Source organism: Lathyrus oleraceus, chromosome 5, assembly GCF_024323335.1.
Source record: "Lathyrus oleraceus cultivar Zhongwan6 chromosome 5, CAAS_Psat_ZW6_1.0, whole genome shotgun sequence".
Taxonomy (NCBI): domain Eukaryota; kingdom Viridiplantae; phylum Streptophyta; class Magnoliopsida; order Fabales; family Fabaceae; genus Lathyrus; species Lathyrus oleraceus.
Window position 1 is genome coordinate 22,625,062 of NC_066583.1, and position 72,089 is coordinate 22,697,150.

The 72,089-nt window shown below is 35.5% G+C and overlaps 1 non-coding gene across 1 annotated transcript; it reads right to left on the reverse strand.

The window, feature by feature from the left end:
* Nucleotides 1–18,394: 18,394 nt before the first annotated feature.
* Nucleotides 18,395–18,501, reverse strand: LOC127088822 (small nucleolar RNA R71). Its single transcript, XR_007790636.1, has one exon. It is a non-coding gene; the product is annotated as a small nucleolar RNA R71 (small nucleolar RNA).
* Between the last annotated feature and the right edge of the window lie 53,588 nt (nucleotides 18,502–72,089).

The following is a 72,089-nucleotide window of genomic DNA, read 5'->3' on the forward strand; positions in this document are numbered from 1 at the left end:
TAGTGTTGTCATGCATCGTTTACCCTAAGTTCAGTTTTCTATCCTACTTGCATAAGCAAACTACTCCTATCCAGGAAAGAAGCAAGCACACAAGCATACAGAATAATCCAAGCATACATCAAATGAGAACAAGCATCTCAAACAGATATCCACACAGCACGCACTATAACCAAACAAGTGGCTCACACAATAGGTTTGACTGCCGAAGCGAGTCGTCTGTACGGGCTGGGTTTGCTCTTAACCTTGCCATTACGAGGCTAAGGTGAAGCAGATGAGAGGTGAAGTGAGGATCAGACCTCACAGCTCTTATCCCTGACCAGGGAGAGCTTCTGACAAATGAGCATGGGTCCAGAATGGGGGAACCCTTCTATACTCAGAGACACTGACACAATGTGCACTGCACGGATCTTGGGCTTGTGATCTCAATGCTACAACCATGTAATGGGAGCAAGGAGAAGACTCACAGAATAGTGGGGGATAGATTGCTTATCCCTACCTTCCACCAATTGCCTTGATTAAGGACTTTACCTGCTTAGGCACAAAATTAAACAATCACAATCATCGCCTCTTAAGGAGGACTTCAGACATTTATTTGCCCGGCCTGGTAACAGCCGGGTCTCCAGACTACATGAAGTTAGGAAGTTATACCTCAATGCAAGTTGCTTAAGCAAAGCAAAGCAAAAGTTCACAAGGAACTGAGCAACTAAAAGTACCTGGAAACAGTCAAACACAGTTAGTACTCAGACAGACAAACTAAACAGCAAGTATCAACCAATTAATCTATACAGATCAATGCACAACAAAGCAAGCTCAAAGCTCAATCCCAAACTTCACAACCTACAAAACAATGTTATGTTAGTGTACAAACATCAAACAACATCAATTGCATTTAACTTGGATCATTCTCCATGTGCATTATGCTTTTGATCCTGAAAAATCAAGCAAATATTAGCAACAAGACCACTAGGCTAAGCCTAGGGTCCAAAGGAAAGAAAATTCCTAAACAGCAAAGTATTCACCAACCAAAGTCAAATTAATATCAAACAAGAGTCAACACAATTAGTCCCATGTCCATATCATTCATCATGTTCATTTTATGCACAAAACAATCCAAACTAGTTCAAATGAAGCACCAAACATGCAAACAGAACTATTTCATTCAAATCCACATCAAAACAAATCCAAAAATTCTCAAATAATTTACACCTAAACAGGGGATATTTAAGGTCTACCATGTCAAATTTGAGCTCAATTGGGCAAATGGAACCATGTCAATGAAAATCAACAAAAACAGACACAATTACATGCTCCAAATCACAACATCAATACATGCTTCCACTTCAAAAATTCATAACTCAATGAAAACAATAAAGAAATGGATGAGACCAAAACAGGGATGTCACATTATGTGTCTATTACAAGCATATCAAATTTCATGATTATCCAATACCATATGAGCATTTCACATCAAAATTACAAACATGTACCACATGGACTTGCATATTTGACCAACAGAAATGAAAAATCACAATCAATTTGAAAATGCAATGTAAAATTCCACAAAAATTCATACAAGATCTCAACATGTTAATGATTCGCCATGCAAAATTTCATATTATTCTACCAAGCCTAGGTCACTCAATTAAATCCAGCAAGTTGACACAATGAGGTGTGACACAAATTGTCACACCTAAGTTCCAAAATTCATATCTCAATGGCCAGGTATCAAAAATTCATGAAATTTACATATAAATGAACATCAGCCAGTCAACAATCATCACAAAAATTGTCAAGAATTTATTTTACATTATGTGCATTTTATGAACAAAATGGTAGAATGTATCAAATTTGAACACATGTGAAACAAACCTAAGTCAATCCAAAAATATACCATGCACAACTTTGACCAATAGGTCAAACAAATTCTACACTCAACAACAAAGTCAACACAAAAATTTCCACATTTTTCTGAATTTCCTGTGATTTTTGGTGAATTTTTAAGGTGTTAATGAATTTTTATGAATTAACTAAATTAATTGAAATTCACAATGGCACAATTGTAAATAAGTTAAGGCGGGGGCGGTAAACGTCCAATTCAAAAATTTAAACAGAATTTCGGATCAAACTCAACTATCTTCATCGTTTTCATCTCAACTTTTCCCAGAATTTCCAGAATTCGATGATCCATCAACTAACACGAAAATGCACAAGCGTATAACCGTTCGAACCGTCTCACCAAGCACAATCCAAATATCACCTTAATTTTGCCTAAAAGTTCCTAAAACTCATGAATCGAGCAACCTAGGGTTTGGACATGAAACTTAAATTCAAGATTTCTTAAGCTATGGTTCATCATTCACAAAACTACCTATGTCACGATGATCTACAATCAATAAACTACCAAACGCATACAGCAATTTGAAAAACCGTAACATTCGAAAAACTCATGTACCTGGAATGGCAGTGTCGAATCAGCTGTTCTTGAAGCTCAATTTCCACAAACAGATGAACAAGGACGATAAGGAAGATGTTTGATGCGCTTGCTTCAAGTCCAGGTTGCTTCTAGTGCTTGAATTCAAGTTCCACCATTGATGATGCACTTTTGGACAGCTGCGAATTACCACTCCTTGCCTTCCAAACTTCTCAAACAGATTGAGATGATGATGAGAGGAGTTCAAATCAAAAAGAAACTCGAAGATTGATCAATAATTGAGGAAGATTGATGAATTTGAAGGTTTTGGTGTTCTTGAGATTTTGAGAGAATGTGATGAACTTTCAGATCTAGATTTGGGATTTGTGTTATTCTGTTATGATTAGAATGAGATTATGTTTATATACCAATGCTTAATCATCACTTAATCATGTTAATTAACCAAATGGAGTTGATTAGTAACAATGCTAATTTTTCAAGTGAGGGCAAAAAAGAAATTTCACATGCCAGCTCATTGCCACCTATTTGACAGCTCACACACTCTCTAAATACCATGTGTGATCCATTGAAACTTGTCTCACTCTCATTGGTTGTGTAATTTGCAAAATCACATGTGAATGCCACTTTGTCCATTTTTGCCATTTCATTTTTCAAGCCAAATCTCAAATTACAAGCCTTTTCCATGAAATGATGATTCCAACAAATTTCAAATACCATTTGTGAGGTGTTGCAAAAATCCCCACTCAAAAATTCCAATTATTTCACAAGTTGGACAATTTTGCCCCTGGTTCATTTAACTGTCCATTTGAAATTTGACTTTTTGCATTGACCACTTTTGGAAAAATCCAATTATGCACCATTAAAGTACATGTCAAATGGAGTTTGTGCATATAAAGAACTTGCAATTTGGACCAACCATGTGGAAATTATGGCCTCCTGATTATGGGTCATTTTTGAGGTTCACTGAGCCATAACTTGACAACCATACATGGGATTTTCAAGTTCTTGGACTTTTTGGAAAGGTGAGAACAAGATCTACAACTTTCATGTTGAAAAAATTTTCATTTGAAGCTTCCTTGGACACGTGGCTTTGAGGTCAAAAACTTTCCATTTTTGGAAACTTCAATTACAAGTCACTTTCTATTTTTGGCAGTTCTTGTCCTGACTTGATTTTCTTCATTTTTAAGCTTTGAGATGTCATATAACACTTGTTCCAACATGAATGAAGTGTATCCAACTCATTTCCACCTCCAAATCCATCAGATCATGTACAGTTGACCACAGTTGACTTTTTCATCTGATAGATGAATCTGGCAATGCATAGATCAATCTGAGCTTCAATCTTCAACTGAAATGGCTCAAGGGTGAAGCCCTATCCTCAATAAGCACAAAATAATCATATAATGAACCCCATATCCATCATAAACCTCATCTCCTGATTATGCCCTGATTGGCCCAATGCAACTGATTAGGGTTGACCAGTGGTCAAAACCCTAATCTCAAGGAATCTGCTTCAATCACTTGATGAAAACAAACCATGATGATGATGATGTATCATTGTAATCAAGATGAAGACCAATATCCATTGAGAATCACAAAACCCTAATTCACAGCCCAATCCTCAGATGGCCAATGATCAGTCAATAAACCCTAGGCTTGCACTTAGACTTCCTCATCTTCTAATCAAGACTTGGGAAGATAGATCGCACAATGTAACCACATGATATGCAATATGCAATGCCTAATGACCTAAAATGATATGCAAAATGATAATGCTAGTCCCAAGAGAGGAGGGCAAATTTTGAGGTGTTACACTCATCCAAGCTTATCCATTCCACGATCTTCTTCAAAATAGTCCATGTAACAGGTGAATCCCACAAGTCACAGGTTCAAAATAACAGCTTCACAATGATCATATTGCAGATGAATCTTAGGGAGATCTTCAAAGATGTATCAGATGAATTTCAAATTGCAAGCACTTGGTTCTTTAACAAATTGGCATTGGCCAAGTCCTTTAGCTTAGGGAAGTTTCCTAGATTCTAAGTCCATTTGTCCAAGATCAAGCCAACAGTCCACTCAAAAGTTTTCTAGTGTTTTTATGATTATTATGTACATTAATGGTCAAAGTCCACACAAACAAACAAAGTAACACAAACAAAATATATCACACAATATGGTCCAAATGGACAAAGTGGAAATTACATTAACATAAACAATTAGAATGATATGTACAATGGCAAATGAAATAAAGTGCTAAAAGTAAATTGCATTAAAGTAAAAGCTTGAAATTAAAAGTCAATAGTTAGTAGGTTAGAGGTTAGTTTTGTTTTGCTTTTGCTTTTCAAGACATTCTTTGGAGAACACTCAACCCAGTTATCACAAGCATGGATCATTGAACCAAAACATCTTCCAAAGGAAGGAAAGAATGCCAAGTTTCCATACAATACCATGAAAGAGGGGAGACTTACAATCTCACTAACTAGAATGCTTATGCCTTTAATGTCACAAATTTAGCGTTATGTTAAGCAATCGTAATTGGACTTATGTATAAGTCACAACTATTTGAGGTCGGGAAATAGAATTTTGGTGTTAATGCATGTTAGAGACATAGTATAATGGACTATGCTCATGAAACATACCACACACAAAAAGAATATGCAAAAGGTATGACCTAATCTCATCCATACTCATGTCAATTTTTCAATCAACTAGCATTAGGACTTTGAGATGTCATAGGCCAAATGAAATGAATGAATTAAGAAGAGGAATGAGATGAAGTGGGAAGGGGATGAATGATATCACAAATTGGTCAAAGGAGGACTTTTATTAAGTTAATATCATTCATTCATTTTGGGAGATGGAATGTACATTCCATCAATCCCCTAAATCCAATGATATTAACTTGACAAAGTCAAATCAACCTTGACCAAGGCCCAACAACAAACAAGCAAACTCAATTAAGTCAACACAAATGGTCGACAAAATTTAATTGGCATTTATTCAATTAAAATAATAAAATAGTGCATTTAAATCAAATATGTTTTGTCCAATTCCTAAAATCTCATCAAAACACCAAAGAAATGGCCATGAGATTTATCATAGATCAAACAAGGTCAAAGGACCTTGGAGAAAAAAATTCATAATTTTTGGACATTTAAAAATATTTTTAAACAATTAAAAACAAATTCAAAATCAATTAATTCATGAAAAATATTAATAATGATCCCAAAAATAATTTTAATTCAGAATATGAAAGAGAAAAATATTTGAAATTTTTTGGTGAAAGTCCCATATTTTTTGGATCAATATTAAATTTAATATGAATTATTGAAGAAAATGCAATAAAAATGAAAATTCAGAAAATCTAAATAACGTGGACCATCAGATCTCCCTCATTAATTGAGGTGGCATATCTGATGGTCCCTAGCGCGCATTCCACAATAGACCTTAGTCAGCGCGTGGCAAATGTGGTAATCAACACCAACGCTCAGGATTAGAACGTGAGAGAAGGATCATGTGGTTCAGATGCTAGCCAAGTCATCGTCGGAGCCAGAGCTCCGGTCATCTTCTCCGGTGGACCTCACCGGACTGGTCCACCATGAACCATCACCATAATTAAAAACAAGGACATGATCTTGAAGAAAAAATGGCACTGAGCTCGAATCTGACTTCCAATCACTCCAATTCCAGATATATTAAGAGATATATGGAATTGAAATTTGAAGTACATGAACCGAGTTGCTTCGATTTGACCTCAAAGCAACTCAATCTTCTTGCCTACATTGGGTGGACTTCAGACAACCAAAGAATCAATAAAATTGAGAAAGAATTTGAGAGAATCGAAGAGTTCAAAATTTCTGAAAAATACCTTCAATGTAGGTCTAGATTCAATGGATCTTGATCTTGCTTACGCTTGGACTCACTCTAGTTGCTTGCAGGAGAAGGATTGAATGGTTTAGAAGCTATGGATTCCTGGAGAATTGAATTCCAAAACAATGGAGATTCAAGCTCAAATTCAAAATAATTTATCAGGTTTATCCTTTGAGAATTGAGGGTTTGAAATGGGGGATCAAAGTTGGCGCGATTGTGTCTTCATTTCTGAGGAATTGAAGCTCTATTTATAGCTAAATCATGTGATATTTGCACACTCACATTCACTTTCCAATTTTGGAAAATGGTGATGCAATGGTGCATGGGCGCGCATAGGCCCATGAAATTATAGCTTGAGGTCCATAATTGAATATCAGATGCTCTGAAGTAAGCTTGGATTGCAAGGCATATGCACATTGATGTTTGAAGTTTGATCCATGCCAAATGATATCATCATGTTTAAGCCATGTGTAGCCTATGCATTTCTTGTCCAAAATGGATGAATTTGAGTTCTTTGGAAAGGTGAGATCAAGAGGAACAACTTTCATGTTCAACAATTTTTCATTTGGAGCTTGGAACTTGGAGAAATTTGAGGTGGAAGTTTGGAAATTTTTGACATATCAAAATTTTCTAAGTGTCAAGCCATATGTCTCAATATTCCACCTTGTTTAACTTTCTATGGGAGCTTCAAATGAGAAAAGTGTCTTCATCAAAGTTGTATCTCTCTCAAATACCTTAAAAATGGTCACAAATTTCATGTCATTTGGATTTTAAATGATAGAGTTATGCATTTTTGAAGTTTGGAAAATCACTTGATCAATGGTATAGGTCAAAAGTGACCTATAATGTAGCCTCATATCACATGCTCAAAAAAGTTGAATTATCTCCCACTCCAAACATCAAAGTTTAAGTAGACACATTGAATTTGATTTTGCAACTTTGAAATCTTTCATCTAAAAAAAATTGAGCAAGTTATGGCCTTGGGAAGTTGACTTTCAAATTAGGGTTTAAACAAAATGACCTTTAATGTTTCAACATAGAAAATGATTTTCCAAGCAAAACTAGATCTAGGTCTCAACATGAAAGTTGTTTGTAATGTCATTTAGAGTAATTTGTATCTTGTAATCATTTCCATATGTTGAAAATTATAGGAGATAGGGTCTAGGGAGACCCAGTTTTGATCAGATGAATCCATCTGGCCAACCACCATCAACCAACTTGCTAATTTCCAATTCTATTGACTTTCTTGGCTCATGGTAGATCATATATGCATAAGATGATGAATTTTGAAGTGTCCCTTGAGAAATTTGATCAATTGTTGAGATAGCTTGTTGGAGAAGTCACTCAAGATACCCAGTCAAACTAGGGTTTCCAAGGCAAATCACCCTCAAACTCTTGAAGAAAACTTGATCAATATAACATGTAGATATAATTGGGACTCATATATGATGTTCATAACCATTCTTGAGTCAATTCTTGGTTGTGCTCTTTGTTCATGAGGGTCTCCAACCCTAGATGTAAACTTGATGAATCAAATGAGATCATGCCCTACCTACAAAAGAGTTAGACAAATGCAAAGACATATTTTTGGTATTTTGGTTAGTGAAATGATAAAATACAAGCATGATATAATCACAAAGTACTTTGTGATCTCTCCCAAAACAAACCCAGTGAAAGAGGGGTAAGGAGAATGCCAAGGTATGGTCCTAATGCTAATACTTATGATGAAATTTGCATGAGGGATCTAGGGTCAAAATTGGGGTCTTACAGTATGTCCATCAGCAACTTATTACTTACCAGCATCCAACTTATCCTGCTCAATATGTTCCACAACTGTATATAGTCGTTATTGCACTAACTTTCAACCTACAGTCTGCTACGACTTTTCAGCATGCTCAAGACTATCAACGTACTCCGGCTCCCCTTGTATATTAATAAGCACCGACAGTTCTAGCTTATCATCAACCAAGAGCTCAGGCTCCATTTCAAAATGCTTAGACTCAGAATAAGAGACAAGAGGATAGAGCCACCTTAAATCCAATTCTGATGTCGTACACAGAGCTTTACCCTTCTTTTCTGCAGAAAGGATTAATGGTTCCTAGACCTTTGGGTCCTCCACCTAATTGTTTACCTCCATGATATAACCCAAACACACACCGTCCTTTTCATGAAAGTTCCCATGGGCATGATCTAGAAGGTTGCTATGCTTGGAAGCATAGAGTACATGAATTGATTGAGAGAAAGATTTTGTCTTTCAAGGATATGGGACCCAACATGAAGAATAATCCTCTTCCCGTGTATGTAAACCTTAAAGTAAATGCAATTGAAGAAGCATCTGACAACTATGTGATTGAGAAGGTTGATGATGTCAAGACTCCTTTGGTAACATTCCACATCTGGTTGGTGGAAGCTGGCCTAATTGGTGTTCACCATAATGATTATGAAGAGTGTGTCATTCATCCAAGAGGATGTAAGATGGTACATGATAATATTCAAGACCTGATGAACCAGGGAGTGCTTTAAGTCACTAATTTTGCAAATAATGAGTATGTGTTGGTAATTGAACCTTGTTTCAATTTACCCGAGCCAGTTGAGATCCCATATTGTCTGAAGATGAATGGCACGTTGAAGATGCCAACAAAAACATTAAGAAGATCCTGCGAAAGATGGTGAAGACCTATAAGGGTTGGCATGAAATGATACCCTTTGCATTGCATGGATATCAGACCTCAGTCCTCACTTCAACAAGAGCAACCCTTTTTTCCCAGTCTTATATGATCATTCATATATCATGCATAAAGCTAAAATTCAAATAATGCATAGCCTGAAGTGTACTTCGTACTCATTTGCATTATCCTAGGTCTTGTTGTTGATTGTTGTCCCTTGACCCCCAAGTCCAGTTGTTACTGGCACACTTCAAAGTCCAATTGTCACTGGCACTGTTTGCAAATCTAATTGTTATTGGTATATCCAAAGTCTAGTTATAACTAGTATTGCATGAAACTCAACTATTATTGGTACTCCCCGAAGTCCAGTTGTTACTGGCACTCTCCAAAGTCTAGTTGTCACTAACACTGTTTTCAATTCCAATTGTTATTGGGGTATCTAAAGTCCAGTTGTCAATGGCATTATTCTCAAACCCAATTATTATTGGTATATCCAAAGTCCAGTTTTCACTGTCATTGTTTTGAAACCCAATTGTTATTGGTACTCCCCGAAGTCCAGTTGTCACTGACATATCATTCAAAGGTTAGTTGTTACTAGTATCTATTTTCAAATCCAATTGTTATTGGTATCCTTGAATTCTAGTTGTCACTGGTATTATTTCAAATCCCAATTTTTATTGGCATCCCTTAAAGTCCATTTTTCATTGACATCATCTTCCAAATCCAATAGTCACCGGTGTGATCCAAAAGTCCAATTGTTATTGGCACTCATTGATTGTAATCCAATTATTATTGGCACAATTTAAAGTCTAGTTGTAACTGGAACCATTTGTCAAAATATGATTGTTATTGGTAGCCAAAGTCTGGTTGTTCCCAGCATGCATATGTTAAAATCCAATATTAACTGGTACCCTATTTTTGAAGTCCAATTGTCATTGGGATCTAAAGTCCAATTGTCACTAGCACCATTTTCCAAGGCTGGTTATTACCATCTTTATTCTCAAAGTCCAATTTTTATTCGCACCTTTTAAAGTCCAATTGTTATTGGCATTTTTCTTAAAATCAAATTGTTATTGGTACCTTTTAAAGTCCAGTTGTTACTAGCTTTATTTATAAGTCCAATTGTTATTGGCATCCTTCCTAAAGTCCAATTGTCAGTGGCACCCTATTTCAAATCCAATTGTAATTGGCACCTTAAGTCTGGTTGTCGACAACATTGTTGAAAAGTCCAATGGTTAGTGGCACCTTTAAAGTCCAGTCGTTACTGACCCCATTTTTAAAGTCCAGTTGTAACTGGCACCGATTTGTTAGAAGCTGGTTGTAACTAATGCTTACGGTCTAAGTCCAACTATTGTTGGCACCTACATAGAGTTTTATACCCTGTTCGTCCTGATGTTTCTTAGGAAGTCTTGTATGAATCGTCATTCTAAGGAGTTCCCAGAATTACGGATGCCATTCTTGTTAGAAGACTCCGATTTTTTGTCTTGATTGATTTCTTTGTAAAGAATCATCGTATCCTTTTGCTTGGATGTTTTCTTGTCAGAAAACTCCCGAGATTTATCTTGGACAATCTCTTTGTAAAGAATCTCCATGTTTCTTTTGTATGGATGCTTTTCTTGTGAGAAAGCTCCCGATTTTGTTTTGTTCATATTCCTTGTTAGGGATCACCTTTTTGTTTGATTGTACGCTTTTCTTGTTAGGAAGATACAGATCTTTGTGTAGGATGTATTTCTTGTCAGAAATCTCCGGATTTTGAATTCTCTTGTATTCTAAAGTGTCGTTTGTCAGCTTTCGCTTTGATTACTCCCCAATGTTGTTTCTCTAGCAGGATTGTTATCCCCAGTGAGTTTCTACCCTCGTTTTATTTCCTATGGGCCACCAGTACCTTGTCTCCATCATTCCCCATAGATTTGTCTTCTATCCATCAGAAAATATCCAGTTAGGGTTCATATCACATCATCATATCCCTAGCAAATCAAAATAAAAAAAGAGAGTCATGCATGCATGTATAGCATATCATATCATGTCATATGCATTCAGGATAAAAATTCGAGTCTTCTTAGTATTTAAGTATCTCCCACTATGATCATATGAAGAGTGTATTGCTTCATATTCTCAGGTTGAAGATATTTAAATATGGCCAACTGCCATACTCTGATTTTGACCCTGAACCACCGAATTGATACATACATCATAACATTCGCATCTTTGCATATCATAACATGCATTTCATACCGCATAATTCCTATAATGTTAGTCGAAATAAATTTTCGAATCTATAGGCAGACCAGTTGAATAAATTGTTAAATGTGTGTCAAAACAGCTCACAAAAAATTTTAAAATCAAGCTTGTAGACATCAGTTTTATTAATTTACTTTTCGCGTAGTGTAACCCAGTGTGCAAGATTTATTTTTGGATACTTTTTCGGTCACATTTTGATCCGTCTGAGTGTTTTAATCGAGCATTTTCTATTTCAAAATATGAGAAAAACCTATATGTTTTCGAGAAGTTTATTTTGCATTGATCATTATGGTGCAGTCATTTTAATATTTCGAGCATTTTACGCTCGATTTTTATTCATTTTTTATCTGTTTATTATCTTCTTTTAGTCCAAATAACCGGGATGATTATTTAGAATTATTCATGTCTTTGGTTTGAATTTTGTTTCTGTTATTTATTTTTAATTAATTTTTAAAAATCTGGTTTATTAATCAATTTGTTAGTTGAAAAAATCGAAAAATATCCTATCCCACCTTTCAAATGTTGACACGCGTACTCTCTCTCTTGAAATAAGACGGAATAACGGTTCTAGTGGGTGGAGTTTGCTCTCCCACTACACATGGACAATTGACAATGCTTATTTTGCTGGAAAGGAATAAAAAAGAACCATTGGAAAGGGACCACATGGCGCAGGATGAGAGGGACTGAAGTCTCAACTCATGCACAAAAGGAAAAACATAATGCAGGAGAGAGAGTTTTCCAAGAAACTCTTTTTCCCTTTTTAGTTTTACACAAATACTTCACTTTTCTTTCCTTTTCTTCACAAAACCTCACCCTGCTCCCTCAAATAAAACCCTTCACCCACCTTCACCACACAAAACACCCATATCCTTAAGTTTTTCATTATTCAATAAAAAACTCCGCGCTCCATCAACCTTCAACAAACCCCTTCAATCTTCTTCCAAACCACCAATCTCACTGCACCCCACCTCCACTACAACCTCGTGCAACCTCTGTATCCTTCCTCCATTACTCCTTTCACCTTCAACCACACAACATCATACCACTTTAACTCACTCAACTAAACTGATCCACAAAACCTTATCTTCTTCACTCACCCATACCAAACAAACACCTTAAACTCCTTCAGCCACCACTAAAAATCACCTTCACCGCAACCTTTCCACACCTGCTCCAACAACCACTCACATTAAACCTGCATAACACACACAAAACTCCCACCACAATAAAATCATTCACCTCCTTCCCCCGCTGCTCCCACAACACACATTTCCTTCACCGTACAACAACTGGTTTTCTCATTTTCCATTCTCCCTCCACGTACCTCAACTCCACATTGTGAATCTCCTTCGCAACTCAACTTTCTGTGGAATTTCTTTTATCTTTCGATAACGGTTCGATTTCATTACGATTTGCTTTATTTCATTCTTATATACATACTGTGTTTAGATTGTGCATTGAGATTCTACTTTTGGAGTTTTCAAATTTACATGTAGTTTTTAGGGTATTAAGTTTGAGCTTAATGTTTGAGTATTGCTTGGATCTTGGCCATGAATCATACTATTACTGAGTGTTGTATATATATATATATAATATATAGAGATATATATATATATAGATAGATATATAGCGAGATATTATATATTATATAGATATATATATATATTATATATAGATATATATATATATATATATATATAGATATATATAGATATATATTATATAGATATATATATATATATATTATATATATAGAGATATATATTATAATATATATATATATATATATAGATATATATATATATTAATATATAATATATATATATAATATATATATAATATAATATTATATATATATATATATTATATATATATATATATATATATAATATATATATATATATATATATATATATATATTATATATATATATTATATATATATATATATATATATATATATATATATCATTTTCCTTATATGACAAGTTGAGGGTCATGGTGGAGTGGTTGAGACTTTGGTTTCCCAACCACCATGAACCATGTTCGAGTTTGCGTGCCCCTTTCCCTTATTAGTTTCGTGTTTTTTACATTATTTTCCATCTTGCAATATTTTTCTTATATATATTATAATGGCCATTGCCTTAATAGATTGAAGGTAATGATGGAGTGGTTGAGGCTCATGCCTCCCAACCACCATGACCTAGGTGCAACCCTTGCTGGCCACACTTTCACCATTTTTGTATTCTTCTTTCCATTTTCTCTACTTTTGTTTTGATACTTTTGCCATTTTTATTAACCATTTAAATTGTCATTCTTTTTAATTTTTGTAGCATGTATTTCTTGCTATTGACACTACATTTACAATTTTATTTTTTGTATTTAGTTTTTTCATTATTTTATTTGATTATGGTCATTGTAATTATGTAAATTAATGATTAATAAAATGTGGTACTTGTAGATTTTCGTTCCATTTCCTTTGAATCTTTTCATTTCTAAACATTGGATTCTTACCCAGGGATTCGATATTTTCATGTTGTTATGCCGCCGATTTTTTATCGATGTATTAATTATATTTCACCGTGTTTTGGCCCTTTGCATACAACATCTCCTTTTTGTCAATATGCACAAACCGACTTTGAGCATATTACCTAAGTTTTTGCTCGTGTTTCTTAATTTCCATCTGCCTTGCATGTCCTTGCGTTATGTGACCTCTATTCACTTCTTCACAACACGATTTTAATTCGTGCACATTTCTTTTTTTACTTTTTTCAATTTAATTACTATGAATGTGTGTTGTATAGATGACTTATGTTTCTATCTACGATTCACATGGCTTACTCTTGGGCCTTCTTATAATTAGACCATTTCCTCGTGCACTTACACTTATTCACTTGTGCTTGTTAATTGCGTTTAATTTAATCGTTTCATCATCTCATATCCCCATTCGACAAAATGTATCTCATTCCCATGACCTGTAATAATTTTATCGTTTTATTCTTTGTTTTCTTGTTTTGTTTAGCTAGACCTAACACAAGAATAAAACCAACAATTTTTCAAAAAGAACGAAAATAAAAAACTCAATCCAATGTCGAGTATTTTCTCAATAACAATTCAATCATTTCCAATCTACCATTTCAATCCATTTCTATCTTTTAAACCATTTAATTCAAACTCTTTCACAATAAAACTCAAAAACACTTATTGCTTATCAAACACTTTTCAATAAAGATGGAAATGGAACATGGTGGTTATCAGGAACTCCTGAGACTAGGATTTGAGATGGATATCTCGCTCATCCTAGCTCTCTCCATCATTCAAAACTGTCAATATGGTTTCTTCAAACCTTTTCTCAATCAAATCTCAAAACATTTAAGAGATATCAAAACTTTTTGGTGGATACCACGAGTTCATGAGACTAGGATTCGAGATGGGTATCTCTCCCATTCAAGTTCTCGCCATTACTCAAAACACATCAAACCAATCAAACTCTTTTCTCGCCACCGTATGATTGATCCTTCAAACCCTTTTCTTAAATGAAAGGTATTTTGTTTCAAGACAACGCAAAAATAATGTTTCGTCCACTTGAACGTGTGAGTAAGCTTGTGATGTTGCCCACGAATTTTGATTTGTAAATCCATTCGGCCGTGATGTGAACATTCTCTTCTCCACATGTTTTGGGTAGCCAACAATGTTTTCATCGATTAACACATAATAGATTTCTCTAAAATTGACCAACAAAGAAACATTTTCTACCCAGAACTTTGTAAGCCTCGAGTTCTCTATTGCACCCGGAGATACGTAGGAGCAAGGTTTATAAATCTTGTCAGGCCCACTAATAAAAAAGTTAGGTTTAGTTCCTTTCTTGACACATTAATAAAAAATCCAAAAAAAAATTCCCTTTTCTTTTGTTTCTATTCTTCTTTCCCTCTTAATAACATGAGAAGCCTAACATCTCTAAGCTAACATTAACACGCACAACTTACCTAATGGTTCCCGTTGAGTACAACGAACGTGAGGGGTGCTAATACCTTTCCCTTGCATAATCGACTCCCGAACCCTGATTTATTTACGACTACCACAATCATTGTCGTTCTTCATTAGGTTTTATCAATATTTCGTCTTTCATTTTTCGGAATACATAAAGTTTAGTGGCGACTCTATTCATTCCATCCCGCGAGCGTGCGATTATGCTTTGATAAGTCGTGTTATCATTTCCTGAGGTGCAACAACCTCATACCATATAAAGCTAAAAATGGTTCGATTCCAATACTAGAATGGTAGTTTTTATGGTATGTAAATTTGATCAAATATAAATGTCCCAAGCACCTTTTTACTTTAAGACACAAGCCCTCAATAAGTCCTCAAGGGGGTGGATAGTCCTCTTAGTATGACTATTTGTATGTGGATGATAGGTAGAACTCAACCTTACTCTTAGTACCCAAAGCCTCATGCGAACTCTCCCAAACCCTAAACGTGAATCTTGGGTCTCTGTCAGAAACAATACTCGACGAAATACCATGCAACTTCATAATCACACTAGTATAGATCTCATCCAGCTTCTACAATGAAAAACTAATCTTAACCAGGATGAAATGCGTCGATTTAGTCATTATATACACAAACACCCAAATGGCATCACTTCCTCTAGGAGTATTCGGCAACCCAATCACAAAATCCATCGAGATACTGTCCCATTTCCATTCAGGAATATCCAACGGTTGCATTAGTCCAAACAAATTTTGATGCTCAATCTTCGACTTCTAGAAAGTCAAACATGCATAAAGAAACTGTGCAATATCTCTCTTCATCCTTGGCCACAAAAACATCTTCTTGAGATCTTGGTAGATTTTAGTAGCCCCAAGATGAATACTCTAATTGCTTCTATGACTCTTGATAACACTGAAATTTACCGTATTTTCGACTCCGATTTCACATGCATTCTAGTTATTTTATTGTTATTTTGTTGTGTTATTGCTATGTTTTCAGGTTTTTACTTTAATCGGAGCCCCGATCGAGAAAAGGAGTGAAAAAGAGCTAAAAACCCTAAAATTCAGCATTTTGTACTTGTGGCCTACCCCATGGCTAGCACCATAGACTCTGCCATGACGTGTCCAAGCTCAACTTTCCTCAACTGTCACGTTCCCCACTACTTCCACTAAGGCGCCTCAGTTTGGCCTTGTGGCGGGTGCCATGGCCTTGTGGCGGGCGCCACAAGAGGAAAAGTTTTCCCTCCCATTTTCAAGTTGAAGGGCATCCTTGTCATTTCCATCTTTTTACTTGCTTATAAATAGAAACTCGAAATCACTTTTACAATCATCCAAACTTAGAGCAGAGGCAAACTCAGAGCAACTTTGTTTCACTTAGGCATATATTCAGTATTTTAAAGTGGTAATCGCTTTGCATTGGAGTGTTACCACAATTGTGTAATCGAGTCTGTGATAGAGTCTGTAATCGAGTTTGGAGCACTTTGGAAGGAAGTTAATCCTGCCGCCATTTTCATTTCCGCTTTGCAATTTACTCAACCCTCCGATTGGAGCAGGTTTTTATTACTTGTCTTTATCTTATTTATTTTCCCGCACTCGCTTTACTTTATTTATTTCTCGCACTCGCTTTACTTTTATTTATTTTCTCGCACTCGCTTTAATTTATTTATTTCCCGCACTCGCTTTAAATTATTTATTTTCCGCACTCGCTTTAATTTATTTGTTTCCTCGCACTCGCTTTAAATTATTTATTTCCTCGCACTCGCTTTAAATTATTTATTTCCTCGCACTCGCTTTAAATTATTTATTTCCTCGCACTCGCACTACTTTTATTTAAATTAATGCACTTTTACTTTACCATGTCTAACTAAATCTATAAGGTTAGAATGTAAGAATCGTAATTGAACCGATAATCCGTACAATTGTTCGTAGAAACACTTAAGGTCTATTTTAACTTTCAACTTAAGTTTTCCCGCACTTCAATTCCGTTGGGTAAGATCGAAAGTCGTCCGACGTCTATCTAAACTTAATTGTTTTTAACTATTTCAAAAACAGCGAAAGCGCTTTGTTTAGTTCATTAGGAGTTTTTAACTTAAGAAGAAAAGAGATTTTAAAACTATTTTCGGACGCGTTTATAAGTTTAGAATCTGGTTCGTGAGAACCTCTTTTGGTAAAGAAATCCAGGTTATAATACTTTTCAACTTAGTCAAGATACTATATTTCTTAAAAATAGGTTTACTACTCTAACGCAATGCGCGCCTTTTTATAAGTGACAATAAGAGGGTTTGATTAGGGAGTACAACTCGGTTCTGAATACGCGAAAGCGACAGTTCCTGTTAAATTAGTTCTTTTCAAAGTAGGAAACATTGCCCATAAGTAGTTCTATTAGCAAGTACTTAGATTATTAATTGATTATGTGAATTACATTCGACCCTGTCTTTATTCATTAATCTTTATTCAACACTTTACTTTTCATTGCACACTCCAAAAAACACCTATTTTGATTGCCTTTGATAAACACCATAACAATAGATAACGATAGATTGACACTTGGTCTCTGTGGATTCGACAATCTTTTATATTATTCTGACGTGTTCGTATACTTGCGAAACACCGCATCAAGTTTTTGGCGCCGTTGTCGGGGACCAATTTCTTCAAATTTCATTTTCCTGTTGTTATATCGTTTAGACTTAGGCTATTTCCCGCCGGTCAATGCGAAGAACTCGCAGCACCGGAAGTTTAAGCTTAGTATACCCTCTGGCGGAACCTGAACGTTACGCTCGCGCACGTTTATTCTTTCATAGAATTAAGAGAGCTATGGCCGAAGATCAAAACCAAAGACCTCTTAAAGATTTCGCTCAACCATCAAATGAAGAACCTAGTTCTAGTATAGTAAACCCAACCATCCCAGCTAATAATTTTGAACTTAAACCATCCATGTTGCAACTAGTGCAACAGAGACAATTCGCGGGTCTCGCTACTGAGAACCCAAACCAACATTTAAAAATATTTCTTCAATTAGCAGACACTTTTAAAACCAATGGAGCTTCTCCTGAGGCAATACGTTTAAGATTATTTCCCTTTTCCCTCAGAGATAAAGCCCTATCATGGTTAGATTCCCTTCCACCCAATTCCATTACGACTTGGGATAACCTTAGAAGAGTATTCCTTGCTAGATATTTCCCCCCAAGTAAGACCGCCGTTCTTCGAAACCATATAACTAGATTTACCCAAAACCAAGGAGAATCGCTGTTCGAAGCTTGGGAGAGATATAAAGAGTTGTTACGAGCATGCCCACATCATGGCTTAGAAAATTGGTTAATCATTCAAACCTTCTATAATGGACTTCACTATAACACGAAGATGACCATCGACGCTGTCGCAGGCGGTGCTCTGATGAACAAACCTTACCCTAAAGCTAGTGCCCTCATCGAAGATATGGCTCAAAACCATCAATCATGGGGAGTCGAACGAGCGACAGTAGAGAAGAAGGAAGCCCGAGGAGGAGTGCATGAACTAAGCTCTATAGACATGATGCAAGCTAAAATGGACGCATTAGCCCTCAAAGTCGAGCATATGTGCATAAACTCGAATACTGTAGCCGTAGTTTCGACGGATTGTGAGATATGTGGAACCAAAGGACACCAATCTGCAGAATGCAGTCTATTAAACGAAACCCACTCTGAGCAAGTGAACTACACCCAAGGGAACCCATATTCGAATACCTATAACCCTGGATGGAGGAATCACCCGAACTTCTCCTATAAAAACAATAACCCTATCCAAAATAATGCACCTCCGAGATCTAGTTATCAAGCCCCAAGATCAAATCAACCTATGCAACCTGTACCACCAAAGCCGAGCCTTGAGAAAATTATGGAAAATTTTATCACCGCTCAAACCCAACAAAACAAGGAGTTCATGAACCAAAACATTCATGTTAACGAATTGATTACTCAGTTAGGAACCAAGGTTGACCAAATAGTTACTCATACTAAGATGCTTGAAACCCAGATCTCTCAGGTAGTTTTAAACCAAGCCCCTCAGACTACACCTGGAGGACAATTCCCTAGACAACCTCAACAAAATCCGAGAGGACAAGCCAATGCCATTACCCTACGAAGTGGGAACGCTTATGATGAGCCACCAAACCCTAGATTGAGCGAACCCGAAACTTCAAAGGAATGTACCAAACCCACGGACAAAGTAAAGGAACCAGAGAAATCTGAAAACCAGGAAGGTCGAGAAAAAGGAGAAGAACCTAAAGATAAAACTTATGTACCACCCCACCATATAAACCACCTATACCATATCCGCAAAGACTCAAACAAACCCAGATCAATAAACAGTATCAAAAATTTATTAAACTTATAGAAAAACTTCATGTAGAAATCCCTTTCACTGAAGCCATCACCCAAATACCTTCTTATGCAAAGTTTCTCAAAGACATCCTTACCAACAAACGTAGACTTGACGATCCGAAGCCTTTGGAATGTAATGCTATTTCCGAGGACAAATTAGCAAAGAAAGATAAAGACCCTGGAAATTTCTCCATTCCTTGCCTTTTGGGTAATCATGTCATCGAAAAAGCTTTTCTAGACTTTGTAAGACCCCAATTTTGTCCCTAAGATCCCTCATGGCATCATATCATATCATTTCATTGCCTCAATAATCATTGTGCACCTTGCCTGCTTCCCTATGGGTGGGTTATCTTATTGAGAGTGGTTCTTGATCACCAAGCATTCTTTGCATTTGTATATCATTGCTTTTCTTTTTTCACTAACTAAAAGTACAAAAATATGTCATCTAACCTTTGTCTTGCAGATGAAGCAATCAATAGTCAAAGCAGTCAAAGGCAGTCATTGAGCAATAGATGGTGGCCATTCTTGAGAATTTCGACCCCATGATCATTGTCAAGAGTTCATATGAACCATGACATCATTTTGAATCAAGATCTCAAGTGGTAGAGGCTTGAATCTCATCAGAACATTCCCCAGTCAACTGAAGACCTAGAAAGTCAACTGCCAAATCAACTGTGGATTTGGAGGTGGGAAGTGATTAGAAATACTTCATTCATGTTCAAACAAGTCTCATTTGACATTTCAAACATCAACATTGAAGAAAATAAAGTCAGGTCAAAACTTTCCAAAAATAGAATGTGACCTATAATTCAAATTTGCCAAAAATGGAAAGGTTTTAATCCAACTTCAACTTCATATTACATCATCAAAAAAGCTTCAAATGAAATTTTGTTGAACATGAAAGTTGTAGATCTTTCTCTCCCATTTCCAAAAAGTCCAAGATCATCAATTTCTCATGTGTGGTTAAGGAGATATGATCAAAACATGGCCAAGTATGCATGGAGATTCAAATGTGCATAACTTCTCAACCAAAGCTCCAAATTGGATGTCTCTTTTTTGTACATTCTTCTCTTGACCTCTAGTTTCCAAATCATGCATTGCATTTCATCAATTAGCATCACATAATCATTTGCCATTTCACTTGATTTTTGGAGGGAAAATTTAAAGTTTAAAATTGGTGCATTATTTGAACATTCCACCACTTCCATTGGCTCTAAAATGAAATTTTAAGTGAATTCAAATGCATTTTCGTGTACTGTTCACCATGCACACCATGCATAGGGTGAAAATCCTAATTTTGCATATGCACCTTATTCTTGCTAATCCACTTACCATTTGCTTAAACATGATTAAGAGCATGATTAGGAGGGAGTATATAACACAAACCCTAACTGTTTTCAGCTAACAACACTCACAATTTTCAGATCTAGATCCAAACACCAAATTTTTCTCTCACTTTTTTCTTGCAATTTCTTCAAACACAAACCATTTCCATTGCTTGATCCTGGTTCCTGAAGTATCATTGAGTAGAATTGCACGTGGAATCAAGAGATTTGGTACAGTTTTGAAGCATGCTCAAAGCTTGACGCATTAATGGTGAACTCAAATTCTGGAAGATTCAAGAGCAATTGAGCTTCGATCTCTCACTCAATCATCCATACAAGTATTCCAGAAGACTTTTAGAGCATTGCAAGGCCTTGGATCCATCGAATTCTAGTTCTGCACTTCAAAGAGGTTCCAAATCGATTTCTCTAATTCTTAAAATGCTTATGCTATTGTTGTTGATCTTTTGATGCTGAGTATTCTGAGCCTTGAATCATTAAATTCCATGCAATATTGAGTGAGTTAGGTCAAATTAAAGTTCTATGCATGAAAATAGATTGCTTCGATTCTCCTTGTATGTGTTGATTTAAGTTTAGCTATGCATTGATCTTTGATCTATGATGAAAATGCTACATGATGATGCTCTTAATTTGGAATTCTGAGATTTTTGTTCTTGAGCCTGGCACTGTTCATGATGAACATGATGAAGATGATGAAATTTCGTTTCCAGGCACGCTTTTGATCTTTCAAAATGATTTTTCTGCGCTTGCATGTGTTTTCCCAGAGCTTGATTCTGATTGGCTCATGCAATTACCATGCGCGCGCTCCCATTGGCCAGGCGTTGTTGACTGCGTTGACTCAAGGCCAGCGCATTAGTGAAACGCAGCGTTTCGCTGCTGGCGCCTTTTCCATTTCAAATGCTTCCTCACTTTGATTCCGTGCCATTGCATTATTTCAAATGTGCTTCATATTTTTCCTTTTCCCTCCATATGTCCATGTATGCATCACATGTCATTTTTTTTATTTTTTTTTCCATCTTCCAAAATTCATATCTCATTGAATAATCATCCAAAAAATATGTGGTTTTTTGCATTGTGTCACATTTTCTGTCTATTATTTTATGATCATTTTTCCATAAATTGTGCTTGGCTGGAAAATATTTTGTGCTAGGGTTTGTAAACATGTATGCATTTTGTACCTTGCCTTGCTATATCATTTGTGAAATGATGAGCTTTTATCCAATGAATCTGAAATTTTACATGTTGAAACTAGACACTTTTCTTGAAATTATGGTGTTGATTTGGTATTTTTATCATGTGTCATTGCTGTTTTATGATCATGTTAATGTTGGTGTGACAATGTGTGTCACACCTTTGCTTGTTCATCTTATGTGATGTGATTACCTTGCCAAATGAATTCCAATTGCTCTGATTCTTTGTATGATGCTTATTATTGATATTGTGATTGAGCATGAATTTTCTTGGAATTATTTGATTGATTTCTGATTTAATTGAGATTTTTCATTCTGGTTGGTCACATTTGAGCTTTAAAATAGTCTTGAACTTCAATTGATCATGAAATGGATTTGGTGAATGATATTGATGTGAGACCTTTTGGATTGTTTCAAGATGTGTTTGAAGTTGATTCATGTTAATTTTCAGCTTCTGTTTCAAATTTTTTCTTCATCTTTGACCCTAGGCTTTGACCTAGTGGTTTGTTGCTTATGTTTGAGCTTTGATTTCAGGTTGAACATCCAAGTGGCATGGTTAATGATGCTCCATCACTTGAGTATTGTTGTTTGCCTTTGATTACTAATCTTTGTGTGTTTTGTAGGTTGATGTTAACTCATTTGAGTTTGACCTTTGGCTTGCACATTGTGAACCTTATCTGTTTGTCTGATATTAACTGTTGGTTGTTTGTCTGTATAGTTGTACTGATTTGTTTGATGTTTCCGCGGGTACATTAGTTGCTTAAGTTCATTGTGAACTTTGCTTTGCTTGGTTGCTTAACCACTTAGGTATAATTTCTAATCTCCATGTAGTCTGGAAGACCTACTTTTATTGGTAGGCACCTGTCTGAAGTCCTCCTTAAGAGGCGATGCTTGTGATTGTTTACTTTTTGTGCCAAGCAGGAAAAGTCCTCTTATGAGGCAGTTGGCAGACAAAAGAGATGTGTAATCCATCTCCTGCTATTCAGTGTGTCATCCCCTTGCTCACATAACATGTTGATGCATTGTGGATATTAACCCAAGATCTTATAGAGTCAAATAATTTGTGGAGAAGAGTTCCTACTTTCTGAACTCCCACACCTTCTATTATTCAAAGCTCTCCCAGGCCAGGGATAAGAGCTATGAGGCACACCCCTCATCTCCATTTCATCTGCTTCACCCTAGCTCTCAATGTTAGGGTTAAGAGCACCATATTACCCCATTCCAGTTGACTGTAAAGTCTAACCTTGTTTGAGCCTAATTGCTTGTGTATAGTGTGTGCTAATTGATTTTGTTTGATTCATCTGTGCATATCTGTTTGTGTGTGCCTTTGTGCATTTATCATCATTAATTGTATATAATTGCATGATCATTGTTCATATCTTTGTGGCACTTTTGTTTGTCCATTGAGGAGTCAATTGTAAGACCATTTGTTGGCATTGATTCCTATGATCTGGAAGGAGTTGGGACTAAGACCATTTATTGGCATCCTATTTCCTTGGAGTCGAGTGTAAGACCATTTATTGGCAACTTGTTCCTCATTTGCTTATTGCATTTGTTGTTTACTTCTTGTGAGGAGTCAATTGTAAGCCCATTTATTGGCATTTGTTTCCTATGATCATTCTTGTGAGGCTAGTATAAGACCATTGATTGGCATCTGGTATCGCTGTTTCATTTTGTTTTAGGAGATTGGTATAAGTCCATTTATTGGCATCTGATATCCATTTTTTTGTTCTGTGAGATTAGTATAAGTCCATTTATTGGCATCTGATATCCATTTTTTGTTCTGTGAGATTAGTATAAGTCCATATATTGGCATCTGATATCCATGTTTGTTTTAGGAGATTGGTGTAAATCCATTGATTGGTATCCGATATCCATTTTGTTTGTTTGTGAGATTGGTGTAAGACCATTGATTGGCATCCGGTATCCATTTTGTTTTGTTTATTTGCCTATTGCTCTTTGTTGCCTATTCCAAAGGAATCACTTGAATCATCTACATATGATTTCAAGAGGTGAACATCTAAGAAGTTTTACTCCCTCACCCTCCATCCTTTTGTTTCTTTGAACCTCCATCTTTGTATGTGACCTCAAACCTGAAAACTTTTGTGCAAACATTCTCATCTTCTTTTCAAATTAGAAACCTAGGCCTTAAGCCTTTGATTTTCAAACTCCATTTTCATAACACTTCTTTTGAATTGAATCCTAATCATACTTTGACCATTTTTGTGAATAATCCTAATTGGTTAATTTCACTCACTCAATTGTTTTGTGGCTTTGTCCATTCTTGATAAGTTTTCGTACATTAGCCATAGGTTTGATTTATCCTAGTTGGTTGATGTTAATCTCACCTTTTGTCCTTAGTGATTGAATTATAAGACTTCCTTGCTTATTATAGGGTTAACCCCTCACTAGCAAGTTGAAGCTTTTCTCACATGGTGGACTTGTTGTTTGTATAAGGTTGAGTTTTCTCCCGTGGATAACGTAAGACCTTAAGGCTTTTGTTTAAAATGAATCCACTCATATTTTGGAAATCTTTTAGCCGAACTACGGCGTTTTGATCCTTACCTTCCATGGAAAGGTACGTAGGCAACGGGTTCATCCGTTCAAACACAAAAAATAATAACTTGTATATTCTTTCCTCATCCCTTCCATCAATGTTTGCACAAAAATATTTCATAAACAAATAATATTCGTATAACAAGTGTGAAAAGAGGTTCCCTAGGAGTACCTAGGACGTTTTGGGTGCCTAACACCTTCCCATTGCGTAATTTACCCCTTACCCCGATCTCTGATCTTTTCATTAGTTTTCTATGTGTAAAACTTCTTAGGCTTTTGTTCGCTTTTTAGCCATTCCTTTGGATAAATAAACGTGCGGTGGCGACTCGATTCTTTGTATACTTTGCTTTTGATTTAATCAATAAATCATAAAGTGACGAATACACCGCTACAGACTTAGGAGCTAGTGTGAGCTTAATGCCTTTAGCAGTTTGTAAGAGGTTAAACTTAGGAAAATTACAACCCACTAAGATGTCACTTCAGTTAGCCGATAGATCTGTTAAATATTCGATAGGCATTTTAGAAGATGTTCCTGTTAGGATAGGTCAGTTATTTATCCCTACTGATTTTGTTGTCATGGACATCAAAGAGGACAATGATATACCAATCCTTCTAGGTAGACCATTCTTATCGACTGCAGGAGCCATAATAGATGTCAAGAAAGGAAAGTTGACATTTGAGATAGGTGACGAGAAAATAGAATTTATACTTTCGAAATTTCTTATGGCACCTGTGATGGGAGACGCGTGTTATGCCTTAGATATCATTGATGAATGTGTTAGAGAATTAGAACAAGAAGAAATTATAAAAACAATTAAGTTACCATCAACTCTCATAAGGGAAGATGATGACTTTAAGAAACCCTACATCGATGATAACCTTTACGAATGTTTATCCCTTACCCCAGATCCTATGCCATGCCCTAAGAAACCAACCTTAGAACTTAAGGAACTGCCTAAGAACCTGAGATATGAGTTCCTCGATGAAAAGATGAATCGTCCAATTATAGTTAGTGCTACCTTGAGCCAAGAGGAAACGAACCAACTTTTAGATGTTTTACGAAGATATCCCTCAACCTTAGGATATAATATCTCTGACCTGAAAGGAATAAGCCCATCCGTATGCATGCATCGGATTTCACTAGAAGAAGATTCAAAACCCTCCAGGGAACATCAGAGAAGAATAAACCCTATAATGAGTGATGTCGTTAAAAAGGAAGTTCTTAAGTTACTTGAGGCAGGTATCATCTATCAGATCTCGGATAGTAAGTGGGTGAGCCCTGTGCATGTAGTACCTAAAAAGGGAGGCATCACAGTCGTGCAAAACGATAAAGGCGAACATGTAGCGAAACGTTTAGAAGGAGGATGACGGATGTGTATAGATTATAGAAAATTAAATAAAGCAACTAGGAAGGATCATTTCCCTTTACCATTTATAGACCAAATGTTGGAGCGTCTAGCCAGACACTCTTACTTCTGTTATCTAGATGGATACTCTGGATTCTTCCAAATACCTATCCACCCCGAAGATCAAGAAAAAACTACCTTTACATGCCCTTATGGAACTTTTGCCTACAGACGGATGCCATTCGGCCTCTGTAATGCCCCAGCCACTTTCCAACGCTGCATGATGTCCATCTTTGCAGATTACCTAGATGGTATCATGGAAGTGTTTATGGATGATTTCTCGGTTTGCGGATTTGATTTCCGTAATTGTCTTGCTAACCTAGAGAAAATCCTGGAGAGATGCGTGGAGGTGAACCTCGTGCTAAACTGGGAAAAATGTCATTTCATGGTAACCGAAGGAATAGTTTTAGGACATATAGTTTCCGAAAAAGGTATAGAGGTAGATAAAGCTAAAATAGAAGTTATAGAAAACCTAAAACCACCATAAACCATCAGAGAAGTCCGAAGCTTTCTTGGACACGCTGGATTCTACCGGCATTTTATTAAGGACTTCTCCAAAATAACCAAACCTTTAACTGGACTTTTAATGAAAGATGCTGAATTCATTTTCGATGGAAAATGTAATGACGCATTTAATCTTTTAAAGCAAGCATTGATCTCAGCACCCATTATGAAACCACCTGATTGGTCAGAACCTTTTGAGATAATGTGCGATGCTAGTGATTATGCTGTTGGAGTCGTTCTAGGACAAAGGAAAGATACAAAATTACATGCCATTTATTATGCCAGTAGAACCCTAGATGCTGCCCAACTTAACTATGCAACAACTGAAAAAGAATTACTCGCTGTAGTTTTCGCTATAGACAAATTTAGATCTTATGTAGTAGGAGCAAAAATTATAGTTTACACTGATCATGCTGCCATTCGTTACCTATTAAGTAAAAAAGATGCCAAGCCCAGGTTACTCCGATGGATTCTATTACTACAAGAGTTTGATTTAGATATAAGAGATAAAAAAAGGCACTAAAAATGTAGTAGCCGATAACCTTTCTAGGCTAGAACATCTAAAACCAGAACTAGTACCCATAAATGATGATTTCGCCTATGATAGACTGATAGCTAGAGTAGAAACCATTGAAGATAATAACCTAGATCCTTATGAGCATCCCCAAAATTCCTTAGAAATAAGTAACGTACCCTGGTATGCAGATTTCGTTAATTACCTAGCTGCTGATATAGTACCCCCTGATCTTGACTACCACCGCAAGAAGAAATTCTTCCACGATGTGAGAAACTTCTATTGGGACGAACCGCTCCTTTTCAAAAGGGGTAAAGATGGCATTTTCCGCCGTTGCGTTCCAAAAGAAGAGGTAAATAGTATTATCGAGCATTGTCATTCTGCACCTTATGGTGGACATGCGAGCACCTCTAAGACATACGCCAAGATTCTTCAAGCTGGCCTATTCTGGCCTACCATGTGGCGTGATGTCTATGCTTGCATTGTCAAATGTGATAGATGCCAACGCACTGGAAACATTTCAAGGCGTGATGAAATGCCTCTAAGAAACATTCAGGAAGTAGAACTCTTTGATGTATGGGGTATAGATTTCATGGGACCTTTCCCACCATCCTTAAGAAATAGGTATATCTTAGTAGCTGTAGACTATGTGTCTAAGTGGATTGAAGCTATAGCTGCACCCACAAACGACACTAGGGTAGTAATCAAACTATTTAAAAACTATATATTCCCTAGATTTGGAACACCACGTTTAGTCATAAGCGATGGAGGATCACACTTTATATCGAGAATATTTGACAAACTTTTAAGAAAATATGGAGTTAGGCATAGAGTAGCAACACCATACCATCCACAAACTAGTGGCCAAGTAGAAGTATCTAATAGGGAGATAAAACAAATCCTAGAGAAAACTGTTTCTATTTCTAGGAGAGACTGGTCTTAGAAGCTTCAAGAAGCATTATGGGCCTACAGAACCGCTTTCAAAACCCCTATAGGAACTACTCCTTATCAACTAGTTTATGGAAAATCCTGTCACTTACCGTTCGAATTAGAGCATAAGGCCTATTGGCCATTAAAACTTTGAATTTAGACTACCTAGCCGCTGGAGAAAAGCGTACCCTAGACATTCATAAACTAGAAGAACTTAGGCAATCTGCCTACGAGAATGCAAAAATATATAAAGAGAGGACAAAAGCCTATCACGACAAAAGAATAGTAAAGAAAAACTTCAATATAGGCGATCCTGTTCTCCTTTTCAACTCTAGGTTACGACTCTTCCCTGGAAAGTTACGTTCAAGATGGACTGGTCCTTTCGAAGTATCCAAGATTCTGAGATCCGGAGCCGTAGAAATCAAGAACGAAACCTGTAGTCCATTCATTGTAAATGGACAAAGATTGAATCTCTACGAAGGAGGAGACATTCCAGCATACTACTCAAGCCACACCCTGATTGATCCATCAATTCCTACTACTACAGGTGTATAGATTATAATCGTCAAGCTAATGACGTTAAACAAGCGCTGTGTGGGAGGCAACCCATGGTTTTTCTCTCATTTTACTTTTTCGCATTTATTTAATTTTATTTTTATTTTATTTTATCATATTTTGCATTGAGACTAAAATTTGAATGGTTTGCACTTTCAGGATCACTTTCTTAACTTTTACAGGATGCAGGATTTCGATGACATGCACGTGACCTATAGAGATAATGCTCAGAGAGAGCGCTACATCGCTCTGTATCAGCACCCTATGGCACCCACACGTTATCCTGATCAACACTGTATGGAGGCACTGGGTATCGAGCCGAGTATCCGATTCCTTAGCCACCAGCTTCACTGGGACGAGTTTGCTGATGACTTGAGTAACACCTACAGGAACCTGACATTGGAGTTCCTGAGTTCATTCGACTATGACCCATACTCTGGACCAGATGGGTATGCTGCTTTCAAACTCTTTGGAGTTGAGTACTCCTTCAGCCAGAAAGAGTTCGGTGACTTACTGGATTTCCAGACCACTCCTGATGCTATCCCGGAAACACCTATGGGATATTTTCTGGGTAAGGAGGTGGAGAAGTTTTGGAGTGATATATCAGGTGGCGGAAGCCAGGATCCATCTACGCAGCTATCTCATGTTATACATAACCATGCCTTCAGATACTTTCAAATGATATTGGCACATTCCTTCCTGGGAAGGCCGAATGCAGAGACATTACTGAGTGAAGAGGAGATCTTCCTATTATTTTGTGCATCCCAGTCTCGCCCAGTAGCATGTGGGAACTTTTTATTATACAGTCTCAGCGGTACCTCCAGATCTACCGAAGGAGTCATCCATGTGGGCGGAATCATCACGCAGATTGCTGTCGCTTTAGGTCTGTCTCGCAAGCTGTTACATCTTCGGATCTACTGTGGGTACACTACCATGGACATCGACTTCTGTTTGACCAGAGGGTTGATGAGGAGAGCCTCTTTCCACCCATGTCAGTTCCGATTACTGGTCGACAGCGAGGCTATCCACTATTTCACATTGCCAGATCCTATGATGACCAGTGTGCATGATCCAGCGAATTGGAGTTATGCTCTGGAAGGCCAGGGAGAGACCGTCGAGGAGCCAAGATCACCACCCATTGCTGAATACAGGCCTACACCACCATCTCCCAGGATCACTGTTTTCTCTAATAATCTTTCATTGCAGACCCCCGACATCTGCACTCAGATTGCTGAGTGTCGTAGAGAGACCGCAGAGCTTAGACAGGAGGTGGCTGACCTCACTTTACAGATAAGAGTGTCTGATCTCACCCATGCTACTGAAGCCGACTGTCTATATCAGGAGATCGCAGAGCTCAGGCAGGAGGTAGCCACGCTCCGTGGACCCTCTTAGGAAGACGACATCCCTACTATATGATCTCACCATTTCATCTTATTTTATCTCTTTTTATATTTCTCGTATTTACATAACTCATCTTATATTATCTCATTTGGAATATTATATAAACTATGTCTACACATCGATATTTCTACTTTTATTTATATATGTCTTATGTTTGTTTTATTTGCATTTTTTATTTTCAGTTAATTATTTATTTATTAGTCTAATATTTAATTTTTGTTTCATTTTTATTTTTATTTTTACTTTTATAAAATTATGCAAGCCAATGATGTTAGGAAAATCACAAGACAAATGCTATCCGGACCCCTCAAAGCCAAAAGACAAGAGAAGCCCAAGCCAAAGGACCAAAATCCGGCCCAGCCAGATTTTGCCTTGTGGCGCCCACCATAGACCCTATGGCGCCCGCCATAGACCCTATGGCGCCCGCCACAGCGTCTATAAAAGGTCGGGGCAGAACCCCTTTCTTCACCATTTTCACACCTTACAACCTTCCAAACCCATTTTTCCACCTTGCAAAAATGTCCTTGAACCCACAAAAAGCTCACACCTTTCTAAACCCCACACTGTATAAATCATTTTTCCGATTTCCATTTCCATTTTCATCCGTCGGATTTCGCAAAAATCCAACCTTTTCACATTCCACTTCATCTTCTTCGTCACTTTTCAAGAGCTACACAAATGGAGTTTAATGGATTCATTCTTCGAGGAGGGAAACCGGGGGATAGACAAAGAAAAATTATCGAACGGTTGCAAAATCGGGAGATCCTCCCGACAAGGTATGTTGACGAAAACTGTCTCTACACTTTAGGTATCTATCGTAGCATATTTCACTTATTAGATAACTTAGGTTTGCATAATTTCTTTTCTAACAAAGAACCCACCTATGAGCGATTGACAATTGAATTCTTGAGTTCCTTAATTTATATTGTCAACCCTAACACTGCTAGCACAGTTGGTACTGTCAGATTTAGAATGTTTGCTGCTGAATATGAATTCAGTACCGACGAACTAGCCAGCTTGTTAGGAATCCCTCATGGGGAAGGTGTTATTTGTGAGGCCCCTTTGGATTCAGAGTGGTCAGTTGAGGTATTTTCCTTCTGGGAGCGTTTATCAAACACTTCCATAAACTCTTTTGAAGGAGTTCTTGCCTCAACTATCCACAACCCGGCCATCAGAGTTTTTAGATATTTGTTGGCATGCACTATTTTTGGCCGGGAGAATCCAAATAAGGTTAATGCTAGAGAGCTTCTATTTTTACAAGGAAGCCTCAAAAATAGACGAATTAATTCGGTCCCGTTCATGCTTGCTCATATGACTTTAACTTTGAATAAAGCGGGACCGATTTCTTTTGGTGGATTGATTACATCTATTGCTCGGGCGCTTAACCTGAACAATGAGATGGCTACCCTAGACCCCTTACCTCCTCGCACAATTAACCTAAAATTTCTAAGAGACATGAAATTGTGCCATTTGAGGAGAGAAGGAGGCTATATGCTTATGGTTCATGGTGTAGTCATCCTATCTGTTGTTTTACCGTGCACTAGACGTACAGATGTACGAGATAAAAGGAATTGGACCTACGCTTTAGATGCTCCACCTGTTTTGGGTCCTCTTCCTTCTAACATTCCTGATGAGGCGGGACATGACACTGATGATGAATATGATCGGAGAGAGAGATCTCCCGTACCCCATGTGTCCCCCCATCATCCTTCACCACCACACACCGCACCATTTTCTTCTTCTGCAGGTACCATTCCTGGCTTTTATATTACGGAGGAGATGTGGCGTGACCACATGGCTAGAGAGCAAAGGCGTGATGACCTACTCTCTACCATCCAACAACAACTGGCGAATAACATGAGCTTCATGCAAGAGTCGCAGCGGAGGACAGACAGGTCCTATGACACTGTTCTACAGTCCCTGCAAACGATCACAGATACACAAGCACGTCAGCAACACTACCACCAGAGACACATGGCACTCATTGAAGCCACTCAAGGTTCCATTATGGGTAATCTTCGAGAGGTGAGGACCGCTCAGGATGCCCTACAGGCGAGGATGGATCAGAGAGACCGTCGTCGTACCCGATCCCGTCGTCCACCTCAGGATGGCGAGGGCACTAGTGGTCAGCAATAGGTTGTCAAGTAACTCTTCCCTTATCTTATTTCGAAACATTAGGGACAATGTTCGATTTAAGTGTGGGAGGAGACTCTATCGTCTTTTCTTTATTACCTTTCTCTTTTTTTTTTCTTTATCGCTTTTTCTTTGCTGTTTTTAGATAGTTTATTTATTGTTATTTCCTTTTAGTTATTTATTTTGCTTTTTAGTATAATGCATGAGTCTGACGAGTCACCAAATATAGTATATCTTTAGTACAATCCTACCTCCCCATACCTTTAGCCCCACCGAAATTTTTTTGCAAAAGAAAATAGTGTTATTCCAAAAGTTTTCAGGTTTTAAGGACAAGTTTTGAGTAAGGATGCGGTGACTTGGGAGAACTTTGCGAAACATCAGTATTATTTTAGCACCATAGACTTCGTAAATATAGGAACCACTCCCGAAACCCCATATACCATGGCCTTAATCATCATTTCCGTATAAGTCCTCAGTAGTTTATCTCAGCAGTCAGCTTCGGCCTACGCATCCTCTACGTAGGGGACAGATGCAAATAAGTGAATGATCCAGCAAAACAAAAAAAATAAAAGAAAGCAAAAAGGCAACTCCGGTATAGGTGACCCTCACAAAGTCACTTAAACCAAAGGATTGTAAAAATTTGCTACAAAAAGAAAAAAGAAAAAGAAAAAGAAAAACTTACCTACTGTTAGTTGGTTCAGAGGTATCTGGCGCTGAACTCGGTAGGGCGGATTACGATCCGATCCCCCACAACTACAGTTGGGTCCAATAAAAGGGTTTACACATATTTATGTGCCAGAAACCCCATGCTCAGATCATAATCACTAACAGGCCACTCTACTATGAAGCATGTACGGATAACGGGCTTAATGTGATTGCGCCTGAATGAAAAGGACACAAAAAGAGATCAAGAGGCAGGCCTAGGTATTGTGGGATAATATGGGTTGGTTAATATAGGAATGAAGTTTATGTCCGTATCTGCGGATTAGTGTCATCATGATACCCTTAGTTCACTCAGTTAGTACCTATCACTGCATCCCGACTTGAACTTAGAATTTTTACCTGAAGCACTCGTTTACACAAATTTTCTTTTATGAGCTTTTTAATGTTTTGCTTGAGGACAAGCAAAGGTTTAAGTGTGGGAGAGTTTGATAACACTGAAATTTACCGTATTTTCGACTCCGATTTCACATGCATTCTAGTTGTTTTATTGTTATTTTGTTGTGTTATTGCTATATTTTCCTTTGTTTTCAGGTTTTTACTTTAATCGGAGCCCCGATCGAGAAAAGGAGTGAAAAAGAGCTAAAAACCCTAAAATTCAGCATTTTGTACTTGTGGCCTACCCCATGGCTGGCGCCATAGACCCTGCCATGACGTGTCCAAGCTCAACTTCCCTCAACTGCCACGTTTCCCACTACTTCCACTAAGGCGCCTCAGTTTGGCCTTGTGGCGGGCGCCATGGCCTTGTGGCGGGCGCCACAAGAGGAAAAGTTTTCCCTCCCATTTTCAAGTTGAAGGGCATCCTTGTCATTTCCATCTTTTTACTTGCTTATAAATAGAAACTCGAAATCACTTTTACAATCATCCAAACTTAGAGCAGAGGCAAACTCAGAGCAACTTTGTTTCACTTTGGCATATATTCAGTATTTTAAAGTGGTAATCGCTTCGCATTGGAGTGTTACCACAATTGTGTAATCGAGTCTGTGATAGAGTCTGTAACCGAGTTTGGAGCACTTTGGAAGGAAGTTAATCCTGCCGTCATTTTCATTTCCGCTTTGCAATTTACTCAACCCTCCGATTGGAGCAGGTTTTTATTACTTGTCTTTATCTTATTTATTTTCCCGCACTCGCTTTACTTTATTTATTTCTCGCACTCGCTTTACTTTTATTTATTTTCTCGCACTCGCTTTAATTTATTTATTTCCCGCACTCGCTTTAAATTATTTATTTTCCGCACTCGCTTTAATTTATTTGTTTCCTCGCACTCGCTTTAAATTATTTATTTCCTCGCACTCGCTTTAAATTATTTATTTCCTCGCACTCGCTTTAAATTATTTATTTCCTCGCACTCGCACTACTTTTATTTACTTTCCGCACTCGCACTACTTTTATTTAAATTAATGCACTTTTACTTTACCATGTCTAACTAAATCTATAAGGTTAGAATGTAAGAATCATAATTGAACTGATAATTCGTACAATTGTTCGTAGAAACACTTAAGGGCTATTTTAACTTTCAACTTAAGTTTTCCCGCACTTCAATTCCGTTGGGTAAGATCGAAAGCCGTCCAACGTCTATCTAAACTTAATTGTTTTTAACTATTTCAAAAACAGCGAAAGCGCTTTGTTTAGTTCATTAGGAGTTTATAACTTAAGAAGAAAAGATATTTTAAAACTATTTTCGGACGCGTTTATAAGTTTAGAATCTGGTTCGTGAGAACCTCTTTTGGTAAAGAAATCCAGGTTATAATACTTTTCAACTTAGTCAAGATACTATATTTCTTAAAAATAGGTTTAATACTCTAACGCAACGCACGCCTTTTTATAAGTGACAATAAGAGGGTTTGATTAGGGAGTACAACTCGGTTCTGAATACGCGAAAACGACAGTTCTTGTTAAATTAGTTCTTTTCAAAGTAGGAAACATTGCCCATAAGTAGTTCTATTAGCAAGTACTTGGATTATTAATTGATTACGTGAATTACATTCGACCCTGTCTTTATTAATTAATCTTTATTCAACACTTTACTTTTCATTGCACACTCCAAAAAACACCTATTTTGATTGCCTTTGATAAACACCATAACAATAGATAACGATAGATTGACACTTGGTCTCTGTGGATTCGACAATCTTTTATATTACTCTGACGCATTCGTATACTTGCGAAACACCGCATCAACTCTCCTCTTAAATCATCTTCTTAAGTTTTGGAACATCAGGTACACAAACTATATTCCAAAACTTTAAGATCCAATTCTCGTCAACTCGGAAGTCTTCATCTTCACTTTGGTTAATTATTGACAGACGATCAACCAAATCTACATCCAACTTCTAGCTCTATCTGATCTAATTAAGAAAGCCACTAGTCAGTTTCAGCATGCCCAAGCTCACACTATTAGTAGTCACCTTGCACATCAAGCTCAAGTTTCTGAATTGCTTGATCAAATCTAACTCTTTAGCCATCAATATGGACAAGTGCAAGGAATTTCGACTCAAAGCATCTGCTACAGCATTGGCTTTACCGGGATGGTAATTTAAACCAAAGTCACAATCCTTTAACAACTCTAACCAATTCCTTTGTCTCATATTTATCTTCTTCTGATCAAACAAATTCTCTAAGTCTTATGATCATTGAATACTTAGAACCTAGAGCCATAGAAATAGTGTCTCCATATATTTAGCACAAATACTACAAATGTCAACTCTAGATCATGGGTATGGTAGTCCGCCCCATGAATCTTTAGCTCTCGCGAAGCATAAGCTACCACCTATCTGTTATGCATAAGTAATCCACCTAAACCCATATTGGATGCATCACGATACACTACAAAAGGTTCTGTCAGGTCTGGTAATATCAAAACGGGTGTTGTTGTCCACTTCTTCTTTAGTTCTCAGAAATTTTCTTCACACTCTGATATCCAACACAAAAGCTTTACCCTTTTGATTCAACTGGGCCAAAGGTAGATCTAACTTCAAAAAACCTTTAATAAATCTTCGGTAGTAACCATCCAACCCTAAGAAACTTCTGATCTCAGTAACTGTGCACTACATCTACCTTAGAAGCATCAACCGCTATACTACCCCGGGAAATCACATGACCAAGAAAGGTCACTTCTTGCAACCAAAACTCACATTTAGACAATTTGGCATACAACTTCTTCTCTTTCAAATACCGAAGTACAATACGAATATGTTCTGCATGATCTTCGCCTGATTTAGAATACACCAAGATATCGTCTATGAAAAAGACAACAAATTTATCCAAGTAAGGATGGAAGGTCCTATTCATATACTCCATAAACACACCAGGGGCATTAGACACATCGAACAACATTATTCAGTACTCATAGTGACCATATTGAGTTCTAAAAATAGTCTTCGGAATATCTTCATCATTCATTAGAATATGATGATAGCCTAATCTCAAATTAAGTTTTCCGAATACATAAGCTCCTACCAACTGATCTATAACATCGTCGTTTCTACAGAGAGTATATTTGTTCTTGATAGTAACCTTGTTTAGCTAGCGATTGTCAACACACAACCTCATACTTCCGTCTTTCTTTGTCACTAATAACACTAGAGCTCCCCATAATAATACACTTGGTCTGACAAATTCCTTCTCAAGTAGGTCTTCTGATGTAGATATTCTATTTGGAACCATCGACACAGGTCTATTACCAGTTGTTAAATCTATGGCGAACTTAATTTCACATTCCAGAGGCAAGTCACGAATATTTTTAGGGAAAACATCAGAAAATTCACACACCACCGACATATCACTAGCTGCCACATTATTCTCCACTCTCAGAGAAGTGAACACCACAAGTACCTGTCCATTCTCCCTCAAAGACATATCAACTTGATTGGCGAACATGAATCTCGAATCCTTACTCTCTTCAGGTTCGGGAAATAACCTGGGCTCATCCAAAAACCTGCACTATTGTAACCAACGACACGCTAAACCAACCATCCACATCTGAAACATCTAAGAGAATAAAAAGCATTTCCCCTACTTGTTTTCAATCCCGCTCCTACTAGTAAGCTGTTAAAAAAAACAAGCACCGACAGTGTTTCACACACATGTCACATACTAGGAAACAAATAAAAATCACAAAACAAGTGGGGGAAAGCTTATGCTTCTCTGAGATGTAACACCCTAAATCATGAGTGTTAATATAAAAGAGAAAATAACACTTTAGGATGTTACTCAAACAAAACATACACACTTTCATATATTAAATTTAACAAACTCGCAGCGGAACTCAAAATATGTCATAACTTCAAATATTTTTTCAAATAAAATACTCAAGGAAAAAAAATCCAACATGAACTCAAAGCAAATACGTCTCATCCCCAATGTTATAGAATCAGACCAATGTGCATCATATAGCGTAAATAAATAAATACAAAAGAAAGCTGCAAATCCATCTTGTAACTCACTAGCAATTACTCCTGTTGAGTATCTATGCAACAATTCATAAAGCCACACAAAACAAAAAAGATTGGTGAGAATACACCTTACAAATGTTAATGGTGAAAATTAATAGTAGGATAGTAAACGAAACAATAACAAGTATATTATTTGTAACCAGAGCACACCAAATTTGTTGCTATCACCATAAGAAACCATTCACTAATCCCTCATTAGAATTATCTACTCGCTCATGAATCCACACCATCGAAGCACACCAAAATTAGACTGAGGCCCGTACACCATGATGTAGGATTTTCAACAACAAGCAATATCACCAAAACTATCATCATACAATTACCACAATTATGCATACCAATAATACATAATTAATCACCATATTATCATTCATTTCATACACAATATGGATCATCTTCATACATGACACTCAATCATGTTAAATCATATAAATATTGATTCATCATTAAGTATGTACAATACTTCACACAATTATATATATATTCATATATTTAACAATACATCTACACATCACTAAAACATATTATTTCATCTCACAAGTCACTGCCATAATATAGCTCTGTGCTTCACCTTTCTAACGCTTCAAACGACACCTCATTTGGGTTTAAGGAGCTAAAGTTACGCCATTTTTAGTTTTACTTCAAACACTTCATGCCATCATGTAGTAATCGATTACCGACCCCAAACTACTAAAAAAAACTTAATTTTTAAGCTGGTAATCCATTACCATTTCATAATCCATGACGAAAATACTCATTTTTTTGCCATCTAAATCCCTTCTAAAACCCCATCCAAACATGCCATAATATATTATAACAACTTATTTCAAAAATATAATATTATACACCAACTATCTACTATTACCACATCACATACACCAAATAACATGCAATTTCACTCATTTAATCATGAATTTACATATTTTATTCATCAAATTCATCACCCACATATGAACATCCACACATACAAACATTATGAACATGAATAAGTGATTCTCGTAGTAAAACAGTGCACACAAATTAAATAGTACATCATAACATTCATGCTATTTCAGAATATCATTCTTGTTCATCAATCATCCATCAAAAAAGGGAAAAAGTAAGGAAACTCTATTTGGATTAAGGACTTCCCTCTATCCAATCATGCATTCTACACCATATTAAGAGTAAATCCCCATATTTTAACTTAGATTTTCCAGCAACAAGTCTCTTCTTTAATGTTTTTCCTCTCCTCTGCTAGCTCTAAGGTTCTCTTCTTGCCTCTTTCTCAATTTATTTAAGAATTGGATGAACCCTAACTCTCTCCCACCTTTTAGAATATATACCTAGGTTTTTTTATAGAATTCCTTTTAATTACCTCATTATCCCTCAATACTTTTAATTCACACTATCACTCAAAACTCTCATTATGCTATTATTAAACTCATACTAATAATAAATTAAAATTTTCCACCCAATTTCCTGTTTTCTTATCATATAATTATTATACTATTATTTAAATCAAATAGAGTTATTCCAAATCCCGATAAACGGAATAAATCCACCTTTATTCAAATAATTCACAAATTCATCACTAATCACATAATTTCACATATAATAAAATATGAATAATTCACTAAGCACCATATAATAAAATAAAATAAAAAATTGGGTGTTACATTATTCTCACAAAACACAATTACATTCCAATTAATAATACAAATGTTAATGCACCAACTTCTCCTTCAATATGCATGTGGTATCAGGTTTTTGATATTAGAGTTATGTTACTGATTTCCCATATCTTTGGTTCCTCTCTGAATTATGTCCCTCTCTGGACATGAGACTGTCATGGCTCCTTTATGAACCTGACCTTACTAGAATGAAGTCCTACCTAACTCCACATATTGTATGCATGATCATGTATAGCAAACATGCACGCAACTCAAGCAATCATCAAAAATCATCTCAAAATCATACTTAAAATAGGTTCCACTATTGAATCATAAGTTTTCCAATTATCAGGCCTCACTGTTATCCCACCGAATTACTCATCTCAGAAATATAATTTGTTTAAATAATTATATTACACCTCAAATTGAGTAAACCTATGTTATTATTCAACAACTCTAAAATCATCCAAAATACTCACAACATCTCAATAAGTCATTATATTATTTATAACTTAATGACAACTCTAAAGTACTTAAAAGTACCCTAAAGTACTCAAAATTGCCCTATTGACAATTTTTCCAGGTGATAACTCTACTAATCCCAAGGGATGACAGTTTGACTCAAATTACTCAACATTGACCAAAGGAAACAAAAAAAGACCACTCATGTCAAAAATTTCTCAAAAATCAGGAAAAAGCTCCCCGAACACGAAAAATCCAAAAAACGACCCGCCCAGACCCGTTGTCGGGCCCAAACCACCGACACCTGCCGTCGTCCCACCACCGACACCTGCCGCCCCCAACCCACAGTTGTACTGCTCTGTGGTAACCACCACAGCGCAGCACCCCTCAGGCGTATATAATGTCATCACGTAGTCGTTGTAGCGACTACCGCCGCCGCACGGCCTCTCGGAAATTGACTGTCGCGACTCTGTCGTCGGCGTGCCGACATTGCCGCACAACTCCACCGCCTTCGAGGCTCCATCTTGGCGTGGCCTCGCCGCAAGCAAATAAATTGATCGCGTCGCGTTAGATAAATACCATAGTGACAAATAACAATAATTGGTGATTGTTCTCTCTGGGATTGATAATCTTTAATACTAAAAATGATAAAGCCATGCACTTGCAGCCTATCATAAGGTAAGGAGGGAGATTACGTAGCAGACATATAGAAAAACTTATGTCTTTAAAACAAATTAATTAATTAGATTAAAAAAACCAAAGATATAGTAGCAGAAATATAGAAAAAAATATGAAGACAGAGAGATATATGTAATGTAAATTACATAAACAAATAAAGAGAGAAGGTCTAGAGAGAGTGCACCAGAGATTTATACAAGTTCAGACTAACACTTTGGCCTACTTCTGTCCTCAAGAGTTTTCTCTTGAGAGTTCCACCAAAAATCACACTTGAGCTTTTGATAGAATTAGCCACGAACCTTCAACGAAAAACAAAGCTTTTTCAAAGACTTTGCGCATGAACCAACAAACAGAGCTTTTACACAGGTCAATTTCAAGAACATACAACTAGAGCTTTTACACAGTTCAAACCCAAGAACCTACAAGCAGATATTTTACGCAGGTTAAGCGCAAGAACCTTCAACCAGATCTTTTACACAGGTAAAGCTAAAGAACACATACCTAGAGTTTTTACACAGGTCAAGCTCAAGAATGCACAACCAAAACTTTTCACAAGTCAAGCTTAAGAACCAATAAACAAAGATTTTAATATGTTTAAATTTTAACCTTTTAAATACCTTAAAAATAGAATTCACAAGAGAATCATTGTTTTGAATAAAGGGTATTAAGCACAACACCAGTTACAACACAACTCTCACAAATGCTTTTCAGTCTTTTAGCACTATGATAATTCTCATAAAAAATAAACTTCACGAAAAAAGAGACTAGAATAAATATAAATAGGTTTCTACTTAGAAATCTTGTGTAAAATGAAATGAGGAGAATCCTCCTTTATATAGATTTTTTTTGCTCAAAAAAGGAAATGATCTATGGGCCAATTAATTGATTTAATCAATTAAATCATGTGTTAATTGATTAACACACTTCAAAAGGAGATAAACATAATAAATACATGGAAAACCTAAAATGGTTATATGAATTAACTCTTAATCAGTTAGGCAGTGAGTAAACTTCCATAATTGATTAGAAACACTTCATAATAAATTCATACATACCTTGATAGGTTTTCAAGAAGTTTTAGGAAATCATAGAGGCTTTAAATTTTTGTTTGTATGTGTATGTGATTGCCTTAGTACATCAAAACTTACTCTTGAGTTCTTACAATTTAAATTGATTACTCTAAGACGCTAAACGCAAGACCATACGAGCTTTCATAATTTATCTCTTTCGGACTTCAAGATCCTATACTTGATTAAATAATTGATTAGCATTTCAACTAGATCTTTGAACCATCTGAGTGATAAGACTTGAGAATATCTTCTTCTTGATCAAATGCCTTCATCAAAAAGTATAATTGAAATCAAATCTCCTTTTGCTTGTTTTCATAAACAACTCTCAACATCCAAAATTCGTTTGGCATATGGAGTTTTCATCTTTAAAAGTCGCTTGACAATTTTCACTAGTTTTCATGATCAAAACCAATTGACTATTTGTACCTACAAACACATAGATCCATAGCCTACTCCAACCCCTAAAATTTTTCTCTTGAGATTTCAACTAAAACAACTTGAGTTTTTTTATAGGACCAACCCAACAACCTTAAACAATTTGAGCTTTTGTATAGGATTAACCCAATAAAATTAAACAAAACAACTTGAGTTCTTGTTAAAGCTCAACCTAACAACAAAACAACTAGATATTTTACACAAGTTAAAATCAACAACCCTAAACCAAGGTTTTTACAGGCTTACCTTGCAATCTTCAAATAGGTTACAAACCACAAGAGAATTATGCTCTTGAATAAACAGTTTCAGCATGACATAAAGACAACAAAACTCTTATATGAAGCTTTTCACTTTCTCATCACTAAGGGGTCTTGTAGTGAATTAAACCTTTTTGAAAGAATGTGAATAAGAGAAACAAAAGAGTTGATAATTAAAAAAATTGGTGTGTTGAGAAGTAAGGAAACACCTTTTTAATATAGGAAAAAATACGGCTAAAAAGGAAATAATTCACGGGCTTTGGCGCCTCCTAATCTATTAGAGTGTCTACCTTATCAATTAGGTTAAGATGAAATAGGAAATTCTAATTTTTGACGTCACATAATTGATTAACAAGCCTGCCTAATTGATTATGAGGTGTTACTCTTGTTCTAATCATTTAGATTAAAGTCCTAATTAATTAGAATTTTGAGTTTTGTTTCTCTAACTGATTATAATTCTTCTTAAATGATTAAATAACTTGCATGTATTGGTTTTAAGAAGTTTTAGTAAAAATATGAGAAATTTGAAATATTTTGTGTATGTGTGTGTGTGTCTTCCCTCATTTACAATGGATAGATCAAACAACAAGAAAAAATAATAAGCGTAAAATTATATGAGCTTTCATAACTTCACAACTTTAGTTCCTTTCACCGCGATTTAACTTTTTTTGCCTTTTCAATTGGATCTTAAATTTAGTTCCTTTTTATTTAATAATTTCCTTTCATTCAACTTTGATTTCTCTTTTATTTGGAAATTGAACACTTTGTTTTGAGATTGATTCTTTACTGACGATGCTTTATGGTTTATTCGTTGTTGTTTAGTTGTCATCATTAAAAACTTTAGATGATATTACTTGCAAAACATATAGAACTACATTCTCCCCCTTTTCGAAAATAACAACATATTTCTCAAGGAGGTGGTAAAACATAAAGATATAGATAAAAAATATTTCGAGTTGTTAAACTCCCCCTCAAAGATAAAGAAAGTATAACAATACATAGAACATATTAGTCACATGAGAACTTAGGTGCATAAGAAACTAAATCATATATGAAAGCGTGTTGATTGAAAAATGAGAGATAATAAATAAACATAAGGAATACTAATAAAAGTAGTAAAAAAAATTAAGAAGACAACTGCTCATGTTTCCCTCATCATCAAGATTAAAAAACCCAGAAGGAACAGAGACACCTAAGCTGATCAGATTACTAGTAACGAAATCTACTTAGATGCCTTTCTGATGAAGTTCTCTAGTGTTGTTCCAAATTATTATGTTATTTTCTTCGATGTTTGAAAGTATGTAATTCGGCATAACGAGTGTGAGGATCCTCAAAGTTAAAATCTTCCAAGTTTTCTAGATTATACTGCATCTCCCTTAGAGATATATTTCCATTTAGTAAGCAATATGATTCATACAATTTTCTCTCTAAGCTAACTTCAACATGAATCATTATTTTTATGATCAAACTCTAATATGGTAGCTACATGCTATAATTTCTTTGGAAATCCAACATATTATAAATTATCCCAATGGCCTAGTTGGTATCGATGTTGTTGGCTAGAAACCATGTGACCACAACATTGTTCCTCATCAAATCCCCATGATTTAATTTTCTTGGAAATAGAACATGGGACATCATATAATGAATGTGACGATAATACATTTTCATATAAGAGAGAGAGAGAGAGAGAGAGAGAGAGTTTAACCTTCTACTATATCACTAACTAGGGATTTAGTAGAAAAAAGTAGATTAAAGTTATCAATAATCGGACCATCGGGAGAGAAGAGCATTCCAAAAGAAGTTAAAAGTCACAAAGTTTTCGAAAACCATCAACAGTGAGATAAATTTTGATATTACATACCTCAAATGTTATTACCCCTTTGTTGAAGTAGAGGTTTGCATAATTTTTTTTTTATCAATCTTGAAAACATTTTTTCTAACTTGCTACAGAGGAAATCTTTGAACTTTTCATGATAGAGATCGAGAAAGAAATTAAATCTATAAGAACTTTTGTCAAGGTAGAGATGCTTGAGAAATGGTGGTTGAGAAAGTGTATGGTGTAGAAATATTCTTGTCTTTGAGAAGTGAAATTTCTTGACTTATAAACATTTGATGATGAGCTAGCAAAGTATAGAACCCTCTTTGGTGCAATTTGACCATGAGGAGAGAAAACAATCAAGTAGCGACACAAAAGACAACAAGGAAAACAAGAGAAGAGAAAAAATATGAGATGAAGAAAAAAGTGAAAGGAGAATACCTTTTTTATAGTCTATTTCAAATTGATAAAGAGTTGATTTTATCAATATGCATTAAGTGTAATCGATGCCTTAGTTTTGGCTTTAGATTTGATGAGATTCAAAAGAGATTTATTCTAGATTCTGAACATTTAATTGATTAGATCTTCAACCTAATCAATTAGATACTTCCTGATTTTAAATTTAAGAAAGGCGTAAATGATTGACCCTAAGATCTAATTTATTAGGGAGAGAAATTTCCAGCTGCTTGGTCTCTTTTGGATTTGAAAGGAGTTTTGGGATTGAAATTCATTTGAGACCTCCCCTTTTTTGGTTTCAAACCTCGCATTTCTTTAAAAAAAATATAACTTTAATTGCATAGTTAGTGAAAATAAAAGAAATGCGATAATCAAGCGCATGTTTGAGAATAATTCGAATTTTCCGAGTTTATTTTCTAACATGTGACTTACCTTTTTACCAATTGTTAATAAATAAAATTTTCTAACATGTGACTTACCTTTTTACCAATTGTTAATAAATAAAACTATATTTTTTCCTTTTGAAGCTCTTTGAATCGTTTGACATGAGAGGTAACTTTGGAATCCACTTTTTCTTTACTGTAATTATTTTTGAAGATTTCTAAATTGAAACCACATTTCCTCATAGGAACATATTCTTTAGATAAATACTTTGTATAAATTTTTATGATTTTACCATTAACCCTTGGTGTGCAAAGCATTCTTGGAAAAGAAAATTAACTTTTCACTTTTGGTAGCCATATATTTTTGGATCCTTTTGTGTTAAGGGATGAAGCCGATAGATTATGATTACTAAAATAAGATGAAGCCGATAGATTTCTCATTTTGCTTTTATGATATTCTTTATCAAAACGAGATGGAGAATAAACATTATTACTTTCATGATTTTTCTTAACAAATAAGAATAAAGTAACATGACAATTTCATTGCAATAGTTACTTTAACCACCTTAAGTTTAGGGGACTTATTTGCATTGTACACAATATTAAAATTCTTAGCTTTGATTTTATGCTCATAATCTAAATTGACTTTATTATAGGTAGTATAGATAGAATTATATCAAGGTTATATATACTTTTGGTGAACTTGCTTAAGGTTCATGCAAATCATTGATATCATTTTTTAAGAAATTACAAGTTTTACAATTAACAGAGTTAATGACATATTTTCTAAGCTGATTCAATCTATCGATGATTCTTTCATTGTCATCTTTAAGAAATTTAACATGATTTTTATAAGTCAAAATATTTTTTCTAACTCATAATTTTTTTTTACAAACTTTAACACATAGATCATACATCTGTTTATAAGAGAGAATAATTACCTTATTATCATCTTGACAATCAGTTTTAAGACAAAAATTTACCTGTTCACTTGATTATTCATGAGTCTGAATTTTCCTTTGTGATCTCATCTTAAAGTATTTGCGCTAATAATTCTTATTTTATATTTTTTATGATCTTAACCTCATTTAACATTTTATGCATTTTTATTAACACAATTTGTATCTTCAAATTTTAGCAGTGGGTTTCCAACACCATTCCTTAAATCTTAGATATTTATTAGAGATACAATTTTTAAAAATATTACCAAAAGTTTTAGCACTTAAAGGGTTAGGTTTCCAACACAAGGCCTTAAATCTTAGATATTTATTAGAGATACAACTTAAAGGGTTAGGTTTTCGACCCAGTCCTTAAATCTTAGATATTTATTAGAGATACAACTTAAAGGGTTAGGTTTCCAACCCATTCCTTAAATATTTCTTAATTTTCATTTGGTATCTCTAATTCTTAGGCTATAGTGTATTAATAATTTCCCTATTGATATTAGCAGAAACTACATAGATCATTTTAAGGGTGTCTCACTTTTTTTTTTGGCATTTCTATGGTTATAAACGTACATGTACTCTATAATACTTAAAACATTTACCATTAAATACATAACTTTAAAATATTTTTGCTGTTTTTCTTTTTCTTTTGTGGTCCATAAATTTATTGGTTTATTTACTACTTCATTATTTCTTTCCATATGGTAAGTCATTCAACATTAAACGATGGAGGTTTGTTTACCGAAATAATTTTATTAAAAGAAATGTTTGAAATCAACATGTTGTCTCCTGAGGCAAATAGTCTTAAAACTGAAGTTAGACTCTGATGCTACTTGTTGGACAAGAAATTCAAACTCAAGAGGAGAGGTAAATTGTAAAAAAAAATTCAAAAACTTTTTCACAAAATCAATTGATTTAAAAAGATTAATATTAGAAGCAGAGATCAATAGAGAATAGACAATAGAATAGATAAATATCCACAAAGAATATAAAAAACACAATTATAAAGAGATAAGGTGGGAAAGATCACACTAGATATTATCCTAAAAGAACTTGATCAATTTACAACCAACTTGAGTTTTTGGGCAGGAATAGATATTATAAGGTTGTTGGGAAACATAATTACTAAATCAATTTTAAAAGAATTACTTTTGCTTCATCTATAATAAATTGATCAATTTACAAGATAAAACAATAAACACAATATCATGCGAGATTTCACAACTTCCCAACTTTAGTTCCTTTCAAATTAATTTAACTTTCATTTTCTCTTTTATCTGGAACTGGAACACTTGGTTTTAAGATTGCTTATGTATTGATGTTCCGTTAATATTTATTATTTGTTGTTTGGTTGTCATCTTTAAGAGATATTATATCTAGAATACATAGAACCACAAGATCTACTTTGGGAGAGAGAATACCTCTCTTATTCATTATACTTCTAAAAGTTGTTATAAGAGATTACAAATGAGTTACATGAAAGTAGTCTTCCCAGTTTCCAAGAAAAAACTCTATTTTCTACTAAAATGTTTCTCAATCTCTCTTACTCTTTATATATGAATAACACAAACTCATGGTGTTTAAAATATTTTTCAAACCCCTTTAGATACCTCCAAAAGTTTCCAAAACACCAAGAGCTCCATAGTATTTCTACCATTGCCTCTCTAACTAGGACTATCACCTCTTCCCTATCTATTTTTCTCTTAATAACTAAAGTGATTGAGAACCATATTTATATTGTCAAGAACTAATTTGCGAACCAAACAAACCCATACTGAAACTCGAGAACCTCTAGGACTGCCAATGACTCACGATCTCCAAAGAGCTACCATTTGCATTCTATTGACCATTTCCGCCCCATCACTAGATGTCGTTCCACTAACGACTTCCAATACCACTGGACAAGTTATCAAAATTTTGGCCGACTCGTCGATCGTTGACTGAAGCTGTTAATTTTTGCCAGTCCTAAATATATATTTCTCTTTTCTCTTTATCACTTGAGGTTTTAAGACATACTTCTACGGTTGGATTGACCAAGACTTTAGGTGCATATTTGATTGTGAAGAGAAAATAAGAAGAGAGAAAGAGGTTGAAAATAGTGAGAGAAAAGTGAAGGAAGTGAGAAATATAATATATTTGATGTATTAATTAATACAAAAGAAAGAAGAAAAAAAACAAAAGAGAAAGAAGTGTTGTTATTATAAAAATATCTTTAAATTTATTCATTTTTATTTAAATTCATTTAATTGAGTGTATTAAATTTAAATTTGACTTATAAATTAGATATACATAATTAATTGTGAATTTAATCATGTATAATACTAAATTTAAGTTTTAATTAGTATATCATTTTAAAAGATCACTAAAATAATATTGTTCTAAAATGATGTTTGTGTGCTTTACGAATACATAAAAAAAAAACACGTCAATTAAATTATAATTATCTTGAAAATGTGAATAGAGATGGATACAGCTATTTGGCAGATCTCTCATATCTTTCTTCACAAGCATTTGAAGAAAAAGAAAAACATGGCCTTATGTTATTTTATTCTTTCTATTGTCTCACTTCTCTGTCAAATGAAATAAATAACACACTTTTTCGATATTTGTCTCTTCGACTTTTCTCTTGTTTGTATCTCTCCTCAAACAAACAGATTAAAAATGAATTACCCATTATACCCACTTCATTTTGATAAACGTATATTTTAGAGACATAAGAATAGCATTTGATTATAATTATGGTATCGTTAGAGGAAAAAATTTATGCTATATCATCTTATATTATCGTTCTTACGATCTTTTATAAATTTTTGGTCTTCAAATTTATGACCCTGGGTAGAAGATAAGAAATAGTTGGTGTTGGAACTCAACATGTTTATCATTTCAAATGTTGATTCTCCAGCATTGAGCAAGCCCTTATCACTTTTAGCCACATGTGCATCTGCAGTAAGGCATGAGGGCTCATGCTCAATCTGATCATTGGTCACCAAAGAAATCTTTTCAGATGCAGTGTTTGCAAAAGAAGAAACCATCAAAGTCACTCAACCTGAAGCCATTAGAGGGGGCATGACACTCCCCCCAATCACCTGACCTGAAGTTCCCATTAAATAAACTACCGATCCTCCTGCACTTGATAGTGTTTTCGAAGGGAAAATTGTCCCAGATATCAAAAGTATCTCAAAACTTCCTTGAAGAATTACAACGTTTCCCCGTAGGTTGAAGAAGCCTAACATGCATCACTATTCCATTTTCACATAGGATATTGATGTCCCTTCCCTCACGACAAGCGTAATCAAAGAGACTTTGTCACACATCAGACCCAGAAGTGATCTCAAGGACATGAGAATTTAGTGTATTAGAATTGTTATGATTGTCTATGATAGACATCTTGGGTTTGTTTTTGGAGCCAAGTGGACGCCCTGGAGAGCGACGACCGGGGGTGGAGGATGATGCTTGACGATTGTTGTATGACATGATATCACTTTCTAGTGTTTGTAGTTGTAGTTTTAGTGTCTTGCTTTGTCAGATCATTCGACCTTTTAAAATAGTGTTGAAAGACCTAAAATTATATTTTATTGATATTTTAATTTTAATTTTTCTAAGTTAAATATTATATACTGTTTTGGGAGAAAACCATGGGACAAAAAATAACATTCTAATGACCAAAAGAAAAACCTGACTGCCCACAAGATTCACTCATTTGTTACTTTCTTTGACCAATGTATTTTACTCTCTAAAAAAAACTAAATCATTATATTTATTTATTCAATAAAAGATATACTTTTTTATAAAAAATATAAATTGTTAGTATCATAAATAATAATTATTTATTTTTATTAAATTTTTAATATACCAATTGCTAAATTATAAAATATTAATATCTCATAAGATAACACAATTATTGAATTACTTGATATCATTTGTTAAAACCACTGCTTTAGATACTAAACATATTTTTTAAGCAATTGTATGAAAGTAATAAGAATTTTTTAAATAAAAAGTAATATAATATTACAAAAAATTTAATTGTGTTTAATATTCTGAAATACTAAACCCGTTTTGTGCTAAAAATTACATTAAAAACAAAATAATCACCGTTACAAGTTTTTTTTAAAAAATTAATTGAGCTAAAACAGTTTAGAATCCAAAGTTGTTTTGAATAGTTTCTCTGAAAAATAGTTTTTGATAGCTATTTTTTTTAATTAGAGATTTTCATTGTGGTAAGCAACCACAAAACTTATGTTTTTTAATAAAATAAAACCAATAAAAAATATTAAATTATTGAATGTGAATTTTTTATACAAAATTTTAGCTTTTATTATGAATATATATATATATATATATATATATATATATATATATATATATATATATATATATATATATATATATATATATATATATATATATATATATATATATATATATATATATATATATATATATATATGTACTGTATGCTGAAGTTTTTATTTTATTTTGATGGACTCAAGATTGCAATTCAATTGAGTTAGTGATAAGAATATTTAAATGTAAGGGAAGTAGCTCAATTGTTATATGTTTGTTGAGTTAAATAGATGCAAATTATTAGTGTAGATTTAATATTAGATCAATTGTAGTTATATTTATATTTTAATATTTATAAATTAATAATTTTAATGTTTTTTTAAATAAAATAAAAAATAAATTACAATTAGTATTTATTTGAAGGATTTTGAATTTATGAATAAATTTGTAGCGTTGAAAATTTAATAACCGACGAAATGTTTCATTAAAAAGTGAGACTACTAATATTTGTACTTCATTGCTACAAAAAACACATTTAATATCGGACACGAAGTTGATTTTATCTCGGTTACAAAGACGAGGTAATGAAGGGCGTCTTGAAAACTTTCCATATATCCCTCAGTTTTAGAATAACCGACTGGATAGTTAAAATGGTCATTGGTTCGATCTCAAGCAGTAACTTTTTTATATTTTCAAAATTAGCGTCACATACCTCTTGGTTTATGGTTAAAAGTGAGAGAAAAGATAAATTCTTTTTTCAAAATACTCATTACATTGTTTATCCATAATATTAATAAAATTAATTTGTTTACAAACTACATTGTTTACACCGAATATTATAGGGTTTACACAAAATATTAAAGTAAAATATATTTAAAAAAATTGAATTCGAATCATCATCATCGCTGTCGATGAAGAATAAATGTTGGATATTTTGTGGAAGAACAAATGATGGATCCTCATTCCATTGAATCTTGGGGAAGATCAAATATTGAATGCAATATATTCTCTATGACTTTTGCATTTATTTGCTTCTGATATAAAACAAAAACATGTTAGATAAATAAAATAAATATTCAGTTATATGATTATTTAAGAACACAAACCTTGAACCCAAATAACTTTTTACTCTTATAATTCATCATAGAGAATTTTTCCCAAATAAAATAAACGTTTCTTTAAGTTTCAAAGTTTTCAAGTCAAATATTTCATTATCAATTTTTAATATTCAAAATTCTTTTATAATGTTTTATAGGTTTCACGCGGATCACTAATGACAGTGTCTTGAGCGTTGATACTCATTAAATTGACGACAAAGATTTATTTAAGAACTGTGAAGAACTTAATAAACACACTTATATAATCTCTCGGTTATTACTCAAAATCAATGTAAAAATGTGTTTCTTTTTAAATAAAAAACTAAAATATATTTCATCTCAAGCCCCACATACCTCTAAGTTTCGGTAAAAATTGAGGGGTGTAAGTTTTTTTTATTTACATTGTTTCAACAGAATATTAAAATAAATTATTTAAACAAATCCAAATTTTGCCAATGGATTCTTGGAGAATAACAAATCTTTTCAAGTTATTTTGGGAGAACAACAAATCTTTGTTGTTATCCAGATTTTATTATATACCCTTTATGCACATTCTTTTTACAATTGATTACATGAATCCAATTTTTGATAAGTTATCTATTTGTACCATGGGAAATATTTTTCTTCACTTGCAATCCATCCCGGAGATCTGTTCAAATATTTCATTATCTTAAGCAAATGGTTTCATGGCAAATGCTTTCACAAGAAAGATGACAAGATACATGTGCTTGTAATTCACATCATGTTTAGGAATAAATTTCTCAATATTGTCAACCAAGGAAAACTATAAATTATCTAGTGTTTTCTTTGATTGACAACATAGGATGATTATTCCAAAAATACAATAAAAACATCAACACCATTATATTGGGATAGATTGCAAGAGCAGGAAAAACATTTTGTTCAAGATAGAAGAAAATTGAAGATTTTTCTGTCTTACAATCCATCATAAAGTATGACGCGTACAAGTTTGGAGCGGCTACATATAAATAAGGTTTAGGATAAAGTCTGATTAAGAAGTACTTTTACAGTAACATCTGATTATCTAAAAATAACCGAAGGAATAGATCATTAATTTAAAAAAAAAAAAAAAGATATCACTTTTAAAGAAATAAAAACACAAACCGTTGTTGTTGGGATTCGAAACATGTCCTGAATTATTTTTCCACTCGGTTATATTTAGAAATCGAGGGAGTATGTGATATTTATTTATAAAAAAATAAAACATGACGCAACTTCACATTATACATCGATTTTTTGTTGGGTGAGGTGAAAACTTTGTCATCAAATATATTATTTATAGTAGTGCTTCTTATTAATTTTAGAATAAGAAATTATTATAAAATAAAAATATTATTTTAATGTCAAAGAAAATATTATTCATTTTACCAGAACAATCTTATATCTCATAGTTATGCATAATATTATTTAAATTAATATATATATATATATATATATATATATATATATATATATATATATATATATATATATATATATATATATATATATATATATATATATATATATATATATATATATATATATATATATATATATATATATATATATATATATATATATGAGTTAAACATAATATTAGTTCATATAAAATATTCATGTTTTAATTTTTATGTAAGGTAACGATTAAAATTATCAATCAATAATATATTTCACTTTAAGTTCACATAGAATTCGCTCTACTAGGGTTTCATGAGAAACCCACTTCTACGGTTTGCTAACGCAAACACAAGTCAACACATGATGAAGAGGATCTGGAGGATAGGAACACTAAAAAGTTCAAATATAGAGAGAAGGAAGACATACCGTCATCAATTGCTAGTTAAACAGAAGTTGAGAAGAACTCATTCTGATATGGTTGTTAAGATAAAAAGAGGAGGTTCAGAAGCAGATTCATGCTAGTTTCCTTGTTACTTCTGAGTATCCTCAATGGGTGGCCAACATTGTGTCTGTTCCAAAGAATGATGGCAAAGTTAGGATGTGTGTTGATTATTGAGATTTGAACAAAGCTAGCCCAAATGATGATTTTCCACTACTACACATTGATATGTTGGTAGATAATACAACTAAGTTCAATGTTTTCTTCTTTATGGATGGTTTCTTCGGTTATAATCAGATCAAGATGGCACCCGAGGACATGGAAAAGATAACATTTATTACACCCTGGGGAACATTCTTCTATAGAGTGATGTCTTTCGGTTTAAAGAATGTTGGTGCAACGTACCAGAAAGCCATGACTACTCTTTTCCATGACATGATGCACAAAGAGATAGAAGTTTATGTTGATGATATGATTGTTAAGTCAAAGACTGAAGAAGATCACGTTGAGTATTTGTTTAAGTTATTTCAGCATTTGAGAAAGTTTAAACTCCGCTTGAATCCTAATAAGTGTACTTTTGGTGTTCGTTCAGGAAAGTTGTTTGGCTTCATTGTTAGCCAGAAAGGTATTGAGGTAGATCTTGATAAAGTCAAAGATATTCAAGAAATGTTTGCACCAGAGACAAAAAAAGCAAGTTAGAGGATTCCTCGGCGCTTGAATTACATCTTCAGATTTGTATCTCACATGACTGCCACATATGGTCCAATCTTCAAGCTTCTCCGTAAAGATCAAGGTTGTGTTTGGACAGAAGACTGCCAGAAAGCTTTTGACAACATCAAGGAGTATTTGCTTGAACCTTCTATCTTGTCTCCTCCAGTGGCAGGAAGATCATTGGTCATGTACTTAACTATGTTAGAAGAGTCCATGGGTTGTGTACTTGGACAACAAGATGAAACAGGTAGAAAGGAGCATGCCATCTACTATCTAAGTAAGAAGTTTACATAGTGTCATTCTCGATACTCCATGCTTGAGAAGATTTGTTATGCTTTAGCCTGGGTTTCCAAATGTTTGTGCCAATATATGATTAATCATAACACTTGGTTGATATCCAAAATTGATCCAATTAAGTACATTTTTGAAAATCTTACTTTGACTGAGAGGATTGCTCATTGACAGATGCTATTGTCTGAATATGATATTGAGTACCGTACTCAGAAGGCGATTAAAAGAAGTATTCTTTCATATCATTTGGCTCACCATCCAATTGATGATTATCAATCCATCAGGTCTGACTTCCATGATGAAGATTTTATGTACTTAAAAGCTAAAGATTGTGATGAACCATTGCCTGAAGAAGGACCAGGGCCTGGATCCCAGTGGGGTTTAGTGTTTGATGGAGCTGTTAATGCTTATGGTAATGGAATTGGGGAAATAATCATTACTCCATAGGGTTATCATATCCCTTTCACTACAAGATTAATGTTTGATTATACGAACAACATGGCAGAATATGAAGCTTGCATCATGGGTCTTGAAGAAGCCATTGATTTGAGAATTAAGATTTTTGATGTATATGGAGATTCAACCTTGGTGGTTAATCAGATTAAAGGAGAATGGGAAACTCATTATTCTTACTTGATTTCTTACAAAGATTATGCAAGGAGGTTGTTCACTTTATTCAACAAAGTTGAGTTTCATCATATACCTCGTGAAGAGAATCAGATGGCAGATGCTTTGGCTACTTTGTCTTCTATGTATAAAGTAAATCGTTGGAATGACGCGCCTCATATCAGAATTATGCGCCTTGATAGGCCTACTCATGTGTTTTCAATAGAAGAAGTCACATATAATAAGCCTTGGTATCATGATATCAAGTGTTTCCTCCAAAAGCAGGAGTACCCGCTTGGGACATCCAACAAAGATAAGAAAATTTTGAGAAGACTGGATGGCAATTTCTTTATGAATTAAGATGTGTTATACAAGATAAACTTTGACATGGTCTTTCTCAGATGCATGGATAGACATGAAGCAGACATGTTAATGCAAGAAGTTCATGAAGGATACTTTGGTACTCATGCCAATGGACATGCAATGGCTAAAAAGATGTCAAGGGCATGTTACTATTGGCTGGCAATGGAATCTGATTGCTCTAAATATTTGAAGAAGTGTCATAAATGTCATATTTATGCTGATAAGATTCATGTGCCTCTGACGCTTCTCAATATTATTTTGTCCCCATGGCCTTTCTCTATGTGGGGAATTGACGTGATTGGTATGATTGAGCCCAAAGCTTCGAGCGAACATTGTTTCATTCTGGTGGCTATTTATTACTTCACCAAATGGGTTAAAGCATCATCTTATGCTAATATGACCAAGCAGGTTGTGGTCAGATTTATCAAGAATCATATTATTTGCCGATATGGTGTTCCAAGTAAGATGATCACTGATAATGGGTCGAACTTGAATAATAAGATGATGAAAGAGATTTGTGACGACTTCAAGAGTGAACATCATAAATCTTCTCCTTATAGATCTAAGATGAATGGGATTGTTGAAGCTGCAAATAAGAATATTAAGAAGATTATCCAGAAGATGGTTGTAACATATAAGGATTGGCATGAGATGCTCCCTTTTGATTTTCATGGGTATCGTACATTCGTCCTCACTTTAATAGGGGCAAACCCATTCTCTCTTGTGTATGGCATGGAAGTAGTGCTTCCCGTAGAGGTTGAGATCCCATCAATAGGAGTCTTGATGAAAGCCAAATTATCTGAGGCTGAATGACGTCAAAGCAGATCTGATCAATTGAATTTGATTAAAGAAAATAGGATGACAACTTCGTGTCATGGCTAATTATATCAAACAAGAATGAAGAAAGAATTTGACAAGGTTCGACCTCGCGTATTCAGATAAGGAGACCTCGTGCTCAAAAAGATCTTGTCTTTCAAAATTGACTCTAGGGGCAAGTGGACTCCTAATTATGAAGGCTCATATGTTGTTAAGAGAGCCTTCTTTGGCGGTGCAATGACTCGTACGACTATGGATGGTGAGGAGATCCCTCGTCTTGTGAATATCGATGTAGTCAATAAATACTTCGCCTAGAAAAATAAAAGAACAACTCGCTAAGTTGAAAACCTGAAAGGGTGGCTTAGGCAAAAATGAGCGTCTCGGTGGATTGAAAACCCAAAAGGGAGGTCCAGGAAAAAATGAGAGACATAAACAGAAAATAATCATCCTGGTAGATTGAACACCTGAGAGGATAATCTAGGCAAAAGTTAGGAATTATGGCAAGTAACTGCATCAGGCCAGACTTGATCATTTGAAGAAACAATGCCTATCTGATGAAAAGCACAGTGCAAATATGGCTTAAACCACCATGGCAAAGGTTCAGGAGTATGTGGAGGATTTCTTGGTTGAATCAGATTCTTGACAACCAAAGAAGGATATAATTCTACATAAGTCATTGGAATAGGGTCAAAAGAGACATTCTTCCTCTCAAAATTTCGTTGATGATTGTTGTTGTTGTAGTTGGGACGTTGTTGTGGATGTTGCTGATGTTGTTGCTGAACGGGAACTGATCGAGTTGCTGAATTATTAGTAAATACCAGAATTACTGATGATACCTGATGATGATGCTGACGAGACAAGGAATTCTTCCTCATAAGAGGTCTTCTCTGCTTTCCCATAGACACTACATTGGTTTCTCCCTCATTCTTTTTGGAGAAATTACCACCATATTTCTTGCTTGAAGAAGCCTCATCTTTAGATAACGTCCTTCTCGGACACCTTCTTCCAACCGCATCCCTATGTTCACTATTTTGGTGAAATCATTAGGATCACTAGCAATCATGCGTTTATAATAAAATACACACAGGGTCTTCAAAAAGATCTTGGTCATCTCTTTCTCCTCCAAAGGTGGGCTAATTTGAGCAACAAGCTCTCTCCATCTTTGGGCGTACTCCTTGAATGTCTCTTTATCTTTTTGGGACATCAATTGCAATTGATCCCGATCGGGAGCCATATCAATATTATACTTATATTGCTTGACGAAAGCCTCACCCAAGTCATTAAAAGTACAAACATTAGCAATGTACAAGCCCATATACCATCTGAGTGCAACACCAGTTAGACTGTCCTGGAAGTAATGGATGAGTAGCTGATCATTATCTGTCTGAGTAGATAGCTTACGAGCATACATGACAAGATGACTCAGAGGGCAGGTATTTCCTTTATATTTTTCAAAGTCTAGGACCTTGAACTTTACTAGGATCTTGACGTTGGGCACCAAACACAACTCAGCACTCTTACCAAACAGATCTTTCCCCCTTAAGGTATTCAATTCCTTTCTCAGCTCAAGGAATTGGTCTTTCATCTCGTCCATATTCTCATAAACATCAGAGTCTTCAGACGACTCGGAGTGATAAATGGTTTCCTCAACACAGGGCAAAGTATGCACGATATGAGGAGTAAGAGACATGACCAGGCTATATGTCGGCATAGAAGCAAAAGTTGGAGCATACCCTTCAGGCACAAACTTTGGCGACATTCCCCAAGAGAATCCAGTAGGAATTACTGGCACAGACTGGCTAGCAGCAACAACAGGCACAGACGTTGAAGCAATCTTAGAAATCACAGTCCTTTAAGGAGGAGGAGGAGTCGCTGGAGGAGAAGATGGTTGATTCTGAGCGGAAATAACAAACTCCATCAAAGCAGTGATTCTGGAAATCTAATCCTTAAGCTCTCGATTCTCTTGTTCAAGATGCTCCATTCTTCTTTGGTGATTTGCTCGAGTGTTATAGTGATGAGTCAACTTGTCTGATACACAGAGGAAGAACCATAAGACATCTGGTTGAAGAAACCTGTTATGCAAATGATGCATAAAATGTTTTTGATTTTATTTTCAAGGAATATACAAAGTCCTATTTGAAAATATTTTCAATTAATAATAGCAATCAATAATAATAACAATTCAATTGACCATAAAATCTCTTCTTATTCATAAAATTTGGAAGGATTACACTGAGTACAATTTCAAAAACCAAAATATAAATACAATAGGAAAGGAAACTATTATCCTAAGGATCCCTAGCAACTGAACTAGCGAAGGGAGTGTACTTCCTTCAGATGCGTCTGATCTTTGACTCAAAAGTTGTCTGCATTTGAGCCTTCTCGAGGACGAGCCGATCAACAATCTTCTTCCAAGCACCGAAAGGCTGAGGAATGCTAGAGGAAAATAAATCCTCTGGATCTCTCTATCTCTTCATTGCACGCTCTTCAAGAACCTCAATGAGTGCATCCTTGTCTTTTGATTCAAGTTGCAACTCCTCATGCTTTTGGTTCAAAGCATGGAACCGCTCCTCCCAAAGTTCTCTCTCTCTCTCTCTCTCTCTCTCTCTCTCTCTCTTGCCTCATCTTGGCAAGTGCATCTTCCAACTCCTCTACATCTTAGTTAGGGAGAGTTGATGGCTCACCTATAACCATAGACATAGGTCTCTCGCAAGTGTATGGCATCTTGAGCTCCAAAGCTCTCTTCCTCACCCAAATAGTGTAATATTCCAAAGCTACATTGTTGCATGGACCAAGCTCGGCTATACCCTTCCTATGAACATTGTTCCAAGCACGCACCATTCTACTCTTCAGATTCTGGGTATCTTTACCCTCCTAATAGAATAGACCATTTAACTGAATGCTATTAGGTTTATCTCTCAAGGGGAACCCAAGTTGACGACGGGACAAAGCAGGGTTATATTTGATTCCTCCTTGTGTACCAATGAGAGGCACATTGGAGAACTCACCACAACTGTCAATAATATCCAAGCTACCCAATGCATAATTATACCAAACAATATCATCATTAGTGAGAGACATAAGTCTCTGGGACCACTGTAGACATTGTCAGTTCTCTAAGAAAGCAGGCGTCTGAGGCAAGTGCGAAATAAACCACTTGTACAAGAGAGGAACGTAGCACGCAATGGTTCCACCACATTTAGAATTCCTTAAATGCAAAGAGAAATACGTGTCACCCAACAAAGTCGGAACATGATTCCCAATCAAGAAGATTCTAATGGCGTTAACATCAACAAAATTGTCAATGTTAGGGAACAAAGCTAGACCATAGATGAGCAAGACAAAGATGGCTTCAAAAGCGTCCATGCTACCGGCTTAAGCAAAAGCAGTAGCTCTACCAATGAGAAACTCAGAAGTCAACCCTAGAATCCCTCCTTTCTTCACCATGTTGGCATCAATCTCAGATTTTTTCACATGAAGAACTTCGAATATGACTTGAGATCTCGTGATCTCCTCCAATCCACTGAAAGGGACCTTGTTAGATATGGGCATACCCAAGAGATGGGCATACTCCTCTAACATGGGCACAAGCTGATAATCAGGAAAAGTGAAGCACCGATAGACAGGGTCATAAAACTGCACCAAGACACTCAAAAGTCCTTCAACCACATCAGTAGACAACACAGATAAAAGCTTCCCATGATGTTGCTTGAAGTCCAAGGGATTTAGTATAAAGGTTTATAGCTTCCTTAAATCTTTCAAGTAGTTACATTTGAAACTGTACTTCTTAGTGTTCCTTCATCCATAATCCATGATCTGAAAGTATTTGCAAATTGACCTTAGTTTCCATGAAATTTATTTTCTATGATGAATGTTATGATGCGCATGTATGCATGAATGCAACAATCACACACAAGGGATCACACACAAGGTAGACACAAACAAAGGTCAAGGGATGGATCAAGTCATCATCAAGGTCAATCATCAATTTTGGTGGATTATGGTTTTCACCTTATCAACACCCAAGTTCCACTGATATTGATGAGACTGATCAAATCAACCAAGAATCAAAGGGTTTGTTGCGAGTCACGAGCCTGGAGTCGGGTTAAGAACCGTCCCAAAGGAGTGTACTAAGGATAAAAACTTGTAGATCATGTTCTTAAAAGGTTCCTAGAACCGTGATTCTATCTATCAAATACTATAGGTTAGGATGCCTGACTCATCAACCCATAGTATTCTCAAGAGAAACTCGTCTGAGTGTAGTATCGCGTAGCAACTGTTATCAAGTCTACACTTGAACAATGTCCGCACTACGTCCTAAAATAGGCCAAGTTGGGTTAAATGTTCTACGGTCCTCAACTTCTCGGACCCCCAAATTAGAGAAAGTAATGCCTACCCACGACTTACTCGTGTGACATCAGTAACTCCAAAGAGGTCTCCACTGAGTGGGGGATCTCATGTCGACTCTTTCAGGACTACTCCTTCAAAGCCAACATGACTATACCACCCTCCTATCTTAAATTTCACTCAAGTTTGGGTTAGAACTTATCTCACCACACAAAGATCACCAAGCACAGACAAAAAGTATCACACAATAATATATACAAACAAACATCAAATATACAAATATATGCACACACAAAAAGTAGACTAAACCCACTGAGGACTAATCCCCAGCAGAGTCGCCACTTTATTTTTGTAGTGATAAATTCATGACCATTGAGCTTTTGGTTAGCTCAACGTCAATAAAACTAGAGTCGCCACCGCACTTTTATTGTTTCCAAAGGAAAAGGTAAAAAGTAAGAACAAACCCAAAGATGAGAAGTTTTCAAATCAAAACTAATAAAATGTCAGAGATTACAGGTAAGGGGGTTGGTTACACAGAGGGAAGGTATTAGCACCCAAAGTGTCCAGGTACTCCTAGGGATCCCTTTTTGTGTGCAAGTGTTTTAGTTGAAAATGATGTTTGATAAAAAAAGAGTGAAGGGATGATAAAATAATTCATTAACTATATTTTTGTGTTTGACAAGACCTTCGGTGGATTGATTTTAACAAAGTTTAAAAGAAAAGGGTACAAAAAGGCCAAAAACTTAAATGAGGTTGTTAGTTCTTTTTGTCTTTTGAAATTAAAGTCAATATGGTTAAGTTTCTTTACAAGTTTGATTTAAGAAAATGTTTGAAAATTCAATGGCATAAGGACAAAGTTTCTACTCATTAAAACAAGTCTAAGTTGAAAATACAAACAAAAAAGGTTTGAAAAGGGGGGAGAAGATTTTGAATTTAAAGAAAGAAGGGAGGAGATGAAGGGACTACCCTAGACAAAAATTTAAAAGTTAAGAGTTGGAAAGATCTGATCAATGGGAAGCAATCCATAAGACAAGAATGTCATATAGAAACCCATTTCCTTTGGAATTTTGAGCAAGCAACAAGCATAAGCAACATCCAAGCAATTAATATGAAGACCAAGGCATCAAATAAAGATAGCCATAACATCCAAGCAAGCACTCAAATAACAAGCAGTCTTCAATGTCTTTAAATGTATCAGATGAAAATATTCCTTAGCAAACTCTCAGAAATAATCATTAAACCTCAATCATAATAACAGTGTAACAATTAAGCACAGAGACAAAGTAACAGATGAATCAAGGGAACTCAAGGTTTGCATCAGATGAAAGGCACAGTCAAGGATAACTCAGTATCAAATAGTGGCATTGGCCAAGTCCTTCAAAGCATAGGATTGTTGCCTACTTCTAAGTCCAAGAGTTTAAATCAAGTCAATGGCAGAGGTCCAATAGTCCACCAACATATTTTTTAGGGTTTTTATTATTATTAAGTATTTTAAGGTTCTAAGACCACAAACAGAACAAAATTACAAGCACATAATATATACAATCAGAAGATATGACTCAAGTGAGCAAAGTGAAAAGGACTAAAACATAAACAAGTTGCATGAAATGTAAATGGCAATGAATGATAAAGATACTAAAATTTAAATTGCATTAAGTAAATGACATAAAAAGTAAAGAAAATAATAAAGGAAGTTAGTCGAATGTTAGTGAAGAGTTCAATTTGTTTAAGTCATTCTTTGGAGAACACTCAACCATTCATTCACAAGTATGAAGACATGAACCAAGACATCATCCGTGAGAAGGGCTCCAACTTGGATAAATCAACAAGTATGCCACTAGCTCTCATAAATGGAAAAAAGGTCAAGTCTTCATGCAATGCCATGAAGAATGAGAGACTTACAATCTCACTTACAAGAATGGTATGCCTTTTGGGAAAAATTTAGCTCTATGTTAAGCAATCATAATTGGACTTATGTAGAAGACACAATTATCTGAGGTCGGGCAATAAAAAATGTTGGTGTTAATGCATGTTAGAGACATGGTACAAAGAACCAAGTCCTAAAGCATACCACACACACACAAATAAAACGGGAGGGACCTATCTCAATCACGCTCATGTTGATTCATTTGACACAAGGTCATTGATGAATCAACTAGAATTTGACTTGTAGAAATATCATTGGTCAATGATGGATTGGGGAAGAAGAGGGATGAAGATAAAGAGGAAGGGGGAAATAGAAACCCAAATTGATCATAGGAGGAATTTCATCTGATCAATAATATTCATTCATTTTGAGGGATGAAATGTACATTTCATCAACCCCCTAAATCCAATAATATTGATCAAATGGAAGTTTAAATCAACCATGATCAAGGCCAAACAGAAGATCAAACAACACAAGGTGAACCAAATGGATCAACTGTTGGTTCTAAGTGTTGGCAGCAATTTTGGTAAAACAAAGAGTGTTCACAAGATGTTGCATGTGATGTCTTAACTTAAGATATTTATGTACTTGCTGGAGTTTAAAAAATATAATTATGCAGGATTGTTTCAGGATGTCATACAAGATATCGTGGCATCTGATATTATGTACCTGCTGGAGTTTAAAAATGGAATTATGCAGGATTGTTCCGGGATGTCAGACCCGATGTCATGACATCCTGTACACAGAACATTCAGGGTGAATGTTATGTGTTATGTGATTGCGCATTTAATGGCAATCTATGTATGATTGAAGATCTGATTCACAATCGCATTCAATCATTAATTACAACCTGATTTACTTATTTTCCAAAGAGATCTAACCAGCTGTCATGAGAAGATTTAATTGGAAAATAGTTTTAGGGTTTTCAAGATGTCCAAGCCCAGCTGAATGCTTCTATAAATAGGACATGGAAAAACCTGATTTGAGACACAACCAATACAGAGCGAAATACTGAGACGTAGGTGAGGTGCATCGAACTGGGTTAACAATTGCTTGTGTCTCTTGCATTACTATTCTTTATCTTTATCCTGTGTGTTTTATTCATATATTAGTGTCGTGACATTACCTTCGACATCTCATATCTGATACCAGAATTTCAATTGGTATCAGAGCAGGCATCCTGCTCTGGTTCTGGGTGAGATCTAGGGACAATACTTTCTGGTATTATGGAGAGAGATGGAGGATCTGTTCACATGCCACCAATCTTTGATGGATCTAACTATGACTATTGGAAACCTCGAATGGTAGCCTTCCTAAAATCTCTTGATAATAAGGCTTGGAAGGCTGTGTTAATAGGCTGGGAACATCCAGTAGTTACTAAGGAAGGAGAAGCTACAACTGATAAGAAACCTGAAGAACAATGGTCCAAGGAGGAGGATGATCTAGCCCTTGGAAATTCTAAAGCATTGAATGCAATATTCAATGGAGTAGACAAGAATATCTTCAGATTGGTAAACAACTGTGAGGTGGCTAAAGATGCTTGGGACATTCTCAAGACCACTCATGAAGGCACCTCTAGGGTGAAGATGTCTAGATTGCAGCTGCTCACTACCAAGTTTGAAAATTTAAGGATGAAAGAAGATGAAAATATTCATGAATTTCACATGAATATCCTTGAAATTGCCAATGCCTCTGGAGCTCTGGGAGAGAAGATGTCAGATGAAAAGCTAGTAAGGAAAATAATCAGGTCACTCCCTAAGAGATTTGCTATGAAGGTGATAGCCATAGAAGAATCTCAAGACATCTCAAATATGAGAGTTGATGAGCTAATTGGATCCTTCCAAACATTTGAGATGGGAATATGTGATGGATCTGAAAAGAAAGCTAAAAGCATAGCCTTCATGTCAAACACTGATGGGGAAGATGAGGAAGGTGATCAAGAGACTGATGAAGATCTGGCAAATGAGGTAGCAATGCTGGGAAGACAGTTCAACAGACTTATGAAAAAGATGGATGTAAGATCTAAGGCCAATGTTAAGAACATCGCATCTGACATCAGTAAATCCAACAATATTGGAAGAAGAACAAGGTCAGAAGAAAAGCCCAAAGAAGGAAAAGGAGTTCAGTGTTATGAATGTGATGGGTATGGTCACATTAGAACTGAATGTGGGACCTACCTCAAGAAACAGAAGAGGAGTCTTGCTGCCTCTTGGTCTGATGAAAGTGAAACAAAAGAAGCTGCAAATCTTGTGACTGCATTGACAGGAAGATAGGGTTCTGATGAAGAGTCAAGTGATGAGGAAGTAACCTTTGAAGAGATGGCCACTACCTACAGAGAGTTATGTCACAAAAATGCAGAAGTGTGCAGACAAGTTGAAAGCCGGAAGAAAGGGATAGCTCAGCTGGAGAATGAAAAAGGAGAACATGTGGAAACCATCTCCAAATTGAAAACTGAAGCTGTACTCTTGAATTCCAAACTAGATGAGATGACCAAGTATGTAAGAATGCTTAACAATGGATCTGACATCTTAGACAAGATTCTCCAGACTGGTCAAACAACAGGAGACAAATCTGGCATTGGGTTCAATGAATCTAAGGCTGATTGCAGTTATATAAATGACAAACCTAAATCCAAAACTAAGTTCAGCCATATTGATAACAAACCTGCAATGTCACATCACATGTCACAACACCAGAAGGGAAGATAGCAGAAAGGGAAACACCAAAGATGGAGATGCCATCACTGTGGAAAATTTGGTCACCTAAAACCCTTCTGCTACAAGCTGTATGGTTACCCTCAGCCTGCTCATTATCTACCTAAACCCAAACATAACAGACCTATCAATAAAAAGCAATGGGTTCCTAGAACTGATGTTACAAGTTTGATAGCTCACACCTCCTTCAGAGTTTCAGCCAAAGAAGATTGGTATTTTGATAGTGATTGCTCCAGACACATGATTGTAAACAAAAACCTGTTAATTGACCTTCATCCCCATGCCACAAGTTATGTAACCTTTGGTGATGGAGCAAAGGGTGAAATCAAGGGAATTGGTAAGCTTGATTGTCCTGGAGTTCCTGACCTTGACAATGTCCTACTTGTTAAGGGATTAACTGCTAATCTAATAAGCATCAGTCAACTGTGTGACCAAGATCTAAATGTAAACTTCACTAGAACTGAATGTCTGATTACTAATAAGGAAAATGAAGTGATCATGAAAGGAGTTAGGTCTAAAGGCAACTGCTAGATGTGGAGTTCTCAAGAAACTAGGTACTCTTCAATGTGTACCTTAGCCAAAGAGGAAGAAGTGAAGATATGGCATCAAAGATTGGGCCATCTGCATCTTAAAGGTATGAAGAGGATCATATCTGTTGAAGTTGTTAGAGGAATTCCCAACTTAAAGATTGATGAAGGAAAAATCTGTGGAGAATGTCAGATTGGAAAACAGACAAGGATGTCACACCAAAAGCTCAGACATGACACCACTACCAAAGTTTTGGAACTCCTCCATATGGACTTGATGGGACCCATGCAAGTTGAAAGCCTTGGTGGGAAGAAGTATGCATATGTAGTGGTGGATGACTTCTCCCGATACACCTGGATCAATTTTATAAGAGAAAAATCTGATGTTTTTGAAGTCTTCAAGGATCTTTGTCTAAAACTTCAAAGAGAAAAGGAAAGTCTTGTTATCAAAATAAGAAGTGATCATGGGAAGGAATTTGAGAACAACAAATTTGCTGAATTTTGTTCATCAGAAGGGATTCATCATGAGTTCTCATCTCCCATTACTCCCTAGCAAAATGGTGTGGTGGAAAGAAAAAATAGAACTCTTCAAGAATCAGCCAGAGCTATGATTCATGCTAAGAAACGGCCCTACCATTTTTGGGCTGAAGCCATGAACACAGCCTGCTATGTTCACAACAGAGTGACATTGAAGAAAGGGACTCCTACAACCCTATATGAAGTCTGGAAAGGAAGAAGACCTACAGTCAAATACTTCCATGTATTTGGTAGTAAATGATATATCTTGACTGATCGTGAACAAATAAGGAAGATGGGTCCCAAAAGTGATGAGGGAATATTTCTGGGCTACTCAACAAACAGCAGAGCTTACAGAGTCTTTAATTCCAAAACTAATGTAATGATGGAATCTATTAATGTTGTGGTTGATGACCAACAGACTGATGTCACAGACGATGTCGAGACATCACTGAATGATTCCCCAGCTGGCTTCTCAGACAAAAATGAGGAAAGTGAACCTTCTCAAGCTGAACCTGAAGATGACAAAATCAACAAGGGACCCCCCATCAGAGTTCAGAAGGATCATCCCAAAGATCTCATTATAGGAGATCCAAATAAAGGGGTCACTACTAGATCAAGGGAAGTGATCTCACATAGCTGCTTTGTGTCAAAGATTGAACCTAGGAATGTCAAGGAAGCCTTGACTGATGAGTTCTGGATCAATGCCATGCAGGAGGAGTTAGGTCAATTCAAGAGAAATGAAGTATGGGAACTAGTTCCTAGACCTGAAGGAGTAAATGTCATAGGTACAAAGTGGGTGTATAAGAATAAATCTGATGAACAAGGGGTTGTTACTAAAAACAAAGTAAGATTAGTAGCACAAGGATACACTCAAGTTGAAGGAGTGAACTTTGATGAAACTTTTGCTCCTGTAGCTCGCCTTGAGTCTATTAGATTATTGCTTGGAGTGGCATGTATTCTGAAATTCAAACTGTTCCAAATGGATGTAAAAAGTGCCTTCTTGAATGGCTACTTAAATGAGGAAGTATATGTTGAACAGGCTAAAGGATTCACAGATCCAAATCTTCCAAAGCATGTGTACAGATTGAAGAAAGCCCTTTATGGGTTGAAGCAAGCTCCTAGGGCTTGGTATGAGAGACTCACAGTGTTCCTCACTAACAATGGATACAGGAAAGGAGGTATTGACAAAACCCTATTTGTAAAGAATGAAGGAGGGAAACTCATGGTGGCACAAATATATGTAGATGACATTGTGTTTGGTGGGATATCGGATCAGATGGTTAAACATTTTGTTAGACAAATGCAGTCTGAGTTTGAGATGAGCCTTGTTGGAGAACTGACCTACTTTCTTGGGCTACAAGTCAAGCAGATGGAAGATTCTATCTTTCTATCTCAAAGCAAGTATGCCAAGAACATTGTTAAGAAGTTTGGCATGGAGAATGCAAGTCATAAAAGGACAGATGCTCCTACACATGTGAAAATCTCCAAAGATGAAAATGGTGTCAATGTAGATCAAAGTCTATACAAAAGCATGATAGGTAGTCTGCTATATCTCACAGCAAGCAGACCTGACATTGCATTTGCTGTAGGTGTTTGTGCTAGATATCAAGATGAACCAAAAGTCAGTCACATAAACCAAGTGAAGAGAATACTGAAATAAGTCAATGGCACCAGTGACTATGGGATGTTATATACTCATGGATATTGATCTATGCTGACTGGTTACTATGATGCTGACTGGGCTGGAAGTGCTGATGATAGGAAAAGCACATCAGGAGGATGTTTCTTCTTGGGGAACAATCTGATATCATGGTTTAGCAAGAAACAGAATTGTGTATCTCTATCCACTACTGAAGCTGAATACATAGCAGCTGGGAGTAGTTGCTCTCAACTGGTTTGGATGAAACAAATGTTGATTGAATACAATGTCACACAAGAGGTCATGACATTGTACTGTGACAACCTGAGTGCTATAAATATTTCCAAAAATCCTATTCAGCACAGCAGGACAAAGCACATTGATATTCGTCATCACTTCATTAGAGAACTTATGGAAGAGAAGATCATAACACTGGAGCATGTTACTACTGAAAAGCAATTAGCTGACATATTCACAAAAGCTTTGGATGCTAATCAATTTGAATGTTTAAGAGAGAAATTAGGGATTTGTATTCATGAGAATCTATATCCATCAAAGGAGTTTGTGGTTAATATCCCAGAGGATATTTCTGATAAAAATAGCGAGGATTTTTGCAAGGTGTTTATACCCCTGTGGGTTTGGCTGTTCTGGATGATGCTTTGGCTGTTTTGGATGCTGGATAATTTGTTGTTCTGTTATTGTTTGTATTTGTGGCAGTCCTTACTGATGCCTTGATGTAATTTTTGGGCTCTTTTTGAGTTCCATGGATTTCTAATTATCTCAGCTATTACAACTGTGTATAATTATGGTTTGTATCTCCTATCATTTATGTTTTAACATTTTATATGTTTTAACATTTTATATGTTATAACATATGTTGTGACATTCTCTGCTAGGCTGATTGACATTTATTTTGTCTAATTGGTCACCTTTGGTCTATTTTGACTAAAAAGGGGGAGAAGTGATTATGTGGAGCAGTTAAATATGTGGAGCTGTGTGGAGATGTATGTGCTGATGAAGCTAAATAGATGAATAACTATTGTTGAAGGTGATGTGTTTGATTTGTTGAAGGTGATGTGTTTGATGTAAGACAGAATGCTATTCTGTTTACAGATGTTGGAGGAGATGTCTGATGTTGTATGCACAGGTGATGTTGAAGCAGATGTTAGAGGGTGACTCTGATTGTTACAGGTGCTGTTATTACAGGGGCTATTATTGTTAAAGGAGATGTCTGTGATGTACAGACTTAGGGGGAGAAGAAGTACCCATGTGGATGTGTGTATTACTAGTTGCTATTATAGCTAGTAATTGTGTTTGCTTCTACTGCTGCTTAAACACTGTTATGATGTTTAACTGCTGATGTTTTTTCTTGTGAGCAAAATGGACAGATATATGTTTTAGCCAAAATTTGCCAAAGGGGGAGTTTGTTGGTTCTAAGTGTTGACAACAATTTTGGTAAAACAAAGAGTGTTCACAAGATGTTTCATGTGATGTCTTAACTTAAGATATCTATGTACCTGCTGGAGTTTAAAAAATATAATTATGAAGGATTGTTTCAGGATGTCATACAAGATGTCATGGCATCTGATATTATGTATCTGCTGGAGTTTAAAAATGGAATTATGCAGGATTGTTCCAGGATGTCAGACCCGATGTCATGACATCCTGTACACAGAATATTCAGGGTGAATGTTATGCGTTATGTGATTGCGCATTTAATGGCAATTTATGTATGATTGAAGATCTGATTCACGATCGTATTCAATCATTAATTACAACCTGATTTACTTATTTTCCAAAGAGATCTAACCAGCTGTCATGAGAAGATTTAATTGGAAAATAGTTTTAGGGTTTCCAAGATGTCCAAACCCAGCTGAATGCTTCTATAAATAGGACATGGAAAAACCTGATTTGAGACACAACCAATACAGAGCGAAATACTGAGAGAGAATATGGGTTTGTGTCTTGTTTGGTCGTGTGACTTGTAAGCCGTTCAATTCATCCATAGATGATTGAATTGGTCTGATTTGTGAGTTGTAATTTGTCACTCTAAGCTTTTAAGCATGAGTGTGTGTCTACTTGATTGAAGTTTTTAAGTAAGATCAAGTGTGTGTCTACTTGATTGAAGATCAAGTGTGTGTCTACTTGATTGAAGATCAAGTGTGTGTCTACTTGATTGAAGATCAAGTGTGTGTCTTTGAAGAGTGTCTTCTTTTAAGAAGTAATTGTTGTTTAATATCACAGGTGTGATTGAGGGGGAGTGAGTGGGTTCTCATATCTAAGAGTTCTTAGGTAGAAATCACACGGGTAGAGATTAGGTGAAAAAGACTGTAACTTGTGGAGTGTACTGAGAGTCTTTGAACTGATTCTATTAAGTGGATTTCCTTCCTGGCTTGGTAGCCCCCAGACGTAGGTGAGGTGCACCGAATTGGGTTAACAATTGCTTGTGTCTCTTGCATTACTATTCTTTATCTTTATCCTGTGTGTTTTATTCAGATATTAGTGTCGTGACATTACCTTCGACATCTCATATCTGATACCAGAGTTTCATCAACGATTATTTTAAACATTTAAACACTTAAAAATCAATTTTAAAAATGAAATAAAATGCATTTTTCAAAAGTAAAACCTCAAATCCCTTCAAAACACCAAATAAATGGCCAAGGGATTTATCCTAGGTTAAACAAAGTGAAAGGGCCTTAGACAAAAAAATTGAGAATTTTCGGAAAGTCAGAAGTATTTAAAAATATTTAAAACAAGTCAAAAATAATTTAATTTACAAAAAATATCAAAATTAATCTAAAAAATAATTTTAATTCAAAATATGGAAGAGGAAAATATTTAAATATTTTTGGTGAAAGTTCCATATTTTTTGGATTAAAAATAAATTTAATATGAATTAAAAAAAATAAAGGTATTAAAAATAAAATCAGAATTAATAAAATAAAATAAAAGAACATGGGTCATCATATCTCCCTCATTAATTGAGGTGGCAGATATGATGGCCACATGCTTAGTGTCTACCAAAGACTTGAGTCAACGCGTAGCAACATGGATAATTAAAACCAAGGGTCGTGATTAAGTTGTGGGTGAGGATCAGAGAGTTTGGACCGATGCTAGCACACCACCGGAACTAGGGCTCCGGTCATCTTCTCGGGTGGACCTCAGGGGACTGGTCCACCATCAATGTTCATGAAAATTAAAGATGTATACACTATATAGAGATATATATGGAATTGAAAATTGAGGTGTATGAACTAAGTTGCTTCGATTTGACCTCAAAGCAACTCAATCTTGTTGCCTACTGTAGCGGTAAATTCGTGACCATCAAGCTACGGATAAACTTGACGTCAATAAAACCAGAGTCGCCACCACATTTTTCTTGTTTCCAAATGAAAAGGTAAAAGTACGAGCAAAACCCAAGGATAAGAAGTTTTCAAAGCAAAAACTAATAAAATGCCAGAGATTACAGGTAACGCTGTTGGTTATACAGAGGGAAGGTGTTAGCACCCAAAGTGTCTTAGGTACTCCTAGGGAGTCCTTTTTTGTGTGCATATGTTTTTGGGTATAAATTATGTTTGTTATAATATAGAGTGTGGGGATGAGAAAAGAATTAATTTTATATTTTTGTGTTTGGCAAGACCTTCGGTCTTGTGCCTACGTACCAACATAAAAAAGAGGGATCAAAACCTCGTAGTTCGTGGTAAAAATTTCAAAGAAGTTGGTGAATTGATTTTAACAAAAGGTTTAAAGTAAAAGAGCATAAAAGGCCAAATATTTGAATGGGGTTGTTAGTTCTTTTTGTATTTTGAAATTTAAGTCAATATGGTTAAGTTTATTTACAAATTTGATTAAGAAAATATTTAAAAATTCATTGGCATAAGGCCAAAGTTTCTAATCATTAAAACATGTCTAGGTTTGAAATGACAAGCACAAAGCTTTTTGAAAAGAGGGAGAGATTTTAAAGTTTTAGAAGTGGGAGGAGATGAAGAGACTATCCTAGAAAAAAAATTGAAAAGTTAAGAGTTGAAAAGATCTGACCAATGGGATGCAATCCAAATGACAAGAATGTCATATAGAAACCCCTTTTCCTTTGGATGTTGATCAAGCAATAAGCAATAAGCAATGAGAAATATCCAGACATTATAAAGATCAAGGCATCAAATAAAAATAGCCATATCCAAGCAAGCATTCCAATAGCTAGTAATCTTCATTGTCTTTTCATGTATCAGATGAAATATTCCTTGATCAACTCAGAACAAAACATCAGACATAAGTAATAACAAGATAACAATTAGGCCCAGAGACAGAGTAACAGATGAATCCAAGAGATCTAAGGTCTTGCATCAGATGACAGTCACTGTCAAAGATAGCTCAGTCTCAGATGTTGGCATTGGCCAAGTCCTTTAGCACAGAGAAAGTTGCCTAATTCTAAGTCCAAAGCTCATATCAGGTCCCAACAGTCCACCCAATTTTTTTTAGGTTTTTTTTTGTTATTAGGTATCTTAAGGTCCTAAGACCACAAACAAAATCAAAACACATAAACAAATATATACAATCACAAGATATGACTCAAGTGAGCAAAGTGAAAAAGGACTTGAACATAAACAAGTTGCATGAAATGTAAATGGCAATGAATGCTAAATGACTGGAATTTAAATTGCATAAAGTAAATGACTTGAAAGTAAAAGCATAATGGATAAGGATTAGTCAATGATCAGTCAAGTGTTAGTGTTGAGTTTTAATTGATTAAGTCATTCTTTGGAGAACACTCAACCATTCATTCACAAGTATGAATTCTTGAACCAAGACATCTTCCATGAGAAGGGCTCCAACTTGGATAATTCAACAAGTATACCATTAGCTCTCATGAAAGGAAGAAATGTCAAGTCTTCACACAATGCCATGAAGAATGGGAGACTTACAATCTCACTTACTAGAATGCTATGCTTTGAGGGTCAAATTTAGCTCTATGATAAGCAATCGTAA